Below are 72,089 nucleotides of genomic sequence, written 5' to 3' on the forward strand. Positions count from 1 at the left end.
CACACCGGCCCCCTGCTCACACTGTCCCCCCTGTTCACACCGTCCCCTGTTCACACCGTCCCCCTGCTCACACCGTCCCCTGTTCACACCGGCCCTCTGCTCACACTGTCCCCCCTGTTCACACCGTCCCTTATTCACACTGTTCCCCTATTCACACCGTCCCCCTGCTCACACCGTCCCCCTGCTCACACCGTCCCCCTGTTCACACCGTCCCCTGTTCACACCGTCCCCCTGCTCACACTGTCCCCATGTTCACACCGTCCCCTGTTCACACTGTCCCCTGTTCAGACCGTCCCCGTCCTCACACCGTCCCCTGTTCACACCGGCCCCCTGCTCACACTGTCCCCCTGTTCACACCGTCCCCTGTTCACACTGTCCCCTGTTCACACCGTCCCCTGTTCACACCGTCCCCCTGCTCACACCGTCCCCCTGCTCACACTGTCCCCATGTTCACACCGTCCCCCTGTTCACACTGTCCCCTGTTCACACCGTCCCCCCTGCTCACACCGTCCCCCTGTTCACACCGGCCCCCCTGCTCACACTGTCCCCCTGTTCACACCGTCCCCTGTTCACACTGTCCCCTGTTCACACCGTCCCCTGTTCACACTGTCCCCTGTTCAGACTGTCCCCTGCTCACACCGTCCCCTGCTCACACCGTCCGCTGTTCACACCGTCCCCTGTTCACACTGTCCCCTATTCACACCGTCCCCTGCTCACACTGTCCCCTGTTCACATCGTCCCCCTGCTCAGACGGTCCCCTGTTCACACTGTCCCCTGTTCACACCGTCCCCCCTGCTCACACCGTCCCTTGCTCACACTGTCCCCTGTTCACACCGTCCCCTGCTCACACCGTCCCCTGTTCACACCGTCCCCCTGTTCACACCGTCCCCTGCTCACACTGTCCCCTGTTCACACCATCCCCCTGCTCACACTGTCCCCCTGTTCACACCGTCCCCTGTTCACACTGTCCCCCTGTTCACTCCGTCCCCCTGCTCACACCGTCCCCCTGTTCACACCGTCCCCCTGTTCACACCGTCCCCCTGCTCACACCGTCCCCCTGCTCACACCGTCCCCTGTTCACACCATGCCCCTGCTCACACCGTCCCCTGCTCACAACGTCCCCTGTTCACACCGTCGCCCTGCTCACACTGTCCCCATGTTCACACCGTCCCCTGTTCACACCGTCCCCTGTTCACACCGTCCCACTGCTCACACCGTCCCCTGCTCACAACGTCCCCTGTTCACACCGTCCCCCTGCTCACACTGTCCCCAATGTTCACACCGTCCCCCTGTTCACACTGTCCCCCTGTTCACACCGTCCCCCTGCTCACACCGTCCCCCTGTTCACACGCGGCCCCCCTGCTCACACTGTCCCCCTGTTCACACCGTCCCCTGTTCACACTGTCCCCCTGTTCACACCGTCCCCTGTTCACACTGTCCCCTGTTCACACCGTCCCCTGCTCACACCGTCCCCTGCTCACACCGTCCGCTGTTCACACCGTCCCCTGTTCACACTGTCCCCCTATTCACACCGTCCCCTGCTCACACCGTCCCCTGTTCACAACCGTCCCCTGTTCACATCGTCCCCTGCTCAGACGGTCCCCTGTTCACACTGTCCCCTGTTCACACCGTCCCCCCCTGCTCACACCGTCCCCTGCTCACACCGTCCCCTGTTCACACCGTCCCCTGCTCACACCGTCCCCTGTTCACACCGTCCCCTGTTCACACGGTCCCCTGCTCACACCGTCCCCCTGTTCACACCATCCCCCTGCTCACACTGTCCCCCTGTTCACACCGTCCCCTGTTCACACTGTCCCCTGTTCACACCGTCCCCCTGTTCACACTGTCCCCTGTTCACACCGTCCCCTGCTCACACCCGTCCCCTGTTCACACCGTCCCCTGTTCACACCGTCCCCCTGCTCACACCGTCCCCTGCTCACACCGTCCCCTGTTCACACCATGCCCCTGCTCACACCGTCCCCTGCTCACAACGTACCCTGTTCACACCGTCGCCCTGCTCACACTGTCCCCATGTTCACACCGTCCCCTGTTCACACCATCCCCCTGCTCAAACTGTCCCCTGTTCACACCGTCCCCCCTGCTCACACCGTCACCTGTTCACACCGGCCCCCTGCTCACACTGTCCCCCTGTTCACACCGTCCCCTGTTCAAACCGTCCCCTGTTCACACCGTCCCCTGCTCACACCGTCCCCTGTTCACACCGTCCCCTGCTCACACCGTTCCGCTGCTCACACCGTCCCCTGTTCACACCGTCCCCCTGCTCACACCGTCCCCTGCTCACACCGTCCCCTGTTCACACCGTCCCCCCTGCTCATACTGTCGCCCTGTTCACACCGTCCCCTGTTCATACTGTCCCCCTGTTCACACCGTCCCCTGCTCACACCGTCCCTGTTCACACCGTCCCCTGTTCACACTGTCCCCTGTTCACACCGTCCCCTGCTCACACCGTCCCCTGCTCATACCGTCCCCTGCTCACACCGTCCCCTGTTCACATCGTCCCCTGCTCACACGGTCCCCTGCTCACACTGTCCCCTGTTCACTCCGTCCCCCTGCTCAGACCGTCCCCTGCTCACACCGTCCCCTGTTAACACCGTCCCCTGCTCACACCGTCCCCTGTTCACACCGTCCCCTGTTCACACCGTCCCCCCGCTCACACTGTCCCCCTGTTCACACCGTCCCCTGTTCACACTGTCCCCCTGTTCACACCGTCCCCTGTTCACACCGTCCCCTGTTCACACCGTCCCCTGCTCACACCGTCCCCTGCTCACACTGTCCCCATGTTCACACCGTCCCCTGCTCACACCGTCCCCTGTTCACACCATGCCTCTGCTCACACCGTCCCCTGCTCACAACGTCCCCTGTTCACACCGTCGCCCTGCTCACACTGTCCCCATGTTCACACCGTCCCCTGTTCACACCATCCCCCTGTTCAAACTGTCCCCTGTTCACACCGGCCCCCTACTCACACTGTCCCCCTGTTCACACCGGCCCTCTGCTCACACTGTCCCCCTGTTCACACCGTCCCTTATTCACACTGTTCCCCTATTCACACCGTCCCCTGTTCACTCCGTCCCCCTGCTCAGACCGTCCCCTGCTCACACCGTCCCCTGTTAACACCGTCCCCTGCTCACACCGTCCCCTGTTCACACCGTCCCCTGTTCACACCGTCCCCCCGCTCACACTGTCCCCCTGTTCACACCGTCCCCTGTTCACACTGTCCCCCTGTTCACACCGTCCCCTGTTCACACCGTCCCCTGTTCACACCGTCCCCTGCTCACACCGTCCCCTGCTCACACTGTCCCATGTTCACACCGTCCCCTGCTCACACCGTCCCCTGTTCACACCATGCCTCTGCTCACACCGTCCCCTGCTCACAACGTCCCCTGTTCACACCGTCGCCCTGCTCACACTGTCCCCATGTTCACACCGTCCCCTGTTCACACCATCCCCCTGTTCAAACTGTCCCCTGTTCACACCGGCCCCCTACTCACACTGTCCCCCTGTTCACACCGTCCCCCTGCTCACACCGTCCCCTGTTCACACCGGCCCTCTGCTCACACTGTCCCCCTGTTCACACCGTCCCCTATTCACACTGTTCCCCTGCTCACACCGTCCCCTGTTCACACCGTCCCCTGCTCACACCGTCCCCTGATCACACCGTTCCCTGTTCACACCGTCCCCTATTCACACCGTCCCCTGCTCACACCGTCCCCTGCTCACACCGTCCGCTGTTCACACCGTCCCCTGTTCACACCGTCCCCCTGCTCACACCGTCCCCTGCTCACACCGTCCCCTGTTCACACCGTGCCCCTGCTCACACCGACCCCTGCTCACAACGTCCCCTGTTCACACCGTCGCCCTGCTCACACTGTCCCCATGTTCACACCGTCCCCTGTTCACACCATCCCCCTGTTCAAACTGCCCCCTGTTCACACCATCCCCCTGCTCACACCGTCCCCTGTTCACACCGGCCCCCTGCTCACACTGTCCCCCTGTTCACACCGTCCCCTGTTCACACCGTCCCCCTGCTCACACCGTCCCCTGTTCACACCGGCCCTCTGCTCACACTGTCCCCCTGTTCACACCGTCCCTTATTCACACTGTTCCCCTATTCACACCGTCCCCTGCTCACACCGTCCCCTGCTCACACCGTCCCCCTGTTCACACCGTCCCCTGTTCACACCGTCCCCCTGCTCACACTGTCCCCATGTTCACACCGTCCCCTGTTCACACTGTCCCCTGTTCAGACCGTCCCCGTCCTCACACCGTCCCCTGTTCACACCGGCCCCCTGCTCACACTGTCCCCCTGTTCACACCGTCCCCTGTTCACACTGTCCCCTGTTCACACCGTCCCCTGTTCACACCGTCCCCCTGCTCACACCGTCCCCTGCTCACAACGTCCCCTGTTCACACCGTCCCCCTGCTCACACTGTCCCCATGTTCACACCGTCCCCTGTTCACACTGTCCCCTGTTCACACCGTCCCCCTGCTCACACCGTCCCCTGTTCACACCGGCCCCCTGCTCACACTGTCCCCCTGTTCACACCGTCCCCTGTTCACACTGTCCCCTGTTCACACCGTCCCCTGTTCACACTGTCCCCTGTTCAGACTGTCCCCTGCTCACACCGTCCCCTGCTCACACCGTCCGCTGTTCACACCGTCCCCTGTTCACACTGTCCCCTATTCACACCGTCCCCTGCTCACACTGTCCCCTGTTCACATCGTCCCCTGCTCAGACGGTCCCCTGTTCACACTGTCCCCTGTTCACACCGTCCCCCTGCTCACACCGTCCCTTGCTCACACTGTCCCCTGTTCACACCGTCCCCTGCTCACACCGTCCCCTGTTCACACCGTCCCCTGTTCACACCGTCCCCTGCTCACACTGTCCCCTGTTCACACCATCCCCCTGCTCACACTGTCCCCCTGTTCACACCGTCCCCTGTTCACACTGTCCCCCTGTTCACTCCGTCCCCTGCTCACACCGTCCCCTGTTCACACCGTCCCCTGTTCACACCGTCCCCCTGCTCACACCGTCCCCTGCTCACACCGTCCCCTGTTCACACCATGCCCCTGCTCACACCGTCCCCTGCTCACAACGTCCCCTGTTCACACCGTCGCCCTGCTCACACTGTCCCCATGTTCACACCGTCCCCTGTTCACACCGTCCCCTGTTCACACCGTCCCACTGCTCACACCGTCCCCTGCTCACAACGTCCCCTGTTCACACCGTCCCCCTGCTCACACTGTCCCCATGTTCACACCGTCCCCTGTTCACACTGTCCCCTGTTCACACCGTCCCCCTGCTCACACCGTCCCCTGTTCACACCGGCCCCCTGCTCACACTGTCCCCCTGTTCACACCGTCCCCTGTTCACACTGTCCCCTGTTCACACCGTCCCCTGTTCACACTGTCCCCTGTTCACACCGTCCCCTGCTCACACCGTCCCCTGCTCACACCGTCCGCTGTTCACACCGTCCCCTGTTCACACTGTCCCCTATTCACACCGTCCCCTGCTCACACCGTCCCCTGTTCACACCGTCCCCTGTTCACATCGTCCCCTGCTCAGACGGTCCCCTGTTCACACTGTCCCCTGTTCACACCGTCCCCCTGCTCACACCGTCCCCTGCTCACACCGTCCCCTGTTCACACCGTCCCCTGCTCACACCGTCCCCTGTTCACACCGTCCCCTGTTCACACGGTCCCCTGCTCACACCGTCCCCTGTTCACACCATCCCCCTGCTCACACTGTCCCCCTGTTCACACCGTCCCCTGTTCACACTGTCCCCTGTTCACACCGTCCCCTGTTCACACTGTCCCCTGTTCACACCGTCCCCTGCTCACACCGTCCCCTGTTCACACCGTCCCCTGTTCACACCGTCCCCCTGCTCACACCGTCCCCTGCTCACACCGTCCCCTGTTCACACCATGCCCCTGCTCACACCGTCCCCTGCTCACAACGTACCCTGTTCACACCGTCGCCCTGCTCACACTGTCCCCATGTTCACACCGTCCCCTGTTCACACCATCCCCCTGCTCAAACTGTCCCCTGTTCACACCGTCCCCCTGCTCACACCGTCACCTGTTCACACCGGCCCCCTGCTCACACTGTCCCCCTGTTCACACCGTCCCCTGTTCAAACCGTCCCCTGTTCACACCGTCCCCTGCTCACACCGTCCCCTGTTCACACCGTCCCCTGCTCACACCGTTCCGCTGCTCACACCGTCCCCTGTTCACACCGTCCCCCTGCTCACACCGTCCCCTGCTCACACCGTCCCCTGTTCACACCGTCCCCCTGCTCATACTGTCGCCCTGTTCACACCGTCCCCTGTTCATACTGTCCCCCTGTTCACACCGTCCCCTGCTCACACCGTCCCTGTTCACACCGTCCCCTGTTCACACTGTCCCCTGTTCACACCGTCCCCTGCTCACACCGTCCCCTGCTCATACCGTCCCCTGCTCACACCGTCCCCTGTTCACATCGTCCCCTGCTCACACGGTCCCCTGCTCACACTGTCCCCTGTTCACTCCGTCCCCCTGCTCAGACCGTCCCCTGCTCACACCGTCCCCTGTTAACACCGTCCCCTGCTCACACCGTCCCCTGTTCACACCGTCCCCTGTTCACACCGTCCCCCCGCTCACACTGTCCCCCTGTTCACACCGTCCCCTGTTCACACTGTCCCCCTGTTCACACCGTCCCCTGTTCACACCGTCCCCTGTTCACACCGTCCCCTGCTCACACCGTCCCCTGCTCACACTGTCCCATGTTCACACCGTCCCCTGCTCACACCGTCCCCTGTTCACACCATGCCTCTGCTCACACCGTCCCCTGCTCACAACGTCCCCTGTTCACACCGTCGCCCTGCTCACACTGTCCCCATGTTCACACCGTCCCCTGTTCACACCATCCCCCTGTTCAAACTGTCCCCTGTTCACACCGGCCCCCTACTCACACTGTCCCCCTGTTCACACCGGCCCTCTGCTCACACTGTCCCCCTGTTCACACCGTCCCTTATTCACACTGTTCCCCTATTCACACCGTCCCCTGTTCACTCCGTCCCCCTGCTCAGACCGTCCCCTGCTCACACCGTCCCCTGTTAACACCGTCCCCTGCTCACACCGTCCCCTGTTCACACCGTCCCCTGTTCACACCGTCCCCCCGCTCACACTGTCCCCCTGTTCACACCGTCCCCTGTTCACACTGTCCCCCTGTTCACACCGTCCCCTGTTCACACCGTCCCCTGTTCACACCGTCCCCTGCTCACACCGTCCCCTGCTCACACTGTCCCATGTTCACACCGTCCCCTGCTCACACCGTCCCCTGTTCACACCATGCCTCTGCTCACACCGTCCCCTGCTCACAACGTCCCCTGTTCACACCGTCGCCCTGCTCACACTGTCCCCATGTTCACACCGTCCCCTGTTCACACCATCCCCCTGTTCAAACTGTCCCCTGTTCACACCGGCCCCCTACTCACACTGTCCCCCTGTTCACACCGTCCCCCTGCTCACACCGTCCCCTGTTCACACCGGCCCTCTGCTCACACTGTCCCCCTGTTCACACCGTCCCCTATTCACACTGTTCCCCTGCTCACACCGTCCCCTGTTCACACCGTCCCCTGCTCACACCGTCCCCTGATCACACCGTTCCCTGTTCACACCGTCCCCTATTCACACCGTCCCCTGCTCACACCGTCCCCTGCTCACACCGTCCGCTGTTCACACCGTCCCCTGTTCACACCGTCCCCCTGCTCACACCGTCCCCTGCTCACACCGTCCCCTGTTCACACCGTGCCCCTGCTCACACCGACCCCTGCTCACAACGTCCCCTGTTCACACCGTCGCCCTGCTCACACTGTCCCCATGTTCACACCGTCCCCTGTTCACACCATCCCCCTGTTCAAACTGCCCCCTGTTCACACCATCCCCCTGCTCACACCGTCCCCTGTTCACACCGGCCCCCTGCTCACACTGTCCCCCTGTTCACACCGTCCCCTGTTCACACCGTCCCCCTGCTCACACCGTCCCCTGTTCACACCGGCCCTCTGCTCACACTGTCCCCCTGTTCACACCGTCCCTTATTCACACTGTTCCCCTATTCACACCGTCCCCTGCTCACACCGTCCCCTGCTCACACCGTCCCCTGTTCACACCGTCCCCTGTTCACACCGTCCCCCTGCTCACACTGTCCCCATGTTCACACCGTCCCCTGTTCACACTGTCCCCTGTTCAGACCGTCCCCGTCCTCACACCGTCCCCTGTTCACACCGGCCCCCTGCTCACACTGTCCCCCTGTTCACACCGTCCCCTGTTCACACTGTCCCCTGTTCACACCGTCCCCTGTTCACACCGTCCCCCTGCTCACACCGTCCCCTGCTCACAACGTCCCCTGTTCACACCGTCCCCCTGCTCACACTGTCCCCATGTTCACACCGTCCCCTGTTCACACTGTCCCCTGTTCACACCGTCCCCCTGCTCACACCGTCCCCTGTTCACACCGGCCCCCTGCTCACACTGTCCCCCTGTTCACACCGTCCCCTGTTCACACTGTCCCCTGTTCACACCGTCCCCTGTTCACACTGTCCCCTGTTCAGACTGTCCCCTGCTCACACCGTCCCCTGCTCACACCGTCCGCTGTTCACACCGTCCCCTGTTCACACTGTCCCCTATTCACACCGTCCCCTGCTCACACTGTCCCCTGTTCACATCGTCCCCTGCTCAGACGGTCCCCTGTTCACACTGTCCCCTGTTCACACCGTCCCCCTGCTCACACCGTCCCTTGCTCACACTGTCCCCTGTTCACACCGTCCCCTGCTCACACCGTCCCCTGTTCACACCGTCCCCTGTTCACACCGTCCCCTGCTCACACTGTCCCCTGTTCACACCATCCCCCTGCTCACACTGTCCCCCTGTTCACACCGTCCCCTGTTCACACTGTCCCCCTGTTCACTCCGTCCCCTGCTCACACCGTCCCCTGTTCACACCGTCCCCTGTTCACACCGTCCCCCTGCTCACACCGTCCCCTGCTCACACCGTCCCCTGTTCACACCATGCCCCTGCTCACACCGTCCCCTGCTCACAACGTCCCCTGTTCACACCGTCGCTCTGCTCACACTGTCCCCATGTTCACACCGTCCCCTGTTCACACCGTCCCCTGTTCACACCGTCCCACTGCTCACACCGTCCCCTGCTCACAACGTCCCCTGTTCACACCGTCCCCCTGCTCACACTGTCCCCATGTTCACACCGTCCCCTGTTCACACTGTCCCCTGTTCACACCGTCCCCCTGCTCACACCGTCCCCTGTTCACACCGGCCCCCTGCTCACACTGTCCCCCTGTTCACACCGTCCCCTGTTCACACTGTCCCCTGTTCACACCGTCCCCTGTTCACACTGTCCCCTGTTCACACCGTCCCCTGCTCACACCGTCCCCTGCTCACACCGTCCGCTGTTCACACCGTCCCCTGTTCACACTGTCCCCTATTCACACCGTCCCCTGCTCACACCGTCCCCTGTTCACACCGTCCCCTGTTCACATCGTCCCCTGCTCAGACGGTCCCCTGTTCACACTGTCCCCTGTTCACACCGTCCCCCTGCTCACACCGTCCCCTGCTCACACCGTCCCCTGTTCACACCGTCCCCTGCTCACACCGTCCCCTGTTCACACCGTCCCCTGTTCACACGGTCCCCTGCTCACACCGTCCCCTGTTCACACCATCCCCCTGCTCACACTGTCCCCCTGTTCACACCGTCCCCTGTTCACACTGTCCCCTGTTCACACCGTCCCCTGTTCACACTGTCCCCTGTTCACACCGTCCCCTGCTCACACCGTCCCCTGTTCACACCGTCCCCTGTTCACACCGTCCCCCTGCTCACACCGTCCCCTGCTCACACCGTCCCCTGTTCACACCATGCCCCTGCTCACACCGTCCCCTGCTCACAACGTACCCTGTTCACACCGTCGCCCTGCTCACACTGTCCCCATGTTCACACCGTCCCCTGTTCACACCATCCCCCTGCTCAAACTGTCCCCTGTTCACACCGTCCCCCTGCTCACACCGTCACCTGTTCACACCGGCCCCCTGCTCACACTGTCCCCCTGTTCACACCGTCCCCTGTTCAAACCGTCCCCTGTTCACACCGTCCCCTGCTCACACCGTCCCCTGTTCACACCGTCCCCTGCTCACACCGTTCCGCTGCTCACACCGTCCCCTGTTCACACCGTCCCCCTGCTCACACCGTCCCCTGCTCACACCGTCCCCTGTTCACACCGTCCCCCTGCTCATACTGTCGCCCTGTTCACACCGTCCCCTGTTCATACTGTCCCCCTGTTCACACCGTCCCCTGCTCACACCGTCCCTGTTCACACCGTCCCCTGTTCACACTGTCCCCTGTTCACACCGTCCCCTGCTCACACCGTCCCCTGCTCATACCGTCCCCTGCTCACACCGTCCCCTGTTCACATCGTCCCCTGCTCACACGGTCCCCTGCTCACACTGTCCCCTGTTCACTCCGTCCCCCTGCTCAGACCGTCCCCTGCTCACACCGTCCCCTGTTAACACCGTCCCCTGCTCACACCGTCCCCTGTTCACACCGTCCCCTGTTCACACCGTCCCCCCGCTCACACTGTCCCCCTGTTCACACCGTCCCCTGTTCACACTGTCCCCCTGTTCACACCGTCCCCTGTTCACACCGTCCCCTGTTCACACCGGCCCCTGCTCACACCGTCCCCTGCTCACACTGTCCCATGTTCACACCGTCCCCTGCTCACACCGTCCCCTGTTCACACCATGCCTCTGCTCACACCGTCCCCTGCTCACAACGTCCCCTGTTCACACCGTCGCCCTGCTCACACTGTCCCCATGTTCACACCGTCCCCTGTTCACACCATCCCCCTGTTCAAACTGTCCCCTGTTCACACCGGCCCCCTACTCACACTGTCCCCCTGTTCACACCGGCCCTCTGCTCACACTGTCCCCCTGTTCACACCGTCCCTTATTCACACTGTTCCCCTATTCACACCGTCCCCTGCTAACACCGTCCCCTGCTCACACCGTCCCCTGTTCACACCGTCCCCTATTCACACCGTCCCCTGCTCACACCGTCCCCTGCTCACACCGTCCCCTGTTCACACCGTCCCCTGTTCACACCGTCCCCCTGCTCACACTGTCCCCATGTTCACACCGTCCCCTGTTCACACTGTCCCCTGTTCAGACCGTCCCCCTCCTCACACCGTCCCCTGTTCACACCGGCCCCCTGCTCACACTGTCCCCCTGTTCACACCGTCCCCTGTTCACACCGTCCCCTGTTCACACCGTCCCCCTGCTCACACTGTCCCCTGCTCACAACGTCCCCTGTTCACACCGTCCCCCTGCTCACACTGTCCCCATGTTCACACCGTCCCCTGTTCACACTGTCCCCTGTTCACACCGTCCCCCTGCTCACACCGTCCCCTGTTCACACCGGCCCCCTGCTCACACTGTCCCCCTGTTCACACCGTCCCCTGTTCACACTGTCCCCTGTTCACACCGTCCCCTGTTCACACTGTCCCCTGTTCACACCGTCCCCTGCTCACACCGTCCCCTGCTCACACCGTCCGCTGTTCACACCGTCCCCTGTTCACACTGTCCCCTATTCACACCGTCCCCTGCTCACACCGTCCCCTGTTCACACCGTCCCCTGTTCACATCGTCCCCTGCTCAGACGGTCCCCTGTTCACACTGTCCCCTGTTCACACCGTCCCCCTGCTCACACCGTCCCCTGCTCACACCGTCCCCTGTTCACACCGTCCCCTGCTCACACCGTCCCCTGTTCACACCGTCCCCTGCTCACACCGTCCCCTGTTCACACCATCCCCCTGCTCACACTGTCCCCCTGTTCACACCGTCCCCTGCTCACACCGTCCCCTGTTCACACCATGCCCCTGCTCACACCGTCCCCTGCTCACAACGTCCCCTGTTCACACCGTCCCCCTGCTCACACTGTCCCCATGTTCACACCGTCCCCTGTTCACACCATCCCCCTGCTCAAACTGTCCCCTGTTCACACCGTCCCCCTGCTCACACCGTCACCTGTTCACACCGGCCCCCTGCTCACACTGTCCCCATGTTCACACCGTCCCCTGTTCACACCGTCCCCTGTTCACACCGTCCCCTGCTCACACCGTCCCCTGTTCACACCGTCCCCTGCTCACACCGTTCCCCTGCTCACACCGTCCCATGTTCACACCGTCCCCCTGCTCACACCGTCCCCTGCTCACACCGTCCCCTGTTCACACCGTCCCCCTGCTCATACTGTCGCCCTGTTCACACCGTCCCCTGTTCACACTGTCCCCCTGTTCACACCGTCCCCTGCTCACACCGTCCCCTGTTCACACTGTCCCCTGTTCACACTTTCCCCTGTTCACACCGTCCCCTGCTCACACCGTCGCCTGTTCACACCGTCCCCTGCTCACACCGTCCCCTGTTCACACCGTCCCCTGCTCACACGGTCCCCTGTTCACACTGTCCCCTGTTCACTCCGTCCCCCTGCTCACACCGTCCCCTACTCACACCGTCCCCTGTTCACACCGTCCCCTGCTCACACCGTCCCCTGTTCACACCGTCCCCTGTTCACACCGTCCCCCCGCTCACACTGTCCCCCTGTTCACACCGTCCTCCTGCTCACACCATCCCCTGCTCACACCGTCCCCTGTTCACACCGTCCCCCTGCTCACACTGTCCCCCTGTTCACACCATCCCCTGTTCACACTGCCCCCATGTTCACACCGTCCCATGCTCACACCGTCCCCTGCTCACACCGTCCCCTGTTCATACCGTCCGCTATTCACACCTTCCCCTGCTCACACCGTCCCCTGTTCACACCGTCCCTTGTTCACACCTTCCCCCTGTTCACACCGTCCCCTGTTCACACTGTCCCCCTGTTCACACCATCCCCTGTTCACACCGTCCCCCTGCTCACACCGTCCCCTGTTCACACCGTCCCCTGTTCACACCGTCCCCTGTTCACACCGTCCCCCTGTTCACACCGTCCCCCTGTTCACTCTGTCCCCTGTTCACACCGTCCCCTGTTCACACTGTCCCCTGTTCACACCGTCCCCTGTTCACACTGTCCCCTGTTCACACCGTCCCCTGCTCACACCGTCCCCTGCTCACACCGTCCCCTGTTCACACCGTCCCCTGTTCACACCGTCCCCCTGCTCACACCGTCCCCTGCTCACACCGTCCCCTGTTCACACCATGCCCCTGCTCACACCGTCCCCTGCTCACAACGTCCCCTGTTCACACCGTCGCCCTGCTCACACTGTCCCCATGTTCACACCGTCCCCTGTTCACACCATCCCACTGCTCAAACTGTCCCCTGTTCACACCGTCCCCCTGCTCACACCGTCACCTGTTCACACCGGCCCCCTGCTCACACTGTCCCCCTGTTCACACCGTCCCCTGTTCAAACCGTCCCCTGTTCACACCGTCCCCTGCTCACACCGTCCCCTGTTCACACCGTCCCCTGCTCACACCGTTCCCCTGCTCACACCGTCCCCTGTTCACACCGTCCCCCTGCTCACACCGTCCCCTGCTCACACCGTCCCCTGTTCACACCGTCCCCCTGCTCATACTGTCGCCCTGTTCACACCGTCCCCTGTTCACACCATCCCCCTGTTCAAACTGTCCCCTGTTCACACCGGCCCCCTGCTCACACTGTCCCCCTGTTCACACCGGCCCTCTGCTCACACTGTCCCCCTGTTCACACCGTCCCTTATTCACACTGTTCCCCTATTCACACCGTCCCCTGCTAACACCGTCCCCTGCTCACACCGTCCCCTGTTCACACCGTCCCCTATTCACACCGTCCCCTGCTCACACCGTCCCCTGCTCACACCGTCCCCTGTTCACACCGTCCCCTGTTCACACTGTCCCATGTTCAGACCGTCCCCCTCCTCACACCGTCCCCTGTTCACACCGGCCCCCTGCTCACACTGTCCCCCTGTTCACACCGTCCCCTGTTCACACCGTCCCCTGTTCACACCGTCCCCCTGCTCACACCGTCCCCTGCTCACAACGTCCACTGTTCACACCGTCCCCCTGCTCACACTGTCCCCATGTTCACACCGGCCCCCGTTCACACTGTCCCCTGTTCACACCGTCCCCCTGCTCACACCGTCCCCTGTTCACACCGGCCCCCTGCTCACACTGTCCCCCTGTTCACACCGTCCCCTGTTCACACTGTCCCCTGTTCACACCGTCCCCTGTTCACACTGTCCCCTGTTCACACCGTCCCCTGCTCACACCGTCCCCTGCTCACACCGTCCGCTGTTCACACCGTCCCCTGTTCACACTGTCCCCTATTCACACCGTCCCCTGCTCACACCGTCCCCTGTTCACACCGTCCCCTGTTCACATCGTCCCCTGCTCAGACGGTCCCCTGTTCACACTGTCCCCTGTTCACACCGTCCCCCTGCTCACACCGTCCCCTGCTCACACCGTCCCCTGTTCACACCGTCCCCTGCTCACACCGTCCCCTGTTCACACCGTCCCCTGCTCACACCGTCCCCTGTTCACACCATCCCCCTGCTCACACTGTCCCCCTGTTCACACCGTCCCCTGTTCACACTGTCCCCCTGTTCACACCGTCCCCTGCTCACACCGTCCCCTGCTCACACCGTCCCCTGTTCACACCGTCCCCTGTTCACACCGTCCCCCTGCTCACACCGTCCCCTGCTCACACCGTCCCCTGTTCACACCATGCCCCTGCTCACACCGTCCCCTGCTCACAACGTCCCCTGTTCACACCGTCCCCCTGCTCACACTGTCCCCATGTTCACACCGTCCCCTGTTCACACCATCCCCCTGCTCAAACTGTCCCCTGTTCACACCGTCCCCCTGCTCACACCGTCACCTGTTCACACCGGCCCCCTGCTCACACTGTCCCCATGTTCACACCGTCCCCTGTTCACACCGTCCCCTGTTCACACCGTCCCCTGCTCACACCGTCCCCTGTTCACACCGTCCCCTGCTCACACCGTTCCCCTGCTCACACCGTCCCATGTTCACACCGTCCCCCTGCTCACACCGTCCCCTGCTCACACCGTCCCCTGTTCACCCCGTCCCCCTGCTCATACTGTCGCCCTGTTCACACCGTCCCCTGTTCACACTGTCCCCCTGTTCACACCGTCCCCTGCTCACACCGTCCCCTGTTCACACTGTCCCCTGTTCACACTGTCCCCTGTTCACACCGTCCCCTGCTCACACCGTCCCCTGCTCACACCATCCCCTGTTCACACCGTCCCCTGCTCACACGGTCCCCTGTTCACACTGTCCCCTGTTCACTCCGTCCCCCTGCTCACACCGTCCCCTGCTCACACCGTCCCCTGTTCACACCGTCCCCTGCTCACACCGTCCCCTGTTCACACCGTCCCCTGTTCACACCGTCCCCCCGCTCACACTGTCCCCCTGTTCACACCGTCCCCTGCTCACACTGTCCCCCTGTTCACACCATCCCCTGTTCACACTGTCCCCTGTTCACACCGTCCCCTATTCACACCGTCCCCTGCTCACACCGTCCACTGCTCACACCGTCCTCTGTTCACACCGTCCCCTGTTCACACCGTCCCCTGTTCACACTGTCCCTTGTTCACACCGTCCCCTGCTCACACCGTCCTCTGTTCACACTGTCCCCTGTTCACACCGTCCCCCTGTTCACACCGTCCCCTGTTCACACCGTCCCCCTGCTCACATCGTCCCCTGTTCACACCGTCCCCTGCTCACACCGTCCCCTGTTCACACCGTCCCCTGCTCACACCGTCCCCTGTTCACACCGTCCCCTGTTCACACCGTACCCTGTTTACACCGTCCCCTGCTCACACCGTCCCCTGTTCACACCGTCCCCTGCTCAACCCGTCCCCTGTTCACACCGTCCCCTGCTCACACCGTCCCCTGTTCACACCGTCCCCTGCTCACACCGTCCCCTGTTCACACCGTCCCCTGTTCACACTGTCCCCCTGTTCACACCGTCCCCTGTTCACACTGTCCCCATGTTCACACCGTCCCCTGCTCACACCGTCCCCCTGTTCACACCGTCCCCTGTTCACACTGTCCCCCTGTTCACACCGTCCCCTGCTCACACCGTCCCCTGCTCACAACGTCCCCTGTTCGTACCATCCCCTATTCACACCGTCCCCTGCTCACACCGTCCCCTGCTCACACCGTCCCCTGTTCACACCGTCCCCCTGTTCACACCGTCCCCTGTTCAAACCGTCCCCCTGCTCACACCGTCCCCTCTTCACACTGTCCCCTGCTCACACCGTCCCCTGTTCACACCGTCCCCCTGCTCACACCGTCCCCTGTTCACACCGTCCCCTGTCCACACCGTCCCCTTTTCACACCATCCCATGCTCACACCGTCTCCCTGCTCACACCGTCCCCTGCTCACACCGTCCCCTGTTCACACCGTCCTCCTGCTCACACCATCCCCTGCTCACACCGTCCCCTGTTCACACCGTCCCCCTGCTCACACTGTCCCCCTGTTCACACCATCCCCTGTTCACACTGCCCCCATGTTCACACCGTCCCATGCTCACACCGTCCCCTGCTCACACCGTCCCCTGTTCATACCGTCCGCTATTCACACCTTCCCCTTCTCACACCGTCCCCTGTTCACACCGTCCCTTTTTCACACCTTCCCCCTGTTCACACCGTCCCCTGTTCACACTGTCCCCCTGTTCACACCATCCCCTGTTCACACCGTCCCCTGTTCACACCGTCCCCCTGTTCACACCGTCCCCTGTTCACACCGTCCCCCTGTTCACACCGTCCCCCTGCTCACACCGTCCTGTGCTCACACCGTCCCCTGTTCACACCGTCCCCCTGCTCACACTGTCCCCCTGTTCACACCGTCCCCTGTTCACACTTTCCCCCTGTTCACACCGTCCCCTGCTCACACCGTCCCCTGTTCACACCGTCCCCTATTCACACCGTCACCTGCTCACACCGTCCCCTGCTCACACCGTCCCCCTGTTCACACCGTCCCCTGTTCACACCGTCCCCCTGTTCACACCATCCCCTGTTCACACCATCCCCCTTTTCACACCGTCCCCTGTTCACACCGTCCCCTGCTCACACTGCCTTTGATGACTTTTGCCCCAACTTACTGACCAGAGCTAAAAATGTTCCTGTTCTGTGCTCAAGGTTCTGGAGCTCGTTCCATCTTTAACGGCTGATTTCTATATAAAAACTGAAGTGCAAAAGGACTTGGGGAGTTCTCGTGCAGGACTCCCTAAATGTTAATTTGCAGGTTGAGTCTGCGGTGAGGAAGGTTGAATGGCTTGTCATATGAGGAGCGTTTGATGGCTCTGGGCCTGTACTCACCGGAATTCAGAAAAATGAGTGGTAACCTCATTGAAACCTATCGAATGGTGAAAAGTCTTGATAGAGTGGATGTGGAGAGGATATTTCCTATAGTTGGGGAGTCTAGGACCAGAGGACACAGATAGAGTGGATGTGGAGAGGATGTTTCCTTTAGTGGGGGAGTCTAGGACCAGAGGACACAGATAGAGTGGATGTGGAGAGGATGTTTCCTATAGTGGGGGAGTCTAGGACCAGAGGACACAGATAGAGTGGATGTGGAGAGGATGTTTCCTATAGTGGGGGAGTCTAGGACCAGAGGACGCAGATAGAGTGGACGTGGAGAGGATGTTTCCTATAGTGGGAAGTCCAGGACCAGAGGACACAGATAGAGTGGACGTGGAGAGGATGTTTTCTATAATGGGAAGTCTAGGACCAGAGGACACGGATAGAGTGGATGTTGAGAGGATGTTTCCTATAGTGGGGGAGTCTAGGACCAGAGGACACGGATAGAGTGGATGTGGAGAGGATGTTTCCTATAGTGGGGGAGCCTAGGACCAGAGGGCACGGATAGAGTGGATGTTTCCTATAGCTGGGGAGCCTAGGACTAGAGGGCATGGATAGAGTGGATGTGGAGAGGATGTTTCCTATAGTGGGGAAGTCTAGGACCAGAGGACACGGATAGAGTGGATGTGGAGAGGATGTTTCCTATAGTGGGGGAGTCTAGGACCAGAGGACACAGATAGAGTGGACGTGGAGAGGATGTTTCCTATAGTGGGGGAGTCTAGGACGAGAGGACACAGATAGAGTGGACGTGGAGAGGATGTTTCCTATCGTGGGGGAGTCTAGGACCAGAGGACACAGATAGAGTGGATGGGGAGAGGATGTTTCCTACAGTGGGGGAGTCTAGGACCAGAGGACACAGATAGAGTGGATGTGGAGAGGATGTTTCCTACAGTGGGGGAGTCTAGGACCAGAGGACACAGATAGAGTGGATGTGGAGAGGATGTTTCCTATCGTGGGGGAGTCTAGGACCAGAGGACACAGATAGAGTGGACGTGGAGAGGATGTTTCCTACAGTGGGGGAGTCTAGGACCAGAGGACACAGATAGAGTGGATGTGGAGAGGATGTTTCCTATCGTGGGGGAGTCTAGGACCAGAGGACACAGATAGAGTGGATGTGGAGAGGATGTTTCCTTTAGTGGGGGAGTCTAGGACCAGAGGACACAGATAGAGTGGATGTGGAGAGGATGTTTCCTTTAGTGGGGGAGTCTAGGACCAGAGGACACAGATAGAGTGGATGTGGAGAGGATGTTTCCTGTGGTGGGGGGAGTCTCAGACCAGAGGACTTTGGAATGGGGGAGGCATCATTTTTGAACAGAGATGAGGAGGAATTTCTTTAGCCAGGTAGTGGTGAGTCTGTGGAATCCTTTGCTGCAGGCGGCTGTGGAGGGCAAGACCTTCATGTACATTTAAGGCAGAGGTTGATAGATCCTTGATCGGTCGGGGCATGAAGGGATACGGTGGCGAGAAGGCAGGAGACTGGGGGCTGAGGGGGAAATTGGATCAGCCACGATGGAATGATAGAGCAGACTCGATGGGCCAAATGGCCTAATTCTGCTCCTGTATCTTAAGATTGGGGGGTGAAGGTGGCTTGATGCTCTCTGCTGCCAGACCTGCTGAATTCCTCTGGCATTTTGTGTGTTTTGCTCGGAGAAAGATGTTGGCGGGCAGCAGGGGGGAGGACTCTGAGTGATGTACAATGATTATATAACATCAATGCCAAAACTGCGGGGGAATTGTTTGAAACTTTTTCTAAAATTAGGCAAAGGCAGAGCAGAAATAGCTGGGAGAATTGTGCTGTATTCAAGCTGGAAGTGTAAAGCTAAAGAGAGCGAGATAAAAATAGTCGGCTGTATTGAGTGTGAGTGGCCTGTGCCATGGGTACAGAGTCCTCTCTGAAGTGAGCGATCTCTAGGGGAATGGAGGCTCGGGGCTCGGGAGCCCTCTCCCCGCCTGGTCGGGACGGCTCCTGCCCGCTCGGCCCGGCGTGAGCCACGTTTGTGGGGGTGGGGGGTCCGAGGGAGCTTTCTTCCCGCGCGGAGGACCCTTCCCACCAAGTCCAAGGTCACGTTTAGTTGTCGCTCAACGACGAAGCCAAATGAAACAGCGTCCCTCGGGGGGCCAGGGTGTAAAACACAGCACTAGAAGTCAGACATGGTTACACTACCAGAAAAGATATATTAGATTTGATTAGATTCAACTTTATTGTCATTGTGCCGAGTACAGATACAAAGCCAATGAAATGCAGTTAGCATCTGACCAGAAATGCAAAGAATAGTGTTATTTACAAAATAACTGTGAATAAAAAGTAAGTGCTACAGCACACAAATACAAAAGTACTGAGACAGTACAATATGGGTGCGATACTGCTTAGCGCTGTGATAAGAGGTTCAGCAGCGTCACAGCCTCAGGGAAGAAGCTCTTCCTGTGCCTGCTGGTGCGGGAGCAGAGGCTCCTGTAGCGCCTACCGGATGGGAGGAGAGTAAAAAGTCCATGGTTAGGGTGAGATGCATCCCTGATAATGCTTTTCGCCCTGGCCAGGCAGTGTTTATGATAGATGTTTTCAATGGTGGGCAACTGGGTGCCGATAATCCACTGGGCAGCTTTCACCACATGCTGGAGTGGTTTGCGGTCCGATACGGGACAATTGCCGTACCATACTGAGATGCAGTTGGTGGGTATGCTCTCAATGGTACAGCGGTAATAGTCTGTCAGTATCCTGGGACAGAGGTGAGCTTCCTTCATGCTCTGCAGGAAATAAAGACTCTGTTGCGCCTTTTTGACCAGGATGGAGGAGTTCAGGGACCAGGTGAGATCCTCGGAAATGTGAACACCAAGGAATTTGAAGCTTGATACACGCTCCACTACAGCTCCGTTGACGTAGATGGGGACCTGAGTGTGGCTCCTAGCATGCCTGAAGTCCACACAGTGATCTCCTTGGTCTTCTGGGTGTTAAGGGCCAGGTTGTTGTCGGCACACCACGCGGCCAGGTGCTGGACTTCGTCCCTGTAGGCCGTCTCGTCATCCCCTCTGACCAGGCCAACCGCCGTGGTGTCGTCTGCGAACTTGATTATGGAGTTAGAACCACGTACAGGAACGCAGTCACAGGTGAAAAGGGAGTTCAGCACACAGACTTGTTTATATGTATATATCCTAAGTCCTAGAGTGTCTTGGCCTATCCATTGATGGTGCACGGGACAACTGAACATATTTACAAGGAGTGCTGTCACAAGAAAGCATCATCCATCATCGAAAACCTCTCCCCCCACCACCCCATCATCCAGGCCAAACTCTCTTCTTGGGCACGAGATACAGGAGCCTTAGGTCCCACACCACCAGGTTCAGGAACAGTTATTGGGAGTCTTCGTGGAATATTCCCTGAAGGTTAATTTGAAGGTTGAGTCGGGTTATCGAGAAAGGCAAATGCAATGTTAGCATTCACTTCAAGGGGACTAGAATATAAAAGCAAGGATGTAATGTTGAGGCCTTATAAGACACTGGCGAGGCCTCACTTGGAGTATAGTGAGCAGTTTTGGGCCCAGTATCTTAGAAAGGATGTGCTGACTCTGGAGAGGGTTCAAAGGAGGTTCATGAAAATGATTCCAGAATTGAACAGCTTGCCATATGAGGAGTGTTTGATGGCTCTGGGCCTGTACTCACTGGCATTCAGAAGAATGAGGGGTGACCTCATTGAAAACTATCGAACGGTGAAAGGCCTTGACAGAGTGGGCCTGGAGAGGATGCTGGGAGGGTCTAAGACCAGAGGACACAGAAAAGAGATGAGGAGGAATTTCTTTAGCCAGAGGGTGGTGAATCTGTGGAATTCATTGCCACAGGCGGCTGTGGAGGCCAGGTCATTGGGTATATTTAAGGCTGAGGTTGACAGATTCTTGATTGGTCAGGGCATGAAGGGATACGGGGAGAAGGCAGGAGATTGGGGCTGAGAAGGAAAATGGATCCGCCATGATGAAATGGCAGAACAGACTCGATGGGCCAAATGGGCCTAATTCTGCTCCTTCATCTTATGGTCTTGTTACCCTTGAACCATCAGGGCTTCCCAACCAGCATGGATAATTTCACTCACCGCAACTCTGAACTGATTCCACAACCTATAGACTTGCTGTCAAGCACTCCACAGCTCGACATTGATTCATCAATCGCACAACTTCTCTTCTTTTGTACATCGTTTGTCAGCCTCTGTTTATCTGCAGATTTTTTCTGTGTGTATTGTAGTATTTCTTTATTTTTCCCTGTAGATACCCCCAAGAAAATGAACCTCAAGATAGTATATGGTGACATAGATGTACTTTGGCAATAAATTACGAACTTTGATCCCCTGTCTGGACCTTAACTGCCAAGTTACGACTGCCCGCATATTCTGCTGTCTGTACGTGTCCCTGCGTTCTGTACGAGACTCTCCACGGACAGTGCGGCTCCTGGACAGATTACCAGCAAATGTTGTTGGGGTACTGCCCAGCCGTGTGTGTGTGCCCGCACACATCATGGTCAGTTTTCTGTCAGTGGACCCTCTCGGTGCAGGCCATGGCGTGCATCTCTCACTCTCTGTGTGTCAACACTTTCATCCTGTTCCTGACCCCGTGTGTATCTCCGTTTGCGTCCACCTGTCTGTCTCTGTATCTCCCTCTCACTGTCTTCCCTGCTTCCCTGTTTCTTCCCATCTCTCTCTGCCTATCATTCTCTCTTTCTGTCTGCCTCACTTTCTCTACCTCTCACTCTTTCTATGAATCTCTCTCTGCCTGTCTGTCTCTGTCTCTTTCTCCCTCAGCTTCTCCCTCTCTCTCTCTGCCCGTCGGTGTGTGTGTCTCTCTCTGCCTCTCTCACTCTCTATCTCTCTCTGCCTTCATTTCTGTCTTTCTGTCTCTCTCTGAGCCCGTCTCACTCACTATCAGTCTCTCTCTATCCACCTCTCTCTGCCTGTATTTCTGTCTTTCTGTCTGCCTGCCACTCTCTCTCTCTCTATCTGCCTCTCTCTCTAACAGTCTCTCTCTATCTGTCTCTCTCTCTATCTGTCTCTCCCTCTATCTGTCTCTCCCAGCCCATCTCTCTCTATCTGCCTCTCTCTCTAACCATCTCTCTCTATCTGTCTCTCCCTCTATCTGTCTCTCCCAGCCCATCTCTCTCTATCTGCCTCTCTCTCTAACCGTCTCTCTCTATCTGTCTCTCCCTCTATCTGTCTCTCTCTCTATCTGTCTCTCCCAGCCCATCTCTCTCTATCTGTCTCTCTCAGCCCATCTCTCTCTCTAGCTGTCTCTGTCTGTCTGTCTGCCTGCCTTTCTCTCTCTCTATCTGTCTCTCTCTCTAACTGTCTCTCTCTATCTGTCTCTCCCAGCCCATCTCTCTCTATGTCTCTCTCTAATTGTCTCTCTCTATCTGTCTCTCCCTCTATCTGTCTCTTTCTATCTGACTCTCTCTCTAACTGTCTCTCTCTATCTGTCTCTCCCAGCCCATCTCTCTCTATCTGTCTCTCTCTAACTGTCTCTCTCTATCTGTCTCTTTCTATCTGTCTCTCTCTAACTGTCTCTCCCTCTATCTGTCTCTCTCAGCCCATCTCTCTCTATCTGCCTCTCTCTCTAACTGCCTCTCTCTATCTTTCTCTCCCTCTATCTGTCTCTCTCTCTATCTGTCTCTCCCTCTATCTGTCTCTCCCAGCCCATCTCTCTCTCTATCTGTCTGTCTGTCTGCCTGCCTTTCTCTCTCTCTATCTTGTTATTCTTTCCATTCATCTCTCCTTCTCACACCCTCTCTATCACCACCCTTCCCACTACCGTCGAATAAGCCGACCCCCCCCCTCGCTCTCCCTCTGCCCCAGAGCCCCTGCTGAAGGCAGCATCAGGCAGAAATGCGTCACCGTGGTAACCAGGCAACCGGCCTCTTTAATGCTCTTCTGCGTGGGCAGAGGGAGCAGCAATGGGCCGATGTGAGGGAAGGGATCTGAATCTGGGCGAATTTTGCCTCTGACCTGCACTGAACGAGAACGTGAGGCAAACTCTCGCCGAGAGGGATGGGGAACCGTTGAAAACCCGGCCCCCGACAGCCCCTTCCCTCGAAGGCCAGCTGACCAAAGATGGCGGACACCAACAGGCACAACGAGCCCATTTATAAGGAGTTCTTTCACAGGAAAGCACCACTAGAGACCCCCCAACACCCAGGCCACGCTCCCTTCTCGCAGCTGCCATCAAGAAGAAGGTCCAAGAGCCTTTAAGTCCCAAACCACCATGTTCAGGAGCAGTTACTACCCCCTCAGCCATCAGGCCCCTGAAGCAGAGAGGATAGCTTCACTCACCACAAATCTGATCTGATTGCACAGCTTATAGACTCGTGTTTAAGGGGCTTTACAACTCCTGTTCCCAATATTTATGGTTTCTTTATTATCATTGCTTTATATTTTTGTATTTGCACGGTCTGTTGACTTCTGCACACCGGCTGTCGAATCTCAGGGTCCTACTTCGAAAATAAATTCACTTTGAACTTTGAACCCTTGCCTACTGCCTGGCTAAAGGTCAGATCCCCGGGGAAGACCTGCTTTACTTACGAGACTCGTGCGGCCACCCCCTCGTCTGTGAGAGCCACTGTCGGAGGCCGACGAGTCTTGCCCCACGTCCTCTCCTCCCCGGGACTGGGAGGGGCGATGGAGCTCCCGTGTCTTAACCTGAGCTCCATCAGGAGAAAGGGGCTATCTCTCTCCCCTGCTACCAGACCGGGATTCCAGTCGGCCCTAGGTTTTGAGGGGGGTGGTGTTATAGGAGTCCCAATCTGGGTTCATCGGTATAGAGGTAGGTTAGGCCCCTGGGTGTGTGCACTGACACCCAGCGGGCGTTTGGATGGGGGACCTGTCCCCTAGTGTGTGCCTGTGAGCCTGGGGAGAGGTAGGTATAGAGGGATATATAAATTGTATAGAAAGAAAGAGAGATAGAGAGAGAGATGGATATATATATACATATCTCTATTGAGTCTGCCCTGTTATACAGACTCAATGTGTAACTGAGTCTGATTTATTGGCTGATTTATTATCCCTCTCACTCCCAATCTCCCTGTAACCGTTGATGTCCTGACTGATCAATAGCTATCAACCTCCACAGCCAATGCATTCCACAGATTTACCAGCCTCTGGTTAAAGAAATTCCTCCTCATGAGGGCAGGAAATGGGGGTGGGGTGGGGGAGGTGGGTGAGGACAGGGCAGCACGGTAGTGTGGCGGTCAGCGCAACGGCTTATGGTGCAGGCGACCCGGGTTCGATTCCCGCCACTGCCCGCGAGGAGTCTGTATGTCCTCCCCGTGACCGTGTGGGTTTCCTCCTGGTGCTCCGGTTTCCTCCCACAGTCCAAACACGTACCGGCCGGTAGGTCAATCGGTCATTCTAAACTGTCCTGTGATTTGGCTAGTGTTGCTCGACACTGTCAGTCGGAGGGACAGAAGGGAATAAATTCCCTTAAACCTTTCCCGTCCATGGTCCTGTCCAAGTACCTTTCAATCGTCTTCCCCCAGGGTTCGGGAATTAAGAACTAGAAGCCATTGGTTCTGAGACTGGTGGAGTTGTAGATAGTGCAGAAGGTGTAGAAGAATAGTCATAGTCATACTTTATTGATCCCAGGGGAAATTGGTTTTCGTTACAGTTGCACCATAAATAATAAATTGTAATAAAACCATAAATAGTTAAATAATAATGTGCAAATTATGCCAGGAAATAAGTCCAGGACCAGCCTATTGGCTCAGGTGTCTGACCCTCCAAGGGAGGAGTTGTAAAGTTTGATGGCCACAGGCAGGAATGACTTCCTATGACACTCTGTGTTGCATCTCGGTGGAATGAGTCTCTGGCTGAATGTACTCCTGTGCCCAACCAGTACATTATGTAGTGGATGGGAGACATTGTCCAAGATGGCATGCAACTTGGACAGCATCCTCTTTTCAGACACTGCCGTCAGAGAGTCCAGTTCCATCCCCACAACATCACTGGCCTTATGAATGACTTTGTTGATTCTGTTGGTGTCTGCTACCCTCAGCCTGCTGCCCCAGCACACAACAGCAAACATGATCGCACTGGCCACCACAGACTCGGCACAATGTAGATCAGTTGCAGGTCTTGGCAGAGAAATGGCGGACGGAGCTTAACCCAGATAAATGTGAGGTGTTGCACATCTGTAGGGCAAATCCAAGGAGATAGACGGTGGGGTTCAAGTTCATAGCTCCACGTAGGTGGCTGCACAGGTCGATAGGGTGGTAAAGAAGCTTCTGGAATATTTCCTTTTATTAGTAGAGGTGTTGAGTTCAAAAGACAGGAGGTTATGTTGCAGCTTTATAAAACTCTGCTTAGGCCACATCTGGAGTATTGCATTCAGTTCCGGTCGCCCCACTATCGGAAGGATGTTGAGGCTTTGGAGAGGGTGCAGGAGAGGTTCACCAGGATGCTGCCTGGTTTAGAGGGCGTGTGTTATCACGAGAGGCTGTATAAACTTGGGTTGTTTTCTCTGGAGCGTCGGAGGCTGAGGGGAGATCTGACAGAGGTTTATAAGATTATGAGAGGCATAGACAGAGTGGGCAGAGAGTATCTGTTTCCCAGGGTTGAAATGTGTAACACCAGAGGGCATGCATTGAAGGAGAGAGGGGGTCGGTTCAAAGGGGACGTGAGGGTGTAAGTTTTTTATTCAGAGAGTGGTGGTGGAGTCAAATGCATTCGAGGCTTTTAAGAGACGGTTGGATAGGCACATGGATGCGAGGAAGATGGAGGGATATGGACATGGTGTAGGTAGGAGGGATTAGAGTTTGGGGTGTTTTGATTTAAATTTTAGCTGGTTCAGCACAACATCGTGGTCCGAAGGGTCTGTTCCTGAGCTGGACCCTTTTGTGTTCTATGTTTAATGTGAGGAGGGGGGTGAGATTTAATAGGAATAGGGTCATCGTCTTCGCACGCAAAGGAATGCGGATTAAGCCGCCAGAGGAGGCGGTCAAGGCAGATCCGTTCAGGGGTGGTGTCCTGCCTGGATGCGTCGTTGCGCGTTGTCCACAGTCTGGCAAGGCATCGGACCACGGGACCCTGCCGAGGACAGTGAGCACTTCCACGAGGGCCGGCGGGGTCCCCATCCCGCCCCTACTTGCGGCATTTACCGGGAGCGTTGCAGACGAGGGTCTGAACCGTTGCTGGGGGTTCTTGACCACCTGTCCCGCAGGCTCTCTGACCCACTACCATCGGGAAGGAGGTGCAGGAGTATCAGGATTCGGACTGTCAGACCGGCTAACAGCTTCTTCCCTCAGTTTGTGAGACTAATGAAGACCCTGCCACCACAGAGGTCTCGTCACCAGGACAGCGAGCTGTCTACTCTTTACTACGTGCATTTTTAATTATATTTTACCTGTGCTAATATTTTGTTTGATGTGCTGTATACTTTGTGGGTGCACCGCGATCCGGAGGAACGTTGTTTCGTACATTTACGGTCAGATGGCGATACACTTGCACTTGAGCAAGATTTAGGAGGCGGTTAAACAGGCGCATGGACGGGCAAACCCTCGGGGGAATCACACGCCGAACTTGAGCAAGTGGGTCTAGACTGGACGGGCATCTTGGTTGGCATGGACTAGATGGGGGGGGCACGTGCAGTGATTTTTTATTTGCCTGTTTACGTGCGAGGAGACGTTGTGGAGTGGAGCACCAGTGGGAGAAAAGAATCTCTCTCTGTCTCACCCACACACACCCACACACACCTACATACACACACACACACACACACTCTCTCTCTCTCTTTTCTTTTCTCTCCTTCTGTCTCTTTCTCTGTCTCTGACAACACACATCAAAAGTTGCTGGTGGAACGCAGCAGGCCAGGCAGCATCTCTAGGAAGAGGTGCAGTCGACGTTTCGGGCCGGGACCCTTCGTCAGGACTGAAACGTCGACTGTACCTCTTCCTAGAGATGCTGCCTGGCCTGCTGCGTTCACCAGCAACTTTTGACGTGTGTTGCTTGAATTTCCAGCATCTACAGAATTCCTCGTTCTTGCGCTTTCTCTCTCTGATCTCTGTTCCCCCCCCCGTCTCTATCTGTCTGTCTGTCTGTATCTCTTTCTCCATTTCTCCCCATCTCTCTCTTTTTTCTGTCTCCATGTTTCTCTCTCATCACTCTTTCCCCAGACTGTCTCTCTCTCCCCCCTCTGTTGACCCCCCTCTCTGTCTCCCTGTTTTCTCTCTTTCTGTCACTCGTTTTTCTCTCTCTAATACTGTGTCACTCTTTTCTGTCTGTCTCTCTCGCTCTCTCTTTCTCCATCTCTCTCTTTTCTGTATCTCTGTGTGACTCTCCCTCGCCTTTCCCCCGTCTCTCTCTCTTTCTCCCTCTCCCTCCTCCCTCTCTCTTCACACTCCCATCTGACTCTCTCTTTCCTCTCTCTCCCTGTCTGTCTGTCACTATGTCTCTCCTTCCCTTTCTCCGTCTCTCCTTCCCCCGTCTGTCCCTCTTTCTCCTCCCTCTCTCCCCATCTGTCTGCCCCTGCCCTTCTCCCTCTCCCCCCCCCCGCCTGTCTGTGCCTCTCTCTCTGTCTGTGACTCTTCCTCCTCCCTTCTCCTTGCCAGTCTCTCTCTCTCTGTCCACCCCCTCATCTCTCTCTGCTCTATGAATCACAGCACTCTTACTGATGTGAGGCCGTCGAGAAATGATTGGCTGCTATTCTGTGCACCTATCTGCATAAATACCTTTGCTATATATAGCCGCAGACCGTATTAGATGCACAATATCTAGAAGGCGATATGAAGGTACGCTTTTATACAGAGATGGGTATTTATAGGTACATGTTGTTGCGAAGTGATGGTGTGTAGGAGTGTGAGGTCATTCTACGCTCTGCCTCCCTTGTGCCTGAACTCCCTCTGCCATCTCTTTGATGTGGAACGCCGCTCGGAATGATGTTTGAATCCTTCCCCAGCTCTCGCACCCCTCCTCAGACTCAGACACTTGCCCTCTGCTTACGATACCACCCCCCCCCTCCCCAGTGGCCTCATGATCGGCCCCTCTCAAGTCACTCGCATGTCGGTGGTCCCGAGCTCCGGAATTCTTTCCCCGGAATGCTCTGCTCCTTCTCCCCCCCCACCCCCCATTTTACAATGTCTTACAGCACCTGCCCTACTATCCATCGCTGTTAATTTTTATTTGATAATTGCACTGGGGGATTTTAGGGTGCTTTGCAATGCTGGTTATGGTTTCGTGCTCTGTGTGTGTGTGTGTGTGTGTGTGTGTGTGTGTCTGAGTGTGTGTGTGTGTGTGTGTGTGTGTGTGTGTGTGTGTGTGTGTCTGTGTGTGTGTCTGTGTCTGAGTGTGTGTGTGTGTGTGTGTGTGAGAGAGAGAGAGAGAGACACACACACACACAGTCCGAGGGGCAAGGGAGGGGACACGCACAAGGGTCACCACACCTCCAGCGCCAACATAGCATGCCCACAACTCACTAACCCAAGCCGGCAGGTCTCTGGACTGTGGGAGAAAACCAGAACACCCGGGGGGAAACCCCAAGCAGCCACGGGGAGGGCGTACAAACTCCTCGCGGGCAGCGGCGGGGATCGAGCCCGGAACGGCGACCGCCGGCGCTGCGAAGTGATCGTGCTAACCATCACGCTACCACGGCGCATGGGCGTGCAAAGCTAACTCGATGAGGTGAATGAGATGGAGGGGAGGTGGGGTCAGACAGGGTGAGGAGGAAAGAGATGGTCAGAGACGGAGGGAAGCAGAGAGAGAGACAGAGAAAGTGAGGGAGATGGACAGAGAGAAACAGAAAGAGAGGCAGAGAGAGAGAGGGGGAGGGAGAGAGGGGGAGAGAGGGAGAGAGAGATGCCTTCTGTGGCGCATCTGCAGAACATGGTGAGGGCCAGAGGGGAGATCTGCCAACTTTCCCACGTCTCTGAGGAAACGCAGACGCTGCAGCAGTGAGGCAGAGGCCGGTAGGTGAAGGATGAAAGGGCGGCAAAGAAAGCTTTTGGCACCTTGGCCCTCATTAATCAAAATATCGAGTACAGGAGATGGGATGTTGCGTCGAAGTTGTACAAGATGTCAGTGAGATCTAATTTGGAGTATTGAGTGCAGTTTTGGTCACCTACCTACAGGAAAGATGCAAACACGGTTGAAGGGGATGGAGAAAATTTACCAGGATGTTGCCGGGACTGGAGGAGATGAGTTTATAGGGAAAGATTGAACAGGTTAGAACTCTATTCCCTGGAGTGTCGGAGAATAAAGAGAGATTTGACAGAGGTATACAAAATTATGAGGGGTATAGATAGGGTAAATGCAAGCAGGCTTTCCCCACTGGGGTTAGGTGGGACTACAACCAGAGGTCATGGGTTAAGGTTGAAAGATGAAATGTTTAAGGGGAACACGAGGGTGATCTTCTTCACTCAGAGGGTGGTATGATCTATCGGTGGAAATGGTAGATGTGGTTCGATTGTGACATCTTACAGAGACAGGGAGGAGTGTAGGGGCAGAAGGGGGTTACAGAGACGGGGAGGGGTGTTCGGGCCGGAGGGGGTTACAGAGACAGGGAGGGGTGTAGAGGCTGGAGGGGGTTACAGAGACAGGGAGGGGTGTAGGGGTCAGAGGGGGTTACAGAGATAGGGAGGGGTGTAGGGGCTGGAGGGGGTTACAGAGACAGGGAGGGGTGTAGGGGTCAGAGGGGGTTACAGAGACGGGGTGGGGAGTAGGGGCCTTGGGGGGTTACAGAGATGGGAAGAGGAGTAGGGTCTAGAGGGGTTTACAGAGATGGGTGGGGTGTAGGGCCAGGAGGGGGTTACAGAGACAGGGAGGGGTATCGGGTTCAGAGGAGGCGTCAGATGGGATTCCCAGCTATTGATACAGCAGATGGGTATTTAACCAGTAGAGAGGCCTGCCCCCCCCCCCCCCGGGAGTCGGGACTGTGGGGAGAGGGGACACCCGTCTCCAGTGACGTAGGAAGGACCGTATCACTGCCGTTGGATTTTGATCAATTCTACAGGGAAAGCTGAATGGATGCTTTAGGTTGATGCGGGACAGAAATATCCCCACTGTTGCTAGGCAACCCCGCATCCCATCGCCGCAATTCAATCGGCTCTGATGACAGAGGCGGTGAATCTGATTTGGGTTTTTATTCACCAGCGGCTCGACAAATAAGGAGAGAATCTCGCGCAAAAATCATTATCACGTGACCCCATTCAGCTTTTCGAGCTGAGTGTACAGACAGACAGACAGACAGACACACACACACACACACACACACACAGAGACACAGACACAGACACACACAGACACACAGACACAGACACACACACACACACACAGACACACACACAGACACACAGACACAGACACACAGATACACACACACACATACACACACAGATACACACACACAGATACACAGACACACACAGACACACACACAGACACACACACATACACACACACACAGATACACACACATAGACACACACACACATACACACACACAGATACACAGACACACACAGACACACACACATACACACACACAGATACACACATACACACAGACACACAGACACACACACACAGATACACACACACACAGACAGACACACACACACAGATATACACACAGACACACACAGATACACACACACACACAGATACACACACACATACACACACAGATACACACAGACACACACACACATACACACACAGATACACACAGACACAAACACACACACAGATACACACACACACACAGACAGACACACACACAGATATACACACAGACACACACACACATACACACACACAGACACACACACACACAGATACACACACACACGCAGACACACACACATACACACACAGATACACACGCACACGGATACACAGACACACACACATACACACGCACAGATACACAGACACACACACATACACACACACAGATACACACACACAAACACACACACATACACACACACACAGATATACACACACATACACACAGACACACACACATACAGATACACATACACATACACACACACACACAGATACACGCACAGACACACACACACAGATATACACACACACAGATACACACACACATATACACACACACACACAGATACACACACAGACACACACACACAGACACACACACACAGATACACACACACAGACACACACACACAGACACACACACACATACACACACACAGATACACAGACACACGCAGACACACACACATACACACACAGATACACACACACACAGATACACAGACACACACACATACACACACACAGATACACACACACAGATACACAGACACACACACACATACACACACACAGATACACACACACAGATACACACACACACAGATACACAGACACACACACACATACACACACACAGATACACACACACAGATACACAGACACACACACACATACACACACACAGATACACAGACACAGATACACAGACACACACAGATACACACACACAGACACACACACATACACACACACACATACACAGATACACACATACACACAGACACACACACAGATACACACACACAGATACACATACACACACACACAGACACACACACAGATACACACACAGATACACACAGACACACACACAGACAGACACACACAGATATACACACAGACACACACACAGATACACACACAGACACACACACAGATACACACACACATACAGACACACACACATACACACTCACACACACACATACACACAGACATACACAGACACACAGACAGACACAGACACACAGAAACACAGACAGACAGACACAGACACATATACACAGACAGACAGACAGACACACACACACAGACACAGAACGACACATACACACACAGACACACTCTGGGTCTCTCACTCTCTGTCTCTGTCGCTCTCTCTCACACACAGACAGACAGACAGACACACATACACACACACACACACATAGACACACATACAGACACATACTGGGTCTCTCTCACTCTCTGTCTCTCGTTCTCTCTCTCTCACACACACAGACAGACAGACAGACAGACAGACACACACACACACAGACACACATACAGACACATACTGGGTCTCTCTCACTCTCTGTCTCTCTCTCACATACACACTGACTCTGACTGGTGGATAAATCCCACATACACAGCACCTAGACCCCAACTGGCGCTTGAAATGAGGCTGACTCACCCTTCACTGTCTCTGCGTTACTGAGCCCCTAAAGCCTTTGAACCAGCCTGTGCCCCCCTTCCCACGGCCTGACTCAGTGGCCAGAGGAGGGAGGAGGACCTGGTCATTCAACGGCCAGTCTAGCGACAGGACCCGGGGTCTTGTGTTGCACCCAACTCACCCGTCTCACTTCCCAGCCAGCCAGCGCAGCCTGTGAGTCTCCAGGGTGTCCGCTGTTTCAATTGCCCGCTCCCCGTTCCCACACCGACTTCTCTGTCCTTGGACTCCTCCGCTGCCGGGGCGAGGGCAAACTAGAGCAACAGCGCCTCGTATTCCACCTGCGCGGTCCACAGCCCAGAGGTTCTCCAAAGTTTGGGTCCTCTGCATCCTCCCTGTGTCTTTTATCTGTTTTCCTGCTCTTCCTTTTTGACACACCCATCACCCCATGCATCTCGCAGTATTTTTTCCTCTCCTCCACCCAATCCATATTCCCAGAACCGCCAGGCCCCTCCCACTGGGTGTCCTCCCCCGCCCCCACTGTTCCCATCTGCCCTCCCAACCTCCCTTATTTGGTTCCATGCTCTCCTATCTGATGCCACCAACTGTAGCCGTTGGTCACCTTCCTCTACAGTATCACTCCCAATCCCACGCCCCCCTCCTTCCTAACACCCTCTTCACCTGGATCCACCCGGCTCCTCCCAGCCTCTGTCACTATTCCTACCCTCGCTCCCTCCACCTGCCTTTCACCCCTCCCCATCTGGATCCACCTATCATCCGCCAGACCTTGCTCCACCCCTTCATACCTGCCATCTCCCTTCTATCTTTTGGTCCCTGTGGCCTTGACCTGAAATGTCAACCGTCCACTTCCCGCAGATGCTGCCCGACCTGCTGAGCTCTTCCAGCAGTTTGTCTGAGTTGCTTCAGACTCCAGCATCTGCAGAAGCCCTTGGGTCTCCCGTGTATTTGTTACTCCGATTACTCAGTGCCTCCTTCCGTCCTTGTTCCTCTCTGCCCTCTCTTTATGTGAGGCGCTCAGTATAGGCGGAGAGGGAGAGGGCTTTCCTGAGTGTTCGAGGCGAATTGATTTTGCTCCGTAGGGAATGGGAGATTATAGGAATCGCTGGAGCTAAGATCAAAGTATTTGGCAAAAGGACAAAAGCTTTTGCTCTCTTACCTTGTGCCTGTGGCTCTCACTGTCCCCCATTCTCTCCACCTCTTTTTTCTCTCATCTCTCTCTTGTCTCTCTTTCCTGTGTTGTCTGTGTCTCTCTCTGTCTGAAGAGGACCCTTGACGTGTCTGCCTTTCTGAAAGGCCATAAGACACAGGAGCAGAGTCGGGTCATTCGGCCCATCAAGTCCATTCTGCCATTCCATCATGGCCAATTTCCCTCAACCCCATTCTCCTGCCTTCTCCCCGTAACTTTTGATGCCCTTCCTAATCAAGAACCTATCAACCTCCGTTTTAAATACACACAATGACCTGGTCTGCACAGCCGCCTGTGGAAATGAATTCCACAGATTCACCACCCTCCAGCCAAATAAATCCCTCCTCATCTCTGCTCTATTCTGAGTCTGTGCCCTCTGGTCCGAGACCCTCCCAATATAGGAAACATCCTCTCCACATCCACTCTATCTGTGCCCTCAGGTCCTTGACTCCCCCTCTACAGGAAACATCCACTCTATCTGGGTCCTCTGGTCCTAGACTCCCCCACTACAGGAAACATCCTCTCCACATCCACTCTATCTGTGTCCTCTGGTCCTAGACTCCCCCACTATAGGAAACATCCTCTCCACATCCACTCTATCTGTGTTCCCTGGTCCTAGACTCCCCCACTATAGGAAACATCCTCTCCACATCCACTCTATCTGTGTCCTCTGGTCCTGGACTCCCCCACTATAGGAAACATCCTCTCCACGTCCACTCTATCTGTGTCCTCTGGTCCTAGACTCCCCCACTATAGGAAACATCCTCTCCACATCCACTCTATCTGTGTCCTCTGGTCCTGGACTCCCCCACTATAGGAAACATCCTCTCCACGTTCACTCTATCTGTGTCCTCTGGTCCTAGACTCTCCCACTACAGGAAATATCCTCTCCACGTCCACTCTATCTGTGTCCTCTGATCCTAGACTCCCCTACTACACGAAACATCCTCTCCACATCCACTCTATCTGTGTCCTCTGATCCTAGACTCCCCCACTACAGGAAACATCCTCTCCACATCCACTCTATCTGTGTCCTCTGATCCTAGACTCCCCCACTACAGGAAACATCCTCTCCACGTCCACTCTATCTGTGTCCTCTGATCCTAGACTCCCCCACTACAGGAAACATCCTCTCCACGTCCACTCTATCTGTGTCCTCTGGTCCTAGACTCCCCCACTACAGGAAACATCCTCTCCACGTCCACTCTATCTGCGTCCTCTGGTCCTAGACTCCCCCACTACAGGAAACATCCTCTCCACGTCCACTCTATCTGTGTCCTCTGGTCCTAGACTCCCCCACTATAGGAAACATCCTCTCCACGTCCACTCTATCTGTGTCCTCTGGTCCTAGACTCCCCCACTACAGGAAACATCCTCTCCACATCCACTCTATCTGTGTCCTCTGGTCCTAGACTCCCCCACTACATTTGTGTCCTCTGGTCCTAGACTCCCCCACTACAGGAAACATCCTCTCCATGTCCACTCTATCTGTGTCCTCTGGTCCTAGACTCCCCCACTATAGGAAACATCCTCTCTACATCCACTCTATCTGTGTCCTCTGGTCCTAGACTCCCCCACTATAGGAAACATCCTCTCCACATCCACTCTACCCAGGTCTTTCAATATTCAGTAGGTTTCAGTGAGATCCTCCCCCCACCATTCTTCTAAACTCCGGTAAGTACAAACCCAGATCCATCAAACACTCCTCATACGTTAACCCTTTCAATTCAGATACCCTTCTCGTGAACTTCCTGTGGATCCCCTCCAATGCCAGCACAGCCTTTCTTAGACCAAAGACTGCTCACGATATTCCAAATGCGCTCTGGCCAATGCCGTCCCGTCTCCTTCTATCCCTCTTTTACAGTCCGTGTCTCCCTCTCTGTCTACCCCCCCCCCTTTCTGACCTCCGCACTCTCCCCTTGTGTGTTTGTGTCTCGTTTGTTCTGTCCGTCCCAGTCTCACCCTGGGGGTTGTCTACCTCCTGGGTGTCTCTGTTTGTCTCGCCTGTCTGTCTCATTCTCTCCCTGGGTCTAAATCTCGCGTGTCAGTGTTTCTCTCCGCTACCTAACTCGGAATCGCCATGTATCTAGCGATCCCTAAGCCGTCTTGTGTATCGGTATGTCTTCCCTCGCTTTCGCCTCCCTCCCATTCTGTCTGATATTTGGAGTCCCGGGGTGGGGAAAAAAATCACGTCCACCACCCCTCCCTCCCCTCCGCAGGGAAATACTCTGAACGACGTGAATCGTGGCTGTTTTTTTTTGCGGGGTGGAAGAGGGAATCCCAGAGTTGGGGATCTCTCCGCTCCTGGGCTGCATTTAAGGAAAGTGACGTGCTTTGCGCTGGAGCGTAACTGCCTCCAATAGGACTCCCGTCTCCCTGCCTTTCCCTCCCCTCTCATTCTCTTTCTTACTTTGGAGCCCTCCTCTACCCCCACCCCCACCTCTCCCCATCGTTTTCTGTACCCCGCCCCCCCCCGCCCACCTCCGGCTCTCCTTTACCGGAGAAGTTGGGAGCGGCGCTGTCCACGGGTTTGCGGTGCTGAAACCTCCTCTCGCCGATTACAGTCCCATTCCCTCCTGTAATCTCCAACTCAATCCCCGTCCGCACTGAATCTGGGACCCCTTTCCCCTGCGTAAAAAAAAACACACCATTCCCCACGTCTCCAGCTGCTCCGTCCGGTCCCTCTCCCTCCCTGAGAATACTCCTATATCTTTCTCTCTCAGAACTACCCCCCCCCCCCTTGTTTTGCGCCCGGTTTGGTGTTCTTCTCCCCACCTCCCCTCTCTCCGAATATCTCCAGCCTTCCTTCCCCCCCAACCCCCCGTACCTTCCTACACGTTATTCACCGTCTGTTCATCGCAAGCTCTTTCTCCTTATAAGGGCGCGCTCTCTCGCAACCCCTGTCTCCATCCCTCGCTCTTTCTATCTATCTACCTCTCTCTCTCCCGCCCCCTCAGAGAACCCTTGCCCTATTCCTCTGGCTAACTGGAGGGCATTACCTCTTTTTGCCCCTCTACCCCCTCTCCACTTTCCTATATATCGCTTCGTTCCTCTAGCTCGTCCTTCCCTCATCCCCGTTCATTTTTCCTTCGCATTCTCCCCCTCTCTCTCTCTCTCTCGGCAGATTGCATCTTTCTCCGTAGTTCTCACTCTATCCCTCCCCCCACCGCTGAATCTTTTTTTTTGTCCGTAATTGGGAAGCTCGCTGCTGAGACGTCATACGACCGAACTGACGCGTGGGTTTAGTCACTGAGCGCGATGCCCTCCCTCTCCCCTCCCCTTCGCCGTGCGTTGATGAGAAACCGGCCCATTTACGCCGGCCCGGCCCCCGCCCCCCCCCCCCTTCGCAGGCAACCACCTATAAAAACCCCGCTCGCCTCAGTGTGCTGTACCAGAGGATCCAGTTCTGGTCCAGAGCAGAGAGTGGGAGAAAGAAAGAGAGAGAAAGAAGCAGTGAAAGGGAGGGCAAGACGGCGGAGAAGGTTTGCAACCATGTACAGGTCGACGAAGGGAGCATCGAAAGCGAGAAGAGACCAGATCAACGCGGAGATCAGGAATTTGAAGGAACTCTTACCCATTTCGGAGGCTGACAAGTCGAGACTCTCTTATCTACACATTATGTCCCTGGCGTGCATCTACACCCGGAAGTCGGTCTTCTTCAACCCGGGTAAATTTAGCTACCAGCGAACCTCGCGGCTGCTCGGGGGGCGACGGGGGGCATTCGGCCCACGGTGCCCGTGCTAGCCCTTTTGGAAGGGATTGACATTATAGTCGTTTTTTTAAAAAAAAGAGAGAGAGAGAGATGCGCGTTTGTAAATTGTTCTGTTTTGAAGATTGTTGTAGTTCTCTTGCGAGTGTCAGGGTTGGACTTTCATGTGCTGGCCTCTCGCCCCTTCAGGCATCGACGCGGAGGAGTGCCTGCCCCTGATCTCGCCGCAGGAGTTGGCGGACTTTGTGCAGTCCCTACCCGGCTTTCTCATGGCGCTGAGCAGCGAGGGGAAGCTCATCTACGTGTCCGAGAACGTCTCCGACCACCTGGGCCACTCACTGGTGAGTGTGACGAACCCCCGAACCAATCGTCCCGGCACCCCCTCGCCCCTCTCCCCATCCTCCTGCGGCATCACATATCTGGGGAGGGGATTACAGCCTAGAGAGCGTACGCCGAAGTCTTGAGGAAGTTGCGTGTCCATGTTTCATACTGGGATCTTGCTATGCTGAGATTTTGGGATCTTGCCGCGCAGCACGGGTGACGTCTTGCCGTGTTCCATACGGGGAGGGGAGAGTGAGAGGTGGTAGATGGAGACGTGATACGACGCGATTTGAGACCTTTCCGTGATACGATGCGACTTGGGATGTTACAACTTAATTGGGATCTTGCCGTGCTCCTGGGCGGGGTGGAGGGCGGGTACGGTAGGATGGACCCCACCCCGGCCCGGTTCGGGAGGGTGGGTGGTGAAGAGCGTGCGGAAGGACGCGCGATCCGGCCGGGGTTTCCTTCGCGAGCTCGCCGCGCTGCGTCCTCGGGAAATCCCGATCTTGCCGTGCCGCTGACGTGGGATCTTGCCGTGCTTTTCAGGTGGATCTGGTGGCGCAGGGCGACAGCATTTACGACATCACTGACTCCCTGGACCATTTGGTGCTGAGCTCTCATCTGATGCAGACCTCCTCGCCGGAGACGGGTGAGTCTCCCCGCATCCCTGTCCGCCTTTCCAGCCTTTTAAATCTCCGACTGTTACTCGTCTTCCTCAACCCCGCTTCTCTCTGCCGTTTTCAGAGCGTCTCTTCCGCTGTCGGTTCAACACCTCGCGCTCCGTACGGCGGCAGAGCGCCGGCAACAAGATGGTGCTGATCCGGGGCCGCTATCACCAGCCCCCGGTCGGCACATACTGGTCGTCCAAGCCGGTCTTCATCGCCTTCTGCTCGCCGCTGGACACCCGGCCGCGGCTCTTCGAAAACCACCTGTTCCTCTCCTTCTTCCAGAGTCGCCACTCCAAGGATATGATGTTTGTCGAGGCTTCCGACAGGTAGGGACGGAGCGGCGCGCTGAGGCCTCCCCGTTCTCCGCTCGTCCATCCCGGCTTCCCCCCGCCACCCCTCTCTGTCTGTCTGTCTGTCTCTCTCTCTCTCTCTCACACACACACATAGTCAGACATTCACAAACACACTCACAGATACATAAACACATACAGGGACACACACACACACACACACACACACACACACAGATCAATACATACATTCAGACATACCCACTTGCACCAACAGACACACAAACACACAGTCACGGAGCGCACTCGCAGCCACATAACACACAAGACACACTGCAGTGAAACAGTGAGACAGACGCAGACACACGCATACAGTCACACACACACACACACACACACACAGACACAGTCACACACACACAGACACAGTCACACACACACACACACACACACACACACACAGACACACACAGACACACACACACACACACACTCACACACACACACACAGACACACACACACACACACACACAGACACACACACACACACACACACACACACACAGTCACACACACACAGACACAGACACACACACACACACACACACCACCAGTTCATCTTTGGGAGACCCACAGGGACCGGCAGACCGAGCACTGAGGGAGACAGGGAGGGAACGTGAGGGAGGGTGCGGTGTGCGCAGAAGACACGACTGAAGGGCGGGACAAGTGGCTGGATTCCGCTGTCCGCCGAGTGGCCGCCACGGTCTGACCCCACGGTGACACATCTGACAGGCCCGGAGGAACGGAGTGGGCGGCCCGGGGTTTGATTCCCGCCGCTGCCCGCCTGGAGATTGTACGCTCTCACCCCGCGACCGCGTGGGTTTCCTCCGGGTGCTCCGGTTTCCTCCCAGATCCCAAAAACCTAGGGGTTAGGGTCGGTGTGTTGTGGAGAAGCGTGACGACACTTTGCGGGCCGCGTCCGGTCATTAACGCAAACGACGCGTTTCACTGTGTGTGTGTGTGTGTGTGTGTGTGTGTGTGTGTGTGTGTGTGTGTGTGTGTGACAAATGAGGCTGATCTTTAAATCTTTCCGAGAGCACCTCTCTCCCCCCACCGACACGCTGGCCCGGTGTCTTTAACCCTTTACTAACCAGCGTCCTCTGCCTCCCCACGCAGTGTCTCTTACTACCTGGGATACCAGAACAGTGAGCTGGTCGGCAAGTCGTGGTATAACCTCGTTCACCCCCAGGACCTGTCGCACGCCTCCACCCACCACTACCGCTTAGGTGAGTGTGAGCGAGTCCTTTATCGCCGCCAGCCAACCACCCCCCCCACCTCCCTCACGCCGCCTTCCCCACACCTACCCCTCTCTCGCCCGTTCACCCTCGGTCAGTGGTTGCGAGCTCTAACCGGGAGGGGGGCCTCTTTCTCTCTCGCAGTGAGCGGACGGAGCGAGGCCAAGACGGAGATGGTGGTGCGCCTCCAGAGCAAAGACGGCCTGTGGGTTTGGGTCTACCTGGCTGCGCAGGTGGAGTGCGCCGAGGTCCCCGTGCTGTGCCACAACTATGCCATCAGGTGAGCTGCGGGCGGGGCTCCTACGCCAGCTGCGCATCGGTTCCCCCAGCGCCGGTGGCCCTAATGCAGGGCATCGCTGCGGGAGGGGAGAGATTTTTTTTTAAAGAGACCAGAGGGGGCGCCCCGGTAGCGGCTAACGCAACGAGCTCAGATTTCATTCCTGGCGCCGCCTTTCTCCCCGTGACTGCGCGGGTTTCCTCCGGGTGCTCCGGTTTCCTCCCAACAGTCCAAAGACCTACCGGTTAGTAGGCTAATTGGTTCTTGTAAATTGAACTGGGATTAGGCTTGGGTTACGTAGCTGGGTCGCTGAGCGGCGCGGTTCCTTTGGGCCGAAGGGGAGGACATTCGGCCCATTGACTTGGATAGGACGCGACCATTGAACTCCTGAGAGCCTGTTCTTTGCCACTGAGTGGTTTGGCCCATTGAAGCCACAGAGCTGCGGGAGGCTGTTGCCCCCCCACCACAACTGGCTCTCCGGAAGGTGACCCGCAACTTCCACCCTCTCCCCGCAGCCCTGCAGCAACCCCCACCCCTGGGATGGGCAATTAGTGGGGTTAGAACGACGAGAGGCGTGGATTTGATTGGGCCAAAGGGGCCTTGCCTTTGGGGACTGTGAGGGAGTGACCCTACCCGCTGCGCCATCGTGACCTCTTAGGTGGCGGGTTGGAATGTGAGGGGAACACGGCAGGAATGGGTAAATGGGTGGGTGATGGTCGGGTCAAAGGATCTCGTTCCGTGCGAAGAGACGGTATGACACCGGTTTGCGCGGGGCTCATTGTAGCCTTGGCAGGTCAGCCGTCCTAACGTTGTCCCCTTCCCCCCTGTCCCGCAGCGAGAATGAAGCCTGGTGTCTCCGGCAGCAGTTGTCCGAGGAGGAGATGGACAATCAGTTGTTCGCCTACGCCCTGCCTGCTCCGCCGCCTGCGCTGGAGTCCCCCTCCTACTTGTCCAGCCCCGACACCGTCTTCACCCCGCTGTCTGGCACCCCGACCAGCGGCGTCTCGGCCCAGTCCTTCGACTTCAGCGGTATCTGCCTGGAGTTCGTGGAGGGTCCCGCCGCCGCCGCGCCCCCCGAGGAAGGGGACGGGGGACGACTTCTGGCCCCGAGAGGCCCCCAAAGCCAGGGCGAGGTGGAAAGTCTGCCCGGTACCGACCCCGGCTCGTCGGAGCTCCCGGAGCTGGCCTACGGCGACTGCGTCTTCGGGGGCGAGTCGCCCACCCCTCCTTGCACCCCTCGCCTGCCGGGCGCAGCCTTCGCCTTCGGGGGGTGCGACGGGTACGGCCCGGCCGCCGGCGAGCTCTTCTACCGCACCGAGGTGTGTGCTCCACTCTACGAGAAGCTGCCGCCGTCCCCGGATAGTCCCGGCAACGGCGGGGGCATCTGCGCCGTGATGGGATTCCCCAAACTGCGAGTTCCCCTCTCCATCCACGTCCCCAGGACCCCGGAGGGGCTCCTCACCCCCGAGGCCTCGCCCATCAAGATGCCAGCCGCCGGCTGCTTCGGCTACCTGGACGGAAAGGAACGCGCGGAGGCCATGAACTGGCTCAACCACTCGGACCCGGGCGAGATCCTCCCCGCGGGAGGATCCCCCACTCAAGCTTCCCCTCTCCCGACCGCCGCCGCCGCCGCCCCCTTCCTGGACTTCCAAGACCCCAAGCCCTGGAGGGGCGTGGACTTCGCCGCGGTGAGCTACGCCCCGCAAGAGGAGGAGGAGGAAGACGAGGGCGACGACGTGATCGAGAACCTCCTGAAGGACCTCGAGGCCCCCGCGGTGGCCGGCGGTACCCTCGGTCCCACCTGCTCGCCGAAGGCCGGCGGCTCCGGGGGCCCCGGCGCTGCGGAGCCGGAGGCCGCGACGAGCCCGGACTCCCGCTCCGCTACCGACCTCTCCCCAGAAGAACAATCCTTCCTCGAAGAATTAGCTTCGTACGAAACAGTATTTGAGACCTATGTCTCAAGACCCCCCTGTGACGGGTTCAACGCTGAGTTGCATCAACTCCAGAGACGCAGCCAGGGATACTTCCAGCAAGGTAGGTCCCCCCGGGTGCCCACTGTTCACCAGACCAAACTGGCAGCAAGAGGAAAGGGGGGCCATTCAGCCCATCGGAGTTGAGGCAGGAAACCCACTGACGCAACTCTATGGAGACCATAATCTTCGCTTATCCTGGAGGGGTGCGGCTTGGGAGAAGTTTAGGGTGGTTGTGAGGGGCAAAACTACAGCCTCTTGCTCCCAGTTTGTGATTGCGTTCCGATGGGGTGTGAGAGTGTTTACCTTGTAGAAGATAAGAAAACCCTAACCCTTTCCACCACCACCATTAATAATGTAACACAGACCCTCCTCTCCGTCTGCCAGCCCGCCAAGCCCCTTTTCGGATTGCAATTTTCCTTCCTCCTTCCGTCCGGTATGTCACCTATATAATCTGGGAGAGCAGCTGTCTGATCTGGGCTTCCAGGAGAAGGCAGTGTTTCCAGCAGTATTTACCATTGGGGAAAAAAAGCTATGTAAACATGTCACGCTGCAGTTAGAACTCCCCGCCAGTGGGGGGCGCAGTGTTGCCGGGAGGGCTGGTGAGACTACAGATGGTTTTAGATTCGGGTACGCTTATTTATCACGTGCTTCATGATCTTTATTAGCAGCCAAACGAACTCCTTTCCCTTCCTCCCCTCCCCACCACATCCCCAACCTTTCGCACCCATCTCCAACCCTGCCTGTATCCACCCGTGGCATCCCCCCTCCCTGCAAGGACGTCCGATACTCAGTGACCGGGAAGTGTGGGGGGAGTTTGTCGCCAGCTCTCGCCCACGGGGCCAACTTCTGCCAATCTACTGCGTATACAAGTGAGAGGAAAGAGTACGGTCCACGTTTCAGGCTGAAACCCCTCAGCAGAATCGACCACTTAGTAGGCCCATAAGCTAAAGTGCACAACTAGGCCATTCAGCACATAGTGTTTGTTCTGCTATTTGCCCCATGGCCGGTCTATCATCCCCTCAACCCCATCCTTCCTGCCTTTTCCCTATAACCTTTGTCACCTTGACTAATCAAGAACCCATCAACCTCCGCTTTAAATATACCCAGCCTGTGGCAAACAAATCCCACAGATTCACCCACCCTCGGGCTAAAGAAGTTCCTCCTCACCTCCGTCCTAAGTGGGCTCCCCTCCACGTTCCGAGGCTGCGACTGAGTTGGGGGTGGGGGGATTCAATGAGGGCGGCTCTGGATTGTACAGCGTAATTAACCGGATATTTCCTCTCTTGTTTCCTTCCCGCAGATGGAAGTGGAGGTGACGCCTCGTTCTGAAATAAGTCCGTGACTTACTTCATCGAGTATGGCATATTGTCATATTTTGTGAAGCTGCTATTACTAGTGACAGGTAACTCCTTGACCTAAGGACATTTACTGAAACCTCGGTTCTCTCCTGACGATGCATTGCATGAGGCGGGATAGGGTGTTTTATGTACTAAAGGATCCTACCTTTTTGTAAACATTACGACAATGAGACACAGCGGACCTTCGCGTAATGATCAAACTTTAAATAGAATTAGTTGTTGCTAAGGAGAAGGATATCGTAAGATGAAACTGTATTCACTTGTAGTGACCATAAAACTCGTAAGTAAGAGCCAGTTAGATACTTTTTGATATGTACTGTACAAATGACACATTCTGAATGTACAATTCACGTGTCATCATTGCTACGTAGAACTCTCTACGACCAAGTATTGGGATTGAATCCTGTTTAATTTTAATATTTTCGCGCAGAAAGATTATATATGTATGTACATATATATATAAATGTGCGTATTTAAAAAAAATGCAAGCATTTTTGATAATCAAGAGACGTACATTGTGAAACCGTGTTTTTGTGTGTACGTTTTCGAAGTGTTGTACTTGCTGCTGCAATCCAAAACTATTTATATTAAAGATATTTCAAATCAGTGATGGCTGGACAGAGCTGTTGGATTTTAATGCGGGCGGCACCGTAGCGGTTGGCATGACGCCTTATGGTACAGGTGACCCGGGGTTCAATTCCCGCCACTGCCTGTAAGGAGTTTGTATGTTCTCCCCGTGACCGCGTGGGTTTCCTCTCACAGTCCAAAGGCGTGCCGATTGGTAGGTTAACTGGGGCAGCAATGAAGGTCCTCCATCTCTGGCGATGTTCAGGGCTTCCTTCATCGTGTCAGGAGCTTCCTCTCGGTTTTCACTCCTGTCAGTCACACAAGTCCCGGGTGGAGACTCAGGAATACCGTCGCACTCAGATGGAGAAAGAATCTTCATTTCCGTAACGGTTTTGTTCGACCAGTCAGGGTTGTTAGCCCCGAACCTGGAGGACCGGGTGGTCCACTCTTAGTCTGACCTCTGCCCTTTGACCCTGTTTGGCATGGGTGACCCTACGAACAGCCAAGGCGTAAAGCCCTGACTCCAGCCAACATAGTTCTCTGGGTCATTGAGGCACGCAAGCCTCCAAACCCTACGGCATGGTTGTGGTCCTCTGGGAGAAACCAGTAAGAAAGGTCCTATTCAAATAAGAAACTTTTGGAGCTTTCTGAAATCATACAAATGTAACCATGAGGGACACATTGAGCAACTGTATAGCCACACCATGACTTCTAGGGGACACACTGAACACCTGCAAATACATACCGTGACCACTAGGGGGCACAACAAACAAATACAAATACATACCGTGACCACTAGGGGGCACAACAAACAAATACAAATACATACCGTGACCACTAGGGGACACACTGAATAGACATACTGTGACTACTAGGTAGCATACTAAGCAGTTACCTGTATATAAGTAATTATGTAAAATACCAGCAGACAATTAATTGTTAAGCACAAATAAAGTAATAACTAAACAGTCAGACCCAACAGAACCTACCTTTTGCCCTCGAACACTGCACAAAAGCAAAGTGATCTGAAGGACTTTAGGGTGGAGAATATCAAATTAATGTTCACTCCATGAAACAGAAGGAGCTAGGGGCACGTGAACAGAAGACCTATGTGTACATACACTCAGTTTATTAGCTACCTCCTGTACATACACTGAATGAAATTCTGTACATCCTTGTTCTTCCACTACTGTAATCCATCCACTTCAAGGTTCATTCAGAGAAGCTCTTCTGCACACCACTGTTGTAGCGTGTGGTTATTTGAGTTACTGTCGCCTTCCCGTCAGCTTGAACCAGTCTGGCCATTCTCCTCTGACCTCTCTCATTAACAAGGTGCTCTCGTCCACGGAACTGCCGCACACTGGATGATTTTTTTTTTTGTTTTTGTTTTTTTGCACCATTCTCTGTAAACTCTAGAGGCCGTTGTGCATGAAATTCCCAGGAGGTCAGCAGTTTCTCAGATACTCAAACCACCCTGTCTGGCACCAACAACATTGCACGGTCATAGAGCTTTGACCAGTAGCCAATCCAGGCATCAGCAGTTTGGGGAGGAGGGGACTTCAATCAGATCAACTCCCCAAGGATAAAAGGCAGGAGTGGGTCACGGCAGCATAATAGAGCTTTGACCAGCGGACAATCAGTGTTTGCGATTGATTAGTAAGAGCAAATTAAAGGAAGGCGAGGGCAAGTGCAGTGGCCATCATCTGAGTGGACAGAGTCAGATTGCTTTCAAATTGCTTCCAGAAATTCCAGCCATTGTTACTCTGCCGTCATCCCTGCCAGTGTTCTTTTCCAATCAATTCTGGCCAGCTCCTCTCTCATGCCTCTGTAATTCCATTTACTCCACTGTAATACTGATACATCTGACTTTAGCTTCTCCCTCTCAAATTTCAGGGTAAATACGATCATATTATGATCACTTCACTCTTAAGGGTTCTTTTACCTTAAGCTCTCTAATCAATTCTGGTTCATTGCACAACACCCAGCCCAGAATCATACAAAAAAGTGCTGGAGGAACTCAGCAGGCCAGGCAGCATCTATAGAAAAGAGTACAGTGACGTTTCAGGCTGAGACACTTCATCAGGTCCTGATAAAGGGTCTCAGCCCAAAATGCCGACTGTACTCCTTTCCATAAAGACTCTTGAGGTCTTAGTTCTCCAAGGCTTCAGAAAAGCCTCAGTCAGAGAAAAGTTCAGGTGTTTTTCCCTTTCTTTGTATCTGCTCAGCTCGGACAGTAGAGATGCCAGGCAGGGTAGTTGAAAGCTCCTCTTGCGAGATGTGGGAAGGCAGGGAGACCTCCAGTGCCTCCTGACCACAACTGCGAGAAGTGAGTCCAGCTGCAGCTTCTAGCAAACCGCGTTAAGGAGTTGGAGCTGGAACTGGATGAACTCCAGATCATTTTGGAGGCGGAGGGGGGTGACAGATAGGACATACAGAGAGGTAGTTACTCCCAAGGTGCAGGGACACAGGAATCTGGGTGACAGTCAGGAAGGGGAAAGGGGGTTAAGGAGTCAGTGCAGAGTGGCCCTGTGGCCATCCCCCTCAACTTTGGATACTGTCGGGGGGTGGGAGGTGACCTAACAGAGAGAAGTCACAGTGGTCGGGTCTCTGGCACTGAGTCTGCCTCTGTGACTCAGGAGGGAAGTGGGGGGGTGGGGGAGAAGAGACACACTGTGGTAATGGGGCAACAAGTCCCTTCAGTACAGGTCCCACCTTCCCTGGAAGGGAACCCAATGATTCAAAAATCTTATGCCCTCCCTCCTACACCAACTCCTTAGTCACAAATTAAACTGTATGATCTTTCTAGTTCTGACCTCACTAGCATGTGGCCTGGGTATCAATTCCTGAGATCACTACCCTGGAAGTCCTGCCCTTTAAATTAGCACCCAACTCCCCCATGCAGAACCTCCCCACTCTTCTCCGACGGGAGGCTCTGTGGGCGACAACGAGATTCCCGGATTGTACGTTGCCTCCCGGGTGCCAGGGTCCGGGACATCTCAGATCGCGTTCTCAGCATTCTTAAGTGGGAGGGCAAGCAGGCAGAAGTCGTGATCCGTGTAGGTACCAATGACATGGGGAGGACGAGTGAAGAGGTTCTGCGTAGGGAGTTGGGTGCTAAGTTAAAGGGCAGGACTTCCAGGGTTACCCAGGCCACATGCTAATGAGGCCAGAAATAGAAAGGTTATACAGTTTAATATATGGCTAAGGAGTTGGTGTAGGAGGGAGGGCATAAGACTTAGAACCATAGAACATTACAGCACAGAAACAGGCCTTTTGGCCCTTCTTGGCTGTGCTGAACCATTTTTCTGCCCAGTCCCACTGACCTGCACCTGGACCATATCTCTCCATACACCTCCCATCCATGTATCTGTCCAAGTTTTTCCTAAATGTTAAAAGTGAGCCTGCATTTACCACTTCATCTGGCAGCTCATTCCATACTCCCACCACTCTCTGTGTGAAGAAGCCCCCCCCAATGTTTCCTTTAAACTTTTCCCCCCTCACCTTGAACCCATGTCCTCTGGTTTTTTTCTCCCCTTGCCTCAGTGGAAAAAGCCTGCTTGCATTCACTCTAACTATACCCATCATAATTTTATATACCTCTATCAAATCTCCCCTCATTCTTCTACGCTCCAGGGAATAAAGTCCTAACCTATTCAACCTTTCTCTGTAACTGAGTTTCTCAATGATTTTTGGATCATTGGGTTCCCTTCCAGGGAAGGTGGCACCTGAACTGAGGGGACGGTTTGCACCTGAACTGGAGGGGGACTAATATCCCAGTGGGAAGGTTTGCTAATGCTGCACGGTGGGGTTTAAACTAGAGTTGCAGAGGGACGGGAACCAGAGTGCCAGAACAGTTCGTGGGGAGGTTGCTGGTAAAGTCAGACAAAGTTAGGAATCAAAAGGTTGGTGTGACGAGTGTCCTGAGCTGCCTATACTTCAATGCAAGAAGTATCGTAGGAAAGGCGGCTAATAGTGATCAAGATGAAGCAGCTGGTTTACAAACAGAGGCAACGTGTAGTGAGCCGAGGCTGATGATAGGGCAAAATTGCAGTCAACAGGATGAGTTGCAACGTAAAAGATGGACAAGATCGAAAGGGGTGAATACAGGACTGGAGGTGTTATATTTGAATGCGTGCAGTGTACTGAATAAGGTAGATGAACTTGCAGCACAGCTGCAGATTGGCAGGTATAGTCATAGTTACAGTCATACTTTATTGATCCCGGGGGAAATTGGTTTTCGTTACAGTTGCACCATAAATAATTAAATAGTAATAAAACCATAAATAGTTAAATAGTAATATGTAAATTATGCCAGGAAATAAGTCCAGGACCAGCCTATTGGCTCAGGATGTCTGACCCTCCAAGGGAGGAGTTGTAAAGTTTGATGGCCACAGGCAGGAATGACTTCCTATGACGCTCTGTGTTGCATCTCGGTGGAATGAGTCTCTGGCTGAATGTACTCCTGTGCCCAACCAGTACATTATGTAGTGGATGGGAGACATTGTCCAAGATGGCATGCAACTTGGACAGCATCCTCTTTTCAGACACCACCTTCAGAGAGTCCAGTTCCATCCCCACAACATCACTGGCCTTACGAATGAGTTTGTTGATTCTGTTGGTGTCTGCTACCCTCAGCCTGCTGCACTAACACACAACAGCAAACATGATCGCACTGGCCACCACAGACTCGTAGAACATCCTCAGCATCGTCCGGCAGATGTTAAAGGACCTCAGTCTCCTCAGGAAATAGAGATGGCTCTGACCCTTCTTGTAGACAGCCTCAGTGTTCTTTGACCAGTCCAGTTTATTGTCAATTCGTATCCCCAGGTATTTGTAATCCTTCACCATGTTCACACTGACTCCTGGATGGAAACAGGGGTCACCGGTACCTTAGCTCTCCTCAGGTCTACCACCAGCTCCTTAGTCTTTTTCACATTAAGCTGCAGATAATTCTGCTCACACCATGCGACAAAGTTTCCTACAGTAGCCCTGTACTCAGCCTCATCTCCCTTGCTGATGCATCCAACTATGACAGAGTCATCAGAAAACTTCTGAAGATGACAAGACTCTGTGCGGTAGTTGAAGTCCGAGGTGTAAATGGTGAAGAGAAAGGGAGACAAGACAGTCCCCTGTGGAGCCCCAGTGCTGCTGATCACCCTGTCGGACACACAGTGTTGCAAGCACACGTACTGTGGTCTGCCAGTCAGGTAATCAAGAATCCAGGACACCAGGGAAGTATCCACCTGCATCGCTGTCAGCTTCTCCCCCAGCAGAGCAGGGCGGATGGTGTTGAACGCACTGGAGAAGTCAAAAAACATGACCCTCACAGTGTTCTCTGGCTTGTCCAGGTGGGCGTAGACACGGTTCAGCAGGTAGACGATGGCATCCTCAACTCCTAGTCGGGGCTGGTAGGCGAACTGGAGGGGATCTAAGTATGATGCTGTAGGCATCACTGAATCATGGCCGACAGAGTGATCAGCAGCACTGGGGCTCCACAGGGGACTGTCTTGTCTCCCTTTCTCTTCACCATTTACACCTCAGACTTCAACTACTGCACAGAGTCTTGTCATCTTCAGAAGTTTTCTGATGACTCTGCCATAGTTGGATGCATCAGCAAGGGAGATGAGGCTGAGCACAGGGCTACGGTAGGAAACTTTGTCACATGGTGTGAGCAGAATTATCTGCAGCTTAATGTGAAAAAGACTAAGGAGCTGGTGGTAGACCTGAGGAGAGCTAAGGTACCGGTGACCCCTGTTTCCATCCAGGGGGTCAGTGTGGACATGGTGGAGGATTACAAATACCTGGGGATATGAATTGACAATAAACTGGACTGGTCAAGGAACACTGAGGCTGTCTACAAGAAGGGTCAGAACCGTCTCTATTTCCTGAGGAGACTGAGGGCCTTTAACATCTGCCGGACGATGCTGAGGATGTTCTACGAGTCTGTGGTGGCCAGTGCGATCATGTTTGCTGTTGTGTGCTGGGGCAGCAGGCTGAGGGTAGCAGACACCAACAGAATCAACAAACTCATCCGTAAGGCCAGTGATGTTGTGGGGGTGGAACTGGACTTTCTCATGGTGGTGTCTGAAAAGAGGATGCTTTCCAAGTTGCATGCCATCTTGGACAATGTCTCCCATCCACTACATAATGTGCTGGGTGGGCACAGGAGTACATTCAGCCAGAGACTCATTCCACCGAGATGCAACACTGAGCGTCATAGGAAGTCATTCCTGCCTGTGGCCATCAAACTTTACAACCCCTCCCTTGGAGGGTCAGACACCCTGAGCCAATAGGCTGGTCCTGGACTTATTTCATAATTTACTGGCATAATTTACATATTACTATTTAACTATTTATGGTTCTATTACTATTTATTATTATGGTGCAACTGTAACGAAAACCAATTTCCCCTGGGATCAATAAAGTATGACTATGACTATGACTATGAAAGATTATAGCTGGGAGCTCAATGTTCAGGAATACACAGCCTGTTGAAGGCAGAGGGGGTGGCGTAGCTCTGTTGGTAAAAAAATGAAATTAAATCATTCAAAAGAGGTGACATAGGGTTGGAAGGTGTTGAATCATTGTGGGTAGATCTAAGGAACTGCAAGGGTTAAAAGACCCTGATGGGAGTTGTACACAGACCCCCAAACAGTACTAAGGATGTGGCCTACAAATTACAATGGGAGATGGGAAATGCCTGCCAAAAGGGCAATGTTACAATAGTCATGGGGGATTTCCATGTGCAGGTAGATTGGTAAAATCAGATTGTTGCTGGATTACAGAAGGGGGAATTTCTGGAGTCCTGCGAGATGGCTTTTTAGAGCAGCTGATGGTTGAGCCCACTAGAGGCTCAGCTACTCTGGATTGGAAGCAATCACGAACAAGAGAAAATCTGCAGATGCTGAAAATCCAAACAACACGCACACACAAAATGCTGGATGAACTCAGCAGGTCAGGCAGCATTTATGGAAAAGAGTACAGTCGGCATTTTGGGCTAAGACCCTTTATCAGGACCTGAGGAAGGGTCTCGGCCTGAAACGTCGACTGTACTCTTTTCCATAGATGCTGCCTGGCCTGCTGAGTTCCTCCAGAATTTTTCTGTATGGTTCTGGATTGGGTGTTGTGCAATGAACCAGAATTGATTAGAGAGCTTAAGGTTAAAGAACCCTCAGGAGAAAAGTGATCATAATATGATCGAATTTATCCTGAAATTTGAGAAGGAGAAGCTATAGTCAGATGTATCAGTATTACGGTGGAGTAAAGGGAATTACAGAGGCATGAGGGAGGAGCCGGCCAGAATTGTTCGGTAAAGAACACTGGCAGGGATGACGGCAGAGCAGCAGTGGCTGGAATTTCTGGAAGCAATTTGAAAGGCACAGGATATATACATCCCAAAGAGGAAGAAGTATCCTAAAGGCAAGATGATACAACTGTGGCTAACAAGGGAAGTCAAACCCAACATAAAAGCCGAAGACGGGGCATATAATAGAGCAAAAATTAGTGAGAAGTTGGAGGATTGGGAAGCTTTTAAAAGCCAACAGAAGGCAACTAAAAAAGTCATTAAGAAGGTAGCCAATAATAATAAAGAGAATACAAAAAGTTTCTTCAGATACACAAATGTAAAAGAGAGCCAAGCGTAGACCAGACCACTGGAAAATGATGCTGGAGAGGTGGTAATGGTGGACAATGAAATGGTGGTCGAACTGAATAAGACTTTGCGTCAGCGTTCACTATGGAAGACCCGAGCAGTATGGTGGAAACTCCAGGTATCAGTGGGTATGAAGTGTGTGAAGTTACCACAACTAGAGAGAAGGTTCTCGGGAAGCTGAGAGGTCTGAAGGTAGATAAAGCACCTGGACCAGATGGTGTGCATCCCAGGGTTCTAAAAGAGGAGACTGAAGAGTTTGTGGAGGCATTAGTAATGGCCTTTCAAGAAACACTGAGACTCTGGGATGGTTCAGGAAGACTGAAAAATTGGAAATATCACTCCACTCTTTAAGAACGGAGAGAGGCAGAAGAAAGAAAATTATAGGCCAATTAGTCTGACCTCAGTGGTTGGGAATATATAGGAGTCAATTATTATGGATGAGGTTTCAGGGTACTTGGAGGTGCATGATAAAATGGGCTGTAGTCAGCATGGTTTCCTCAGGGAAAATCTTGCCTGACAAATCTGTTGGAATTCTTTGAAGAAATAGCAAGCAGGATTGTGAGCAGGTTGGGGCCCTTTATCTTGGACAGGATATGCTGAAACTAGAGAGGGTTCAAAGAAGATTCACAAAAATGATTCCAGGGTTGAAAGGCTTGTCACATGAGGAGCATTTGATGGCTCTGGGCCCGTGTTCACTGGAATTCAGAAGAACGAGGGGTGACCTCATTGAAGCCTATCAAATGGTGAAAGGTCTTGATAGAGCGGACGTGGAGAGGATGTCTCCTATGGTGGGAGAGTCTAAGACCAGAGGAACAGAGGGGCATCCTTTTAGAACAGAGATGAGGAGGAATTTCTTTAGCCAGATGGAGTTGAATCTGTGGAATTTGTTGCCATTAAAGATGTCATTAAACTTTTAAAGAATGAAGATAAGACTTACAAAGATGCTGCCAGGATTTGAGGGACTGAGTTCATCGAAAAGTACTGCACAGAAACAGGCCCTTTGGCCCATCTCGTCCATGCTGAGCTACTTCAACTGCCTACTCCCATCAACTTGCACCGGGACCATAGCCCTCCATAGCCCTACCATCTATCTACCTACCCAAACTTCTCTTAAATGTTGAAATCGAGCTCGCATGCGCTGCTGACAGCTCGTTCCACACTCTCACCACCCTCTGAGTGAAGAAGGTTCCCCTTAACCATTCACCTTTCACCCTTAACCCATGACCTCTGGTTGTAGTCCCACCCAACCTCAGTGGAAAAAGCCTGCTTTCATTTACCCTATCTATACCCCTCATAATTTTGTATACCTCTATCAAATCTCCCCTCAATCTTCTACCCTCCAGGGAATAAAGTCCTAACGTATTCAATCTTATAGCTCAGGTCCTCCAAACTTAGCAATATCCTTGTAAATTTTCTCTGTACTGTGGGCACGTGGCCAAGCGGTTAAGGCATTGGACTAGCGACCTGAAGGTTGTGAGTTCGACCCCAGCCGAGGCAGCGTGTTGTGTCCTTGAGCAAGGCACTTAACCACACATTGCTCTGTGACGACACTGGTGCCAAGCTGTATGGGTCCTAATGCCCTTCCCTTGGACAACATCGGTGTCGTGGAGAGGGGAGACTTGCAGCATGGGCAACTGCTGGTCTTCCACACAACCTTGCCCAGGCCCGCGCCCTGGAGAGTGAAGACTTTCCAGGCGCAGATCCATGGTCTCGCAAGACTAACGGATGCCTTTTCTTTCTCTGTACTCTTGTTTACATCTTTCCTGCAAGTGGGTGACCTAAACTGCACACAATACTCCAAATTAGGCCTCACCAATGTCTCATACAATCTCAGAGTACTATCGTTGGAGTGTAAGAGACTGAGGGGTGATGTCATTTAACCATGAGGGGTATAGGAAAGGTGAATACACGCAGTCTTTTTCTCAAAAACTGGATGGCAACATGAGAAAATCTGCTGACGCTGGAAATCCAGAGCAACACACACAAAATGCTGAAGGAACTCAGCAGGCCAGGCAGCATCTATAGAAAGGAGTAAACAGTTGACGTTTTGGGCTGAGAGCCTTCATCAAGACTAGAGGACTCAGAACTAGAGAACACAGTTTTAAGGGGAGAGGGAAGAGCTTTATGGGAGCAAGGGGCAATGTTTTTACGTATAGGGCGGTGTCTATGTGGAACGAGATGCCAGAGGAAGTGATAGTGTCTCGGTGGAAAGGGCCTGTCTATGCCCCTCTGATTCACCCTATCTATACCCCTCATGATTATATAGCTTCTCCTTTCAGTCCCTTACACTCCCGGGATGGTATGTTGACATTGTATAAGATACTGGTGACAACTTTTAAAAGTCATTTGGTCAGGTACGTGGATTGGGAAGGGAGTGCGGTTATTTTAGATTATGAAGGCACACAGTCCTCTTTTATTGTCATTTAGTAATGCATGCGCTAAGAAACGATACAATATTTCCTCCGGTGTGATATCACAAAACACAGGACAGACCAAGACTGAAAAAACTGACAAAACCACATAATTATAACATATAGTTACGACAGTGCAACAATACCATAACTTGATGAAGAAGTCCCTGAGCACAGTAAAGTTCAAAGTTTCTCAAATGTCCCACATCTCACGCAGATGGGAGAAGGAAGAACTCTCCCTGCCATGCCCGATCACAGTCCGACTCTGAGTCATCCGAAAACGTCGAGCTCTGATCAGCTCTCCGACACCGAGTACTGAGCGCCATCTCTGTCCGAACGATTCGACCTCAATCTCGGTCGCCAACAGCAGGCAAGGCCGGGGATTTTGAGGCCTACCCTCTGAAACATTCCCGACCACGCAGTAACGACAGCTGCGAACGAGCGTTTCAGAAATTTCTCCAGATGTTCCTCTGTGCTTTCATGTCCATTCTCCATCAAATCAGAATTGTCCACGGCCCCTATTTAACGGATACGTTATCATTTTCAGTGGAGGGCTGCGCACGCGCGGCGCGCTGCTCTCTCTCCTCCCGCCTCATTGCAGTCCAAGAGCAGAGTGACAGACACCATAGCAGATCAATTGTTCATTGACCTTAACGAGAACTGTGCAGAAGGGGAAAAAAATCATACGCCAGGCCAACAGGGCCATTAACTAAAATTCTCAAACTGAAAGTTAACGTCAACACTGTGCTGGAAACAGTTACCAAGTACCAACAACACCTCTACTTCCCTAGGAGTCTGTGAAGATTGGGCATGACATCTAAAACTTTGACAAACCTCTATAGATGTGTAGTGGAGAGTGTATTAATTGGCTGCATTATAGCCTGGTATGGCTACATCAAGGCCTTCGAACAGAAAATCCTGCAGAAGTTAGTGGATTTGACACAGTACCTCATGGGTGAAGCCTCCCAACCATTGAGCACATCTACATGAAACGCTGCCATAGGAAAGCAGCATCCATGATCAGCGATCCCCACCACCCAGGCCACGCTCTCTTCTCACTGCTGCCATCAGGTAGAAGGTACAGGAGCCTCAGGACTCGCACCAGCAGGTTCAGGAACAGTTACTACCCCTCAACCGTCAGGCTCTTGAACAAAAGGGGATAACTACACTCATCCATTGAGATGTTCCAACAACCAATGATCTCACTTTAAGGACTCTTGATCTAGTTATTTCATGCTCTTGTTATTTATTGGTACTTATTTATATTTACATTTGCATAGATTGTTGTCTTCTATGATCCTGTTCTTTCATGGATCCTGTTTACAGTTACTATTCTATAGATTTTCTGAGTATGCCCGCAAAGAAAAGAACCTTAGGGTTGTATGTGGTGACGTGTACGTACTTTGATAATAAATATTAACTTGAACTTTGAAATACTAAATGACTATCGCTCCTTTTCAGTGTCAATTAGAATGGTGGTCTTCCTTCCCGGAAAAGGATGAGGATAGATTAGATTAGATTATATGGACACACAGTCCTCTTTTATTGTCATTTAGTAATGCATGCGTTAATAAATGATGCAATGTTTTTCCAGAATGATATCACAGAAACACATGACAAACCGACTTAAAAACTGACAAAAACCACATAATTATAACATATAGTTACAACAGTGCAAAGCAATACCATAATTTGATAAGAACAGACCATGGTCACGGTAAAAAGTCTCAAAGTCTCTCGAAAGTCCCATCATCTCACGCAGACAGTGAACCTCCAGCGCCGCCAACTTGCCGATGCAGCATCCCGGAAGCACCCGACCACAGTCTGACTCCGAGTCCGTCCGAAAACTTCGAGCCTCCGACCAGCCCTCCGACACTGAGCACCGAGCACCATCTCTGCCGAGCGCTTCCACCCCAGCCTCAGCAACAGGCAATAGGCAAAGCCAAGGATTTGGGGCCTTCCCCTCCGGAGATTCTCGATCGCACAGTGGCAGCGGCAATGAAGTGGGCATTTCAGAAGTTTCTCCAGGTGTTCCTCCATGCTTCTCACGGCTGTCTCCATCAAATCAGGATTGTGCATGGCCCCCTAGTTAACACATATCGATATCATTCGGAACGGCTGCATGCGCTGCGTCGCGCCGCCATCTTCTCCTCCTTCAGGGTTGTAGACATTGCTGTGCTTTTGGTCAAGAGTGGAAAGAGAGGATGGGAGTTAAATACCACCACAATGGAACACTAAGTAGCTGGAACATGCATGCTCACCAGCACAATTGTTCCGCAGCTCCCGTGGCAGAGTCCATGGTTCTGACAGGTTTGGAAGGTTTGGGGCCAATGGTGCTAGGCTGGATGGGACACCCTGGTCAACATAGACTAGTTGGGCCGAAGGGTCTGCTTCTGAGCTGTATGTCTCTGTAAACCGGGAACTACAACATGTTTCCCTGGAATTGGCATCACAGAGTGGGGAGAAGGCTTTCAGCAGACTGACTTTCATCAATCTGCATACTGAGCTTAGAAGTTGGGACTGTAAGATATAGGAGCAGAAGTAGGCCATTCAGCCCATCGAGTCTGCTCCACCATTCAATCATGGGCTGATCCGATTCTTCCAGTCATCCCCACTCCCCTGCTTTCACCCCATACCCTTTGATGCCCTGGCTAATCAAGAACCTATCTATCTCTGCCTTAAATACACCCAATGACTTGGCCTCCACAGTCGTTCATGGCAACAAATTCCACAGATTTACCACCCTCTGACTAAAGTGGTTTCTCCACATCTCTGTTCTGAATGGACGTCCTTCAATCCTGAAGTCATGCCCTCTTGTCCTAGGCTCCCCTACAAGATCTACAAGAACTTTGTATAATTATGAGAGGTATACCTGTCAGAATCTTTCTCCCCATTTACAAATTTCAAACACTAAAGGACATGTATTTAAGGTCCAGATTTCAAAATAAATCGAAGTACATAAATCTCACCATGTGCAACCCTGAGATTCATTTTCTTGTGGGCATACTCAATAAATCCATAATAAAATAATAGCCATAATAGAATCAATGAAAGACCACACCAACCTGCCTTCCCCAACCAGTCATCCCCACTCCCCTGCCTTCTCCCCATCTCCTTTGATGCCCTGGATAATCAATTTGTGCCTTAAATGCACCCAATGACTTGGCCTCCACAGCTACTCGTGGCAACAAATTCCACAGATTCACCACCCTCTGATGAAAGTAACTTCTGTTATGTTATGCGGCGGTCAGTCGTACAAGGCGTTGGTGAGGGCACAGATGGAAGATTGTGTTCACTTCTGGTCTCACTGCTATCAGAAAGATGGCATTAATAGAGTCATAGACAAGAAACAGGCCCTTCAGCCTATCTAGTCCGTGCTGAACCATTTAAACTGCCTTCTCCCATTGGCCTGCACCAGGACCATACCCTTCCATACCCCTCCCATCCACGTACCTGTCCAAACTTTACTTAAATATTGAAATTGAGCTCGCATGCACCACTTGTGCTGGCAGCTCGTTCCGCGCTCTCACCACCCTCTAAGTGAAGAAGTTCCCCCTCACGTTCCCCTTAAACTTTTCACCTCTCACCCTTAACCCATGACCTCCCACCCACCCTCAGTGGAAAAAGCCTGCTTGCGTTTACCTTATCCATACCCCTCATAATTTTGTTTACTTCTATTAATTAAGCTGCAAAAGGGGCAGGGGAGATTTACAAGGATGTTTCCAGGACTTGAGAGCTGGGTTACAGGGAGAGGTCACGCAGTGTGGGACTGTTTTCTTATTGGGGTGTAGGGGAACGGGGAGTGACCTTATAGAGGCATAGAAAATCACGAGAGGAATTAGGGCTGTGGAATCAGGAAGAAGAGGGCACAGGTTTAAAGTAATAGAGAGGAGATTTAGTAGGAACGCGAGGGGGCAAATGCTTCACCCAGAGAGTGGAATGTGCTGCCAGAGGAAGTGATTGCACTCATCATCATAATCATGCACCGTGCTGTATGACATCATCATTATGCGCCATGTCATATTGACGCGGGCATGATCTCATGGCCATGATTGTTCTTGGCAAATTTTGCCATCGTCTTCTTCTGGGCAGTGTCTTTACAAGACGGATGACTCCCCCAGCCATTATCAATACTCTTCAGAGATTGTCTGCCTGGGGTCAGTGGTCGCATAACCAGGACTTGCGATCTGCACCGGCTGCTCGTACGACCGTCCGCCACCGGCTCCCATGGCTTCACGTGACCCTGATCAGGGTTGGGAGGTGGGGGCGAAGCAGGTGCTACACCTTGCCCGAGGGTGACCTGCAGACTAGCAGAGGGTTGCCCCAGTTCTGGTTGCCCCACTAGGGGAAGGACATTGAGGGTTGGAGAGGGTGCAGAGGAGGTTCACCGGGGTGCTACCCGGTTTAGAAAGCCTGGGCCATCAGGAGAGGCTGGACAAACTTGGGTTGTTTTCTCTGGAGCAGTGGAGGCCGAGGGGAGATCTGATAGAGGTTTATAGATAGGTAGTTATACTTTATTGATCCCAAAGGAAACTATGGTGTCACAGTAACATTACAAGATATAAATATTAGAAGGGAAGTAGAAAGAATAAAAAATAAGTTACTTTGAACAGGAGGAGGTCACCACTTCCCCGGCTGTGGGTTGACTCATTATAGAGCCTAATGGCCGAGGGTAAGAATGACCTCACATAGCGCTCTTTGGAGTAGTGCGGTTGACTTAGTCTGTTACTAAAAGTGCTCCTCTGTTTAGCCAAGGTGGCATGCAGAGGGTGAGAAACATTGTCCAGAATTGCCAGGATTTTCCGTAGAGTCCTTTGTTCTACCACAGCCTCCAGTGTGTCCAGTTTGACTCCTATAACAGAGACAGCCTTTCTGATCAGTTTATTGAGCCTGTTGGCATCACCCGTGTTGATGCCATTGCCCCAGCACACCACCACGTAGCAGATTGTACTGGCGACAACAGACTGGTAGAACACATGAAGTAGAGGCCTGCATACTCCAAAGGACCTCAGTCTCCTCAGGAAGTAGAGGTGACTCTGGCCCTTCTTAGACACAGCCTGTGTACACAGTGTGGGTGCTCCACTCAAGTCTTTCTTCCAGGCACAGACCCCAGGTACTTGTAGGTCCTCGCCACGTCCACGTCCTCACCATCGATTGTAACAGGGAGCAGTGCAGGCTCAATCTTCCTAAAGTCCATCACCATCTCCTTTGGCTGACTGATGTTGAGCTGCAGATGATTCAGCTTGCACCATTTGACAAAGTCCTCCAGCAGGGCCCTGTATTCATCCTCCCGCCCTCCCTTTATACACCCAACTGTTGCTGAGTCATCAGAGAATTTCTGTAGATGACATGACTCAGTGTTGTATCTAAAGGGTAAACAGGAAGGGGGCCAATTCAGTCCCCTGTGGCACCCCAGTGCTGCTTACAGCCATGTCTGACACACAGCTCTGAAGCTGCACAAACAGCGGTCTGCCAGTCAGGTAGTCCATTATCCAGGATACAACGGAAGTGCCAATCTTCATTGAACGGAGCTCCCCCCCCCACCCCCAGCAATGAGGGCTGTGTGGTATTGAAGGCACTTGAGAAATCAGGAAAAAAAACATGATCCTCACAGTGGTGCCCGGGTTATCAGATGGGAGTAGGCTCTGTTCGGCAGGTAGATGACAACATTTCGTCGGCTCCAGTGTGCTCCTGGTAGGCAAACTGCAGGGCTGATCTGACCAGGGGTCGGAGGTGAACCAGGACCAGCCTCTCTAGGGTCTTCGTGATGTGTGAGGTCAGGGCCACTGGACGGTAGTCATTCAAGACACTGTAACAAGGTTGGCCCTTCTTGGACACACTGGGACCACACGTGATGTTCTTCACACAGTCGGGACCCGTTCCGAGCTGAGACTCAGATGGAAAATGCGCCGGAGAACTCCAGACAGCGGCTCAGCACACTCCTGGGGTTCACCCCGTCCGGTCCCAATGCTTTTCCGTGTCTGAGTTTCCCCAGAGACCTTCTCACCTGCTCAGTAGTGAAGGTGAGTCCACGATGACTGGGGGGTGGGGTTGGTGGGAGGCGGGGGCTGGGGGAGGTGAAGATCGGGACGATAGCAGTTGGTGCGTGGAGGAGTGGATGGTAGGTGCGGGGGTGTGGACATCACTGCCTGTGCTGTTCGTCCATGTGTTGAACTGGAGGAGGGGAGACGTTGGTGCCGAGGGAGCATTGGGTGCCTCTGCGCCTGGACAGGTGTGCTGGGGGGGGGGGTGAGGGTGGGGGTGTGAACAGGCAGTTGTCAAACCCATTGAAGAATTGGTTTAACCCGTTGGCCCACGCACGGCTACAGTCCGAGGCTCTGCAGCTAGGCAGATCTCCACAACTCCCGTGTGCCACTCCGCCACGGAGGCTTAGCCAGACACTACCTGTTCCCCAGGGTAGAAACGTCTAATACCAGAGGGCATGCATTTAAGGCGAGAGGGGGTGTCATCTGAAAGAAAATGGCAGAGGCAAGTCTTTTTACACAGAGAGCGCTGAGTGCCTGGAATGCGCTGTCTGTGGTGCTGGAATGCGCTGTCTGTGGTGCTGAAAGAGACTGTATTCATGAATACGAGGAAAACAGGAGGACATGGACATTGTGTCGGCAGGAGAGATTAGCTTAGCTGGACATTTGAAACTAATTTAACTGGTGTGGCAGCCCACTGTGACCAAGGGGCCTGTTCCTGTTGACAGAGTTGCCGGAGGCTGGCGAATCTGTGGAATTCATTGCCGCCGACGGCTGTGGAGGCCAGGTCACTGGGTGTATTTAAGGCGGCGGCTGTTAGTAAAGTTGTCAAAGGTTATGGGGAGAAGGCAGGAGAAGGATAATAAATCAGCCACGGTTGAATGGTAGGGCCGATGACCCGATTCTGCTCCTCTGGTGTTGAACTGCAATCCGGAATGTCGACAATTCCTTCACATCTCAAGCGGACAGATGTGACAAACAACAGGAACTCTGCAGATGCTGGAAATTCAAGCAACACACATCAAAGTTGCTGGTGAACGCAGCAGGCCAGGCAGCATCTCTAGGAAGAGGAAGTCCTGACGAGGGGTCTCGGCCTGAAACGTCGACTGTACCTCTTCTTAGAGATGCAGCCTGGCCTGCTGCGTTCACCAGCAACTTTGATGTGTGTGGACAGATGTGACAGGCGTGTTTTGTAACTTTGAAACATTGAGCCGATTGAGAGGAGAAGACGGGAGTCTGAGCTGTGAGCCTAACTTCGTGTTTACTTTGAGCGAGGCACATGCATATCACGCGGTAGCGTCACGACGTATGCAATTCGCTAATTTTTACGCATAAACCTGTAAAGAATTATTTAAACAAGAGCGCGCAATATATTTACAATATTACTCAAATTTGACTGAAATGTTAAATCCGCAACGCTCCTCTCTGCTTAGCTACAAACTCCAACTCAATAGAGAACGCATCTCAACTTAAACACAGTACACTCTACAACACAACCACTATCAATTAATCCGCAGCGCAGTAAATGCTGAAACTGTCCTATTCAGGCCTAAAGATTTAATCGGTGTGGAGGCTTTCTTACTCTTGACCCCTGACAAGGGGGTCACTCTGCTTGGCAGGGGAGACTTGTGGCTGCGAAACGATCTCAGGTTCTGGGGTCTTCTCTGCGGTAGTTGTAGGATTTGACTCTCGGACTGCAGGAAGTGGTTCTGACAGCCTCTTTCCGCCTCTTCTCCCCTCAAGTGATCGACGTGTCGTCTCCAGATAGCATCAGATGCAATCTCCGCTGCGCAGGAGAGGGGTCCGGTTCCGTCCATGGTCTTTTCCGAGTACCCACTTCTGGCCACTCGCCGGGACTGCTCGTCCAGGAGTGAAACATCCAACCTCTTTGTCTGAGGAGCCCTCAGTTTGTCCCTCAGCTGTCTGTCCTGCGCACTCCTTCTGGAATTGGGTTTGAGCAGATCTAAGGGAGAATGCAGGGGAGGTTAAACTGGCGGGAGCAAAGGATGTTGGGAATGGTGTGGGACAGGTGACAGAGAAGGAGTGTGGCGTGGGTACAGACGCCAGGCAAGGTCGTTTGATTCCAAACAATTGGTTTATTGATTATTAGTCATAGTCATAGTCATACTTTATTGATCCCGGGGGAATTTGGTTTTCGTTACAGTTGCAACATAAATAATAAATAGTAATAAAACTATAAATACTTAAATAGTAGTATGTAAATTATGCCAGGAAATAAGTCCAGGACCAGCCTATTGGCTCAGGGTGTCTGACCCTTCAAGGGAGGAGTTGTAAAGTTTGATGGCCACAGGCAGGAATGACTTCCTATAATGCTCAGTGCTGCATCTCGGTGGAATGAGTCTCTGGCTAAATGTACTCCTGTGCCCACCCAGTCCATTATGTAGTGGATGGGAGACATTGTCCAAGATGGCATGCAACTTGGACAGCATCCTCTTTTCAGACACCACCGTCAGAGAGTCCAGTTCCATCCCCACAACATCACTGCCCTTACGAATGAGTTTGCTGATTCTGTTGGTGTCTGCTGCCCCAGCACACAACAGCAAACATGATAGCACTGGCCACCACAGACTTGTAGAACATCCTCAGTATCGTCCAGCAGATGTTAAAGGACCTCAGTCTCCTCAGGAAATAGGGACGGCTCTGATCCTTCTTGTAGACAGCCTCAGTGTTCTTTGACCAGTCCAGTTTATTGTCAATTCGTATCCCCAGGTATTACAGAATGTCTCTCTGACACTTCCTGCTCCCTCCCCTTTTCCCCACAATTCTCCATCTCCCTGTCCCCTTCCCACTCTCCGCCCACAATAGACACCCGTATCACTGATCATGGCTGAAAGGATGGTTGTAGTTGGGAGCCTAATGTCCGAGGTTACACGTTATATCGGGGGGATAGGAAGGTAGGCAGAGGGGGAGGCGTAAAGAATGGCATCAAATCAGGAGAAAGATGTGACGTAGGATCAGAAGATGTTGAATCCGTGTGGGTTAGGAAACTGCAAGGGTTAAAGGACCCTGATGGCAGTTATATACAGGCCTCCATTAGTAGCTGGAATGTGGACCACAGATTACAACAGGAAATAGAAAAGACATGTCAAAAGGGTAATGTTATGGCAGTCATGGGAGATTTTAAGGTGTAGGTCAATTGGGAAAATCAGGTTGGAAATGGATCTCAAGAGAGTGAATTTGTTGAATGCCAATGAGATGGCTTTTTAGAGTAGTTTGTCATTGACCCTACTAGGGGATCGGCTACACTGGATTGGGTGTTATGTAATCAACTGGAGGCAATTAGGGAGCTTAAGGTAAAAGAACCCTTTGGAGGCAGTGATCACAATATGATTGAGTTCAACTTGAAATTTGATAGGGAGACAATAAAGTCTGATGTAGCAGGGTTTCAGTGGAGTAAAGGAAATTGCAGTGGTATGAGAGAGGAGTTGGCCAAAGTAAATTGGAAGGAGATGCTGGCAGGGATGATGGTAGAGCAGCAATGGCGTGAGTTCCTGGGAAAAATGAGGAAGGTGTAGGATAGATGCATTCCAAAAAACAAAGAAATACTCAAATGGTAAAATAGTACGACCGCGGCTGACAAGGGAAGTCAAAGCTAACGTAAAAGCAAAAGAAAGGGCATACAACAAAGCAAAAATTAGTGACAAGACAGAGGATTGAGCAACTAAAAGAATTATTTGGAGGGAAAAGATGAGATATGAAAGCAAGCTAGCAAACAATATCAAAGTGGATAGTAAAAGCTTTTTCATGTACAAACCCCATTCCAAGAAAAGTTGGGATATTTTCCAAAATGCAATAAAAACAAAAATCTGTCATATGTTAATTCACGTGAACCTTTATTTAAGTGACAAAAGTACAAAGAAAAGATTTTCAATAGTTTTACTGACCAACTTAATTGTATTTTGTAAATATACACAAATTTAGAATTTGATGGCTGCAACACACTCAACAAAAGTTGGGACAGAGTTAAAATAAGATTGAAAAGTGCACAGAATATTCAAGTAACACTGGTTTGGAAGACTCCACATTAAGCAGGCTAACTGGTAGCAGGTGAGGTATCATGACTGGGTATAAAAGTAGCGTCCATCAAAGGCTCAGTCTTTGCAAGCAAGGATGGGTCGTGGCTCACCCCTTTGTGCCAAAATTCGTGAGAGAATTGTTAGTCAGTTCAAAAGGAACATTTCTCAACACAAGATTGCAGAGAACTTAGGTCTTTCAACATCTACAGTACATTATATTGTGAAAAGATTCAGAGAATTCAGAGACATTTCAGTGCGTAAAGAGCAAGGTCGGAAACCACTGTTGAATGCGCGTGATCTTCGAGCCCTCAGGCGGCACTGCCTAAGAAACCGTCATGCTACTGTGACAATTATAGCCACCTGGGCTCGGGAGTACTTCGGAAAACCATTGTCACTCAACACAGTCCATCGCTGCATCCAGAAATGCAACTTGAAACTGTATTACGCAAGGAGGAAGCCATACATCAACTCTATGCAGAAACGCCGGCGAGTTCTCTGGGCCCGAGCTCATCTCAGATGGACTGAAAGACTGTGGAACCGTGTGCTGTGGTCAGATGAGTCCACATTTCAGCTAGTTTTCAGAAAAAAACGGGCGTCGAGTTCTCTGTGCCAAAGATGAAAATGATCATCCAGATTGTTATCAGCGAAAGGTGCAAAAGCCAGCATCTATGATGGTATGGGGGTGCATTAGTGCCCACGGCATGGGTGAGTTGCATGTATGTGAAGGTACCATTGACTCTGAGGCGTATATTAGGATTTTAGAGAGACATATGTTGCCATCAAGGCGACGTCTCTTCCCAGGATGTCCATGCTTATTTCAGCAGGACAATGCCAGACCACATTCTGCACGGGCTACAACAGCGTGGCTTTGTAGACACAGAGTGCATGTGCTTGACTGACCTGCTGCCAGTCCAGATCTATCTCCTATTGAAAATGTATGGCGGCATCATGAAGAGGAGAATCAGACAACGGAGACCACGGACTGTTGAGCAGCTGAAGTCTTATATCAAGCAAGAATGGACAAAATTTCCAATTGCAAATCTACTACAATTAGTATCCTCAGTTCCAAAACGATTAAAAAGTGTTATTAAGAGGAAAGATGACGTAACACAATGAGAAACATGCCTCTGTCCCAACTTTTGTTGAGTGTGTTGCAGCCATCAAATTCTAAATTTGTGTATGTTTACAAAATACAATTAAGTTGGTCAGTAAAACTATTGAAAATCTTTTCTTTGTACTTTTGTCAGTTAAATAAACGTTCATGTGAATTAACATATCACAGATTTTTGTTTTTATTGCATCTTGAAAAATATCCCAACTTTTCTGGAAATGGGGTTTGTATATAAAAAATAAAACAGAAATAAGAGTGGATGTAGGACCGCTAGAAAATGAGGCCAGAGAAATAATAATGGAGGACAAAGAGATGGCAGATGAACTAAATGAGTGTTTTGCATCAGTCTTCACTGTGGAAGACACTAGCAGTGTGCCAGATATTGAAGGGTGTGAAGGAAGAAAAGTGGGTGCAGTTACTATTACAAAGGAAGAGGTGAAAGACTTAAAAGGGCATAAGTTACCTGGACTAGATGAACTGCACCCTAGGGTTCTGAAAGAGATAGTGGTGACATTAGAAATGATCTTTCAAGAGTCATTGGACTCTGGTACGGTGCCAGAGGACGGGAAAATTTCAAGTGTCACTCCATTCTTTAAGAAAGGAGAGAGGCAGCAGAAAGGAAATTATAGACCAGTTAGCCTGACCTTAGTGGTTGAGAAGTTGTTGGAGTCAATTGTTAAGGATGAGGTTGTGGAGTACTTGGTGACACAGGACAAGATAGGACAAAGTCAGCATGGTTTCCTCAAGGGAAAATCTTGACTGACAAACCTTTCGGAATTCTTTGAGGAGATTTAAAGTAGGATAGATAAAGGGGATACAGTGGATGTTGTATATTTGGACTTTCAGAAGGCCTTTGACAAAGTGCCACGCATGAGGTTGTTTAACAAGTTAAGAGTCCATGGTATTACAGGAAAGTTACTGGCATGGTTAGAGCATTGGCTGATTGGGAGAAGGCAGCAAGTGGGATCCTTTTCTGGTTGGCTGCCAGTGAACAAGTGGTGTTCCCTAGAGGTCAGTGTTGGGACTGCTTCTTTTTACACTGTATATCAATGATTTAGATGATGGAATAGATAGCTTTGTTGCCAAGTTTTCAGATGATATGAAGATTGGTGGAGGAGCAGGAAGTGTTGAGGAAACAGGTAGGATGCAGAAGGACTGAGACAGATTGGGCAAGAAAGTGGCAAATGAAACACAATGTTGGAAAATGCATTGTCATGCACTTTGGTAGTCAAAATAAATGTGCGGACTACTTTCTAAACAGGGAGAAAATTCAAAATCTGAGATGCGAAGGGACTTGGGAGTCCTTGTGCAGAACACCCTAAAGGTTAACTTGCAGGTTGGGTCGGTGGTGAGGAAGGCAAATGCAATGTTAGCATTCATTTCAAGAGGTCTAGAGTACAAGACCAGGGATGTGATGCTGAGGCTTTATAAGACACTGGTGAGACCTCACCTTGAGTATCGTGAACAGTTCTCAACTAAGAAAAGATGTGTTGGCATTGGACAGGGTTCAAAGGTGGTTCACAGGGATGATTCCAGGAATGAAAGGATTATCATACGAGGAACGTTTGATGGCTCTGGGTCTGTACTCGCTGGAATTTAGAAGGATGAGAGGGGATCTCATTGAAATCTTTTGAATATTGAAAAGCCTAGACAAAGTAGATGTGGAAAGGATGTTTCCCATGGTGGGGGAGTCCTGGGATACCTTTAAGGCTTATGTCAGAGGAATAAATTATTTCTTATACTGCAAATGTTAAGAAAAAAAGCCAATAAAGAGAGAATTGAACTAGCTAATCAGTTGAAACAAAACATATGCCTTGGCTCCAGAACCTGCCTTATATAAATGGCGTGTTGAAATTAAAACTAAATATGATCTTCTTTTAACATATCCAATTGAAACTCAATTTCTAAAAGATAAAAATCAATTTTATATTCACAGAGCCAAAACAGGTAAATTACTGGCTAACCAATTAAAAATCTTCATAGTTAAATGGCAAATTAAAGAAATTTGTAAAGCTAATGGTGATAGGACAACTGACCATTTAGAAATAAATGATACCTTTAGAGAATTTTATTCTAAACTTCATAGTTCTGACCCTCCTAAAGATAATAAGGTAATGAATAATTTCTTAGACCAAGTAAACATCCCTTTCTGATGATAACCAAAAACAATTGGATCAACCTATTTCTCAAGAGGAAATTGCCGAAGCTGTATGTTCATTGCACTCGGGGAAGGCTCTGGGTCCTGATGGATTTTCTGGAGAATTTTATAAGGCTTCTTCCTCATTGCTTATACCTCATTTATATTCAGTCCTTTCGGACTCCTTTAAGTTGGGTAGGTTGCCACAATCTTTTTATGAAGGTTCTATTTCACTTATTCTTAAAAAAGAATAAGAATCCAACTGAATACTCTTCATATAGACCTATCTCCTTACTTAATGTTGACACTAAAATCCTATCCAAAGTTCTGGCTCATAGAATTGAAAATATTTTACCTTCTATCGTTTCTGATGATCAGCCTGGATTTATTAAAAAATCTATATTCCCATTTTAATATTTGTCATTTATTAAATGTTATTTATTCTCCTTCTAAAGAGATGTCAGAATGTGTGATATCCTTAGACGCTGAGAAAGCTTTTGATCGGGTTCAATGGAATTATTTATTTAAAACCTTAGAAAAGTTTAATTTTGGGCCCGATTATATTCAATGGATTGAATTACTCTATTTATCTCCTTCTGCTCGGGTTCTTACTAACTCTCAGAACTCCAAACCATTTAAACTTCGATGTGGAACTAGACAAGGTTGTCCTTTGAGCCCTCTGATTTTTGATCTGGCCGTAGAACCCTTAGCCATTGCTTTCTGAGGATCTAATGATGTCACTGGTATCTTAAGGAGAGGTAGTATTCACAAAATTTCGCTTTATGCTGATGACCTATTGCTTTATATTTCTAATGTTGAGACTTCAGTACCTTCTGTACTTCCTTTGCTCTCCTGTTTTAGTCAGTTTTCAGGACATAAACTAAATTTTCATAAGAGTGAACTTTTTCCTTTGAATAATTTGGTATCAATTAACACTAACCTCCCTTTTAAAATTGTAAGAATCAATTTACTTATTTGGGTGTAACAATTACTAAGAATTATAAACACTTAATTAAAGAAATTTTTTTTTACCCTGTTGAGTTACGTAAAAAGGGCTCTATCAAAATGGTTGCCCCTTTCAGTATCGTTGATTGGCTGAATTAATTCTACTAATATGAATATCTTGCCTAAATTTTTATACCTTTTTCAGGCCCTACCTGCTTTTATTCCTAAATCTTTTTTTGATTCTCTTGATTCTATCATATCTTCATATATATGGAAAAATAAACTTTCTTGATTAATCTTCAAAAACCTAAAAAGAATGGAGGTTTAGCTTTACCAAATTTTAGGTTTTATTTCTGCGCAGTCAATATACGGAACCTCACGTTTTGGTTATATTATATTAACCGAGAGGACTGTCCGGTTTAGGTTTCTTTAGAAGCTAACTCTGTTAATAAATTTTCTATTATCTCTCTGCTCGGATCCTCAATTCCTTTATTTTTAAGTAAACTAACTGATAGTTTTGTAGTTAAACATACTTTGAGGATCTGGGTACAATTTAGAAAATATTTTGGTTTATTGAGATTTTCTCTTTCAAGTCCCATTTTTTCTAACTATGTTTTTAAAACCTTCTATGACTGATGTAGTTTTTGAAGATTGGGATAGACTGGGTATTAAATGCTTCCAGGATTTATTTGTCGGAGGAAGTCTCTTTTCATTTGAGCAGATGTCAGCTAAATATAGCTTACCAAAAACTCACTTTTTTCAATATTTACAAATTAGAGACTTTCTGCGATCTCAATTACATACATTTCCCAAAAGTCACAATAAGAATTTATTAGATGTAATTTTTAATTTGAAACCTTTTCATAATGGATCAATATCTAATATTTATGCTATGTTGTTGGGAATGATAAATGTTCCTTTAGACAAAATTAAAAATCTCTGGGAACAAGACTTACAGACTTCAGTTTCTGAGGAAACTTGGAATTAAATTTTTAAATTGGTTACTACCTCATTGTTCTGTGCCCGTCACTCCCTCCTACAATTTAAAATGGTCCAAGGGGCTACATGACTAAAGATAAGCTGTCTCATTTTTATTCAGATATATCTCCTTGTTGTGACAGATGTAACAATGGAGAAGCTTCACTAATCCATATGTTTTGGACATGTCAGAGTCTTGAAAAATATTGGAAGGAGGTATTCCAAACTTTTTCTGTACTTTTTGAAGTAAATTTTAAACCTAACCCTTTGACTGTCTTATTCGGTATTGTTGGAGGAAAAGATATTATTTTGGAGACACCTGATCTGCACATTTTGGGCTTTTATTTCTCTTATAGCTAGGAGGGCATTGTTGTTTAGGTGGAAGGACGTTGCTCTGCCTACTCATGCTCAATGGTTACGCGATGTTATGTCACGCTTAAATTTAGAGAAGATTCGTTGTTCAATTTCTGAATCAAGACAAGACTTTCTAACATTGTGGGGACCCTTTTTGAATTATTTTCAAAATCTTTGATTCGTTATTAAGTACGGATGTTGGCTAATAATATGTTTTAGTATATGGTAAGGATGTTTTTCCCTTTTTTCTTTCTTTACCAAACAGCTTTTTTGGTAGTGGGCTTAGATTTTTTTTTTTGCTACCTTTAATTGATCAGATTAAACTTTTATTTACCAAATGGTCCCCAATCTCTTTGTCTTTGATTGGTCGGATTAACGCTATTAAGATGATCATTTTGCCTAAATTTTTGTATATATTTCAATCGGTTCCAATTTTTATCCCAAAATCTTTTTTTGATAACGTGGATTCAAAAATTTCCTCATATATTTGGCAGAATAAAAATCCTAGGTTAGGTAAAAGATATTTACAGAAATCCAAGAAGGAGGGGGGACTTGCCCTCCCAAATTTTAGATTCTATTATTTGGCAATTAATATTCGATATTTAAAATTTTGGCTACAAGATTTGGACGCATCTTTAAACCCTCATTGGGTAAATCTTGAATCTAATTCATTACAAGGGTTTTCCTTGGGTTCGGTTTTAGGAACTTTACTTCCTTTTACTTCTTTTAAATCATATAAACAAATGAATAACCCAATAGTTAAACATACTTTATGTATATGGTTTCAATTCCGAAGATTTTTTGGGTTTAATCAATTCATTCTTGCAAGTCCCATTATATCAAATTTTCTTTTTCAACCTTCCATGATGGATCAAGCTTACTTTGATTGGAAAACCAAAGGTATAATATCTTTTCGTGATTTATTTTTGGATAACTGTTTTATGTCTTTTGATCAACTTTCTAATAAATATAACTTACCCAGATCTCACTTTTTTAGATATTTACAGATTAGAAACTTTTTAATTACTGTCTCTCCTAATTTTCCACACCCATATCCAATGGACACTTTGGAAAAAATCTTAGACTTAAATCTTTCTCAGAAAGGTGTAATAGCAATTGTATATAATATAATTATGAATTTATGTCCTGATGCCTCTAATAAAATTAAAGCTGACTGGGAAAGAGAACTTGAGATTAATATACCGACTGAAAAATGGGAAAAAATTCTTCAGTTGGTGAATTCATCCTCTGTATGTGCTAAGCATAGGTTGATACAGTTTAAAGTAGTTCACAGGGCTCATATGTCCAAAGATAAACTATCTCGTTATTACTCTTATATTAATCCAATATGTGACAGATGCCAGTCTGAGATTGCTTCTTTAACTCACATGTTTTGGTCATGTCCCTTGTTGGAGAAATATTGGAAAGATATTTTTGATATTATTTCAATGGTCCTAAATCTAGACTTACAACCTCATCCAATTACTGCTATCTTTGGATTACCAATGATAGACTCAAATAATTTAACCTCTTCATCACGAAGGATGATTGCATTTCTTACTTTAATAGCTAGAAGGTCCAGCTTGTTGAATTGGAAAGAAATCAACCCTCCTACAGTATTTCATTGGTTTTCACAAACTATGGTGTGTCTGAATTTGGAGAAAATTAGAAGTGCAGTTTATGACCCTTCTATTAAGTTTGAAAAAATTTGGAGGCCATTTATTCAGCATTTTCATTTGATGTAATTTGATCATTTCCAAACTGGTTTTATTTCTCTGTACTGTTGTTGGAGGGGAATGGAGGCGTCAACGCTGAGGTTTTCTTCTTTTCCATTTTTAGGTTGTTAGTTTTGCCCAAGTCTTTTAGTTTAGTTTAGTTTTTTTTTTCTTTTGGGATGGGTTTTTTTTTCTTTTTTTTTGTCTTTTTCCTTTTTTTTTGCTTTATATTATCTGTGATCAGTTCTACATGTATGGGAGTTTTGGTAATTTCCACTATTTGGTTTTGCAATTACTCTTTTTTTAAATGTAACAATACATCTCATATTATCTGTATTATTGCTATGTTTTGTTTCTATATTTTGAAATTAATAAAAAGATTGAAAAAGAAAAGAAAGATTTTTTTGCATAATAAAATCATTATTTTTCAATATTACGATTCAATTTAATTTACATGAATATGGAGTTTTGAGACTCTAAGTGTGATTCTAATATATTGCA

At 51.9% G+C, this 72,089-nt stretch overlaps 1 protein-coding gene across 1 annotated transcript; it reads left to right on the forward strand.

Moving 5' to 3' along the window:
* Positions 1-37,298: 37,298 nt before the first annotated feature.
* On the forward strand, positions 37,299-43,669 carry LOC140188922 (neuronal PAS domain-containing protein 4-like). Its single transcript, XM_072245574.1, has 8 exons — positions 37,299-37,473; positions 37,705-37,856; positions 38,383-38,485; positions 38,581-38,830; positions 39,972-40,081; positions 40,235-40,370; positions 41,203-42,401; positions 43,641-43,669. The coding sequence occupies exons 1-8, from the start codon at positions 37,299-37,301 to the stop codon at positions 43,667-43,669; spliced, it is 2,154 nt and encodes a 717-aa protein (XP_072101675.1).
* The last annotated feature ends 28,420 nt before the right edge of the window (positions 43,670-72,089 follow it).

The sequence above is a fragment of the Mobula birostris genome, chromosome 28 (assembly GCF_030028105.1).
Source record: "Mobula birostris isolate sMobBir1 chromosome 28, sMobBir1.hap1, whole genome shotgun sequence".
NCBI classification, from domain to species: domain Eukaryota; kingdom Metazoa; phylum Chordata; class Chondrichthyes; order Myliobatiformes; family Myliobatidae; genus Mobula; species Mobula birostris.

Bases quoted from the DNA above. Each gene is read 5' to 3' on its own strand.
- LOC140188922 (XM_072245574.1), top strand. From the start codon at position 37,299: ATGTACAGGTCGACGAAGGGAGCATCGAAAGCGAGAAGAGACCAGATC. The intron at 38,831-39,971 runs GTAGGGACGGAG...CTCCCCACGCAG, and splicing joins TTTGTCGAGGCTTCCGACAG to TGTCTCTTACTACCTGGGAT. The intron at 40,082-40,234 runs GTGAGTGTGAGC...TCTCTCTCGCAG, and splicing joins CACCCACCACTACCGCTTAG to TGAGCGGACGGAGCGAGGCC.